Source organism: Phascolarctos cinereus, unplaced genomic scaffold (assembly GCF_003287225.1).
Source record: "Phascolarctos cinereus isolate Bilbo 61053 unplaced genomic scaffold, phaCin_HiC Scaffold_5;HRSCAF=322, whole genome shotgun sequence".
In the NCBI taxonomy this organism is placed as follows: Eukaryota; Metazoa; Chordata; class Mammalia; order Diprotodontia; family Phascolarctidae; genus Phascolarctos; species Phascolarctos cinereus.
In genome coordinates, this window is record NW_027555958.1 from 402,325,031 (window position 1) to 402,393,548 (window position 68,518).

The following is a 68,518-nucleotide window of genomic DNA, read 5'->3' on the forward strand; positions in this document are numbered from 1 at the left end:
CTATATAAGCCCTCACAAATTTAACAATGTGAAGCTAATCTAATGATAGCATATTTGTTACTATTTGAATGTACGAATAAATTGTCAAAGTATTACCTAGTAAGATGCCATGAGATGGAACTACTTTAATAAATTTATAACTGAAAGGCTATGAAAAAATTATAAATTCCAAGTAAATAAGTATATTGAAACCTTTTGCTCCTTTACTCATCACACTCAATTTACACAAGTAATCTTTTTCTTGGTTTGGTAAACCTCACGCACATCACCTTTTGAAATAAAAAAAATTCTCAATTTGAATTAATGAGGTTTTACTATGTTTTACACTGCTGTGATTAAACATCTACCAAAATAAGGCAGATACTATAAAACTTGGGTGGGAATAAGATTATTATTGAGGCAAACGAGACCTGCAAATCACTCATTTCATTGTTGATATGTATGTAAATGGCACAATAAGCTGAAACATTTTGGGTATGCTTTGCAGTGCTACATTTCTCATTTTTATATTAAGCCATTTCTATTTCTCTTAGATGGAAGGATTCAAAGTCGGACCAGGAGCCAATATATATATGCTTTGGAATCATACAAGTTTTGAGTTGGTCATTTTTTAAAAATAAAGACAGTACACTCAATGATTTATCAAATGCTTACATTATATTTTGTAAAGGACAACAGTCAATAAATTCACTAATGGTGTAAAGAGATTACATTCTCCCACGCTGAGATATGAGCACACACATACATTCTCTAAACATAAACATAGCTTAAATTCACAAATACCTCTTTTGCTTCAAGACTAAAGTTCTATTAAAAATCACACAATGGTAATTTAGTTATTTGATGCAACCACTAATCTAGTATTTTTCCGTATTTATATCACAAAACCCAGGTTATAGTCAGTGGACATGCATTAATATACAACTGAACATTTCACCAAAAAGGTACCAAATACAAAATTTCTCTTAATTGTGGTGGCTCTCAATTTCATGGCACATTACCAAAAAAAAAAAATTGTAAAAACAGGTTTTAAATATTAGAAAGAAATGGTAAAAAAAGAAATTATTTAATAAAACTATTGAGTTTTCGTGTAGGGCTGAAGCACTTAAAACCGACCCCAACCGTCAAAACAGACGGCTAAATATTTACAAGTATTAGGCTTTAATTACAAGGGAAGTAGAGGATTCCTTTCTTTGTCTCAAAACCTTACAGGGTTTGGTTTGTCAATGTTAATAATTTTCTGCAAATACCATAACACTAAAAACTCAGAAACATACCTGGATGTCGTAGGAATGAGAAATAGCACAAAAACTTCCTCATTTTTGACCACCAACACAAAGCCTTGTCACTCCCAAACACCTAACACTGTACCTCATATCACAGTAGCACCCAACTAGGAGCAGCAAGGCGCAGCTTCCTCTTAGGTGGTGCTACTACTCCTTTAACAAAATATCCTGCACTCTAGCAGACCAGGGCTCAAGCTCTGGGTGGGTCTAACATATTTTTCTGTGGCTCAACAGGAATTGCAGATTATACTCTAACAACCCAAAACAAACCAAAACAAAACCCAAAAAACAACCATTGGGGTAAAGTTAGAAAACAAAATGATAAATACAAACTTTTCAAACAAAAAAGTACATCCTAGTTTTCCTTCTGTCAGTGTCATGCTGATCTCAAAACCCACAGCCACAAAAAAAGAAGTGAGGGCAGCTTATTGAAACAGTACAGTATTTTTCATCAAGGTTAAAGTGCAAGTAAGTATATCCCAGAATCTCTGGTATTACACGAGGGTTATCAAATACTATAAAAAAATGACTGTCACAAGGGACTAAAAAAGATGTTTCAGTTATGACCAGAAAAGTGATCCCTTAAGTTTTATATGTGAGGACTACCTATTTAGGGCTAATTTAACTCCCACACCTGCCAAGATTTTTCAAATATTATAACCAGTGTCTCTTTATAATGTTGATTTGTGTAATTCACCAACTATAGCAAGAATTCTAAGGCTGGTACAGGAAGAAAAGCGAACAAACAAAATGACAGCTTGACAGTAAAATAAGCAACGTCAATTTTTAAACAAAAATGCCAGCAAAGAAATTTTGTATAATAAAGAGAATACCATGAAACAAAAATTTGAGCATATTCATTAAGCCCTGGTCTTCAGGTGAAACAGATAACCTATTTCACCTACGACTGTATTAAATAAATCAGGTCTTCGGGAAGGAGATTATATCCTAAATTATATATGTTCCTCAAAAAAATGCATAATCCACAATCACACCCTTAAGCTAGCAAAAATATCACCATAAACCAACCTTAACATTCTTTAGCTTTAAAAAACTTTGGAGAAGAAAAAAAAAACACTAATTAAAGATTGCCATTATGTATGAAGACCCATTAACTCTTCCTTTGCCAGATGAGAGCCTCAAATGGATCCAAAGCTTTGTCAGTGAAGAGACACAAGTTAATTTCAAAAGAGCACACTGGATAGCTTCATTCAGTCCCTTTGAAAAAGAAAAGCTTAAATAAAAAAACAAACAAAACACGAATTCTAATAGTGTAAACAAGTCTGGCTCAGCAAGGAAACTGAACACAAATCCAAGATTATGTCCATGAAAACAATGATGGTGCATCTTTAATATTAAAGAAATCAGAGCTATAAAAAAAAGTTATTTTCAAAGCCATCTTTCCAAAGCTTATTTGTGCTCCTTTGTTGGTGCGTAGTAAAGTTCCATGGGTTTGTTCACTTTCCAATATTTCTCACTGACGAGTTCCAAGGAAAAAGAACCATTTAATACCTAAGAACAAAGAGAAAAATATGTATAATTGGGGGTGAAGAATATTATAAGAATTGAGAATATGAAAACAGCCCAAAGACATTTAACAGTAATATTGAAAAACAAAATATAAATTAGTTCTTGTGTCTAAAAGCTACTTTGGCTAAAAACAGCCTTGCTACTGGCATGGCATATTATAAGAAATAAAGGCCATAAAAATCACCTTCTATATAGAGAAATTTTTCTTTCTTTTCCCAATGACCTGGTATGTACAATTTTCTTTCAATAAGGGAAGATATATACTTATGGAAATTCTCTAGGCAAATCACTCTAAAACAATGAAATTATAAACTGTTTCACTAACCCATATTTTCCCCTTTATTCACATTCATTTTTCCAAATGCTTTAAAGCATACATCGGCTATGGATAAACATCATGACACTGAGGCTTCTAATAAAACTAGCTCCAACCCCCCTTTATGAATCAAAATGTATTTTGTATCCATCATTCACTAAACTTCCTTCTGTCCTCTTTGGGTCAGTGTGATTATAGAAGCATAGCCACATGTTTCAGATCCACGAGGCATTTAAATAAGATCACTAAAACGTTGTAAAGGAATCCAACAAAGACTGCCATTCTTTAGAAAATAAATTCCATAAATTTTCTTATGTTAGAGTAGATGAAAAAACCTCAAGTACAGAGTTCCAAAGACTCTCCAAGTTATACTGTTCAAGTCTCTCGGTTAAAAAATGTATAATTTGTTGCTGTAGCTTCTCCTATCCTTCATCTTTATTCCTCATAAAACTGATGTTAAGTATTCAGTATAAAGAAAGTAATCAAGTATTCAAAGGGCATATGAAATATGTGGCAACTTCTATAAGGGCATTAAGACTTGAAGTGAATTCAAGAATCACATAACAAATAATTCCCTCCAAAAATCTTAGGTGTTCATGAAATAAGAAAAGGTTCCCTAGAATAAAGGAAAGTAACAATACCTTCTGTACAAGGGGGATGGGGTGCACTTAAGATTATGTTGCTAAAACTATACCTTAATAGGATTACATATTAATCAAAAAAGTAGCTTCGGATACTCACCGTGAACTGTCCGTTGGCTGTAGCAATGTAAATTGTGTACTGCTTCTCACTGGCTGTATCAAGGTTCATCTGGTTTGTTTCTCCCTTGCTCCGAAGCTCTTCTAAAGCTAATCGCACAGCTAGGTACTTGGATAAGTGATCAACTGTGGCATTGCCTGAAGTCTTTATATACCTGAAAGAGTAGGAATTTTTAAAAGCCTGAGGTTAAGTACTGAAAACAAAAGCAATCCACAAAATCTACTCAAGAGTATATCTATAATTTGAGGTACAAAATAAATGACTACCTGGAATGCTGACTATGAAACAAATTTCTGACATATAATTTCTAAGATATATTTCTGCATTTCCTATAGCTCCTATCTGGCTCTACTCCATCCACCGTATCAACATCCTATACTTCCTTTATAACTCAACTTCAGTGATATCACCTACACAAAGTTTTCCAAGTCCCTATCCCTGGGAACGCTTTTTCCTTCATTTAATTTCAGTCATTTATACTCTTCTTATACAGGCTATTATTGCTCTTATTTGTATTATAGTTATCTACATGTGCCTTTGCTCCTCTCCCAATTATAAGGCTTTTGCAGATAAGGACTATAGGTATCTCTTTTATCCTTGAATACCCTTGAATTAATTGCATAGAGTATATGCTTAACAAATGTTTGGCAAATTTAAAAAAGTAGGGATAATAGCAGGACCCTCCCAAAGTAGTCATCAAGTACTGGATGTTATCTACCTTCATTTTAACTGGTCCCCCCACATGCTCTACTCAATAACAGTGCAAAGTGCAAACACAGATTCCAAATACAAATATATACAAAACGGAAAAAATCAGAACACTAATATATTGTCTTGCATGCTCTCTACCAGCTAGTATTCAAAACGTCAGATTTCTCCCATTGGTAAAAGAACAAGAGTAGAGTGAGCAAAGGATGGAGGGGCTCTGGAATTCCTACATCATCTTTATATCACAGTTTTAAGTCTCATAAACTCAATTACTTTAATTTCCAATTTACTAAATTCAAAATTATTGATAAACTCAATCTAAAAGCATTTATCAAAATTTACTACATAACAGGCTAGCTGCTAGGGTAAATGACACAAATATAAAAAAACCAAACCATTTCCTGCCCTCAAGCTTTCACTGCATATAGAAAATAATATGCACATATCTAAGTATACACAGAGTAAATTCAAAGTAATGTATAAGTAGCTGATGGGGAGATAAAAAGTAGTCTCATGTAGGAGAGGTTACTTGAGCTAAGCTTAGAAGGACACCAGGGATTTTAAAAGTTAGAGGTGATAAGGGACTGTATTCCAGGCTGCGCAACTAGAAAGAGGTAGAAGGTGGGTTATCAGGTGTGAGCAGCATCAAAAAGCTAAACTGTAAAGTGCATGTGGTGGTAGTAGTGGTGGTGGTGAAGTAATTTCTTTCAGTCATGTTCAACCCTTCATGACCTCATTTGGGGTTTTCTTGGCAAGGATGCTGGAGAGGTTTACCGTTTCCTTCTCCAGCTCATTTTACAGATAAGGAAACTGAGGCAAATAGGGTTAAGTAAGTTGCCCAGCATCACATGGCTAGTAAATATGTAGGGCTGGATTTGAACTCAGGAAGAGGACTCTTCCTGACTTCAGACCCTGTACTTTTATCCACTGTGCCACCAAACTGCCCCGAAAGGTGCATAAACAAGATTAATTTATAATAAGGATAGAAAGGTAAGCTGGGGTCCCGTTGTGAAGGTTTTTAAAAGCCAAATATAAAGATTTTGTATATGAGTCTAAAAGTAACATGGAACCACTGGAAATTACTGAACAAAGATATAATCGGACCTATGCTTTAGGAGATATTCCCTTTGCAACTATGTAGAAAATGGATTGGAAATGGGCAAGACTAGAGGCAAGGAGACCAACTAGGAGACTACTGCCCAGGCAATAGTCCAAGAAAGAGGTGAACTAGCTTGATGACTACTGAGTGGAGAGAATGGAGCTGATGCAAGAGATATTATAGAGACCGTATTAATAAAATCTGGGAACTGAATATGTGCAATAAAGGAGTAAAGATTTAAGGATGCAAGGTTGAAAACCTCTATGACTGGAAGAAGAGCACTGCCTTCCATGGAGAATCAGTCCCTGTTAGAAAGTGTCTATGTATCAACATCACTTATAAAAATTAAAAGGAGGATTCAATTCGGTAAGCATTAAATACCTCTTATGTACAAGGCAACGTGTGTTAACAGGATGCTTAGAGTCCATTTCCGTTCTAAAATGAATTCTAAATACTGTTCAGATCTTTTGAAATTAAAGCATACTTACCTTGTCTGTGCACTGTCATCTTTCTCCATAAGAGTGGGATGAGGCCTGAAAACTAATTCAATTTCACTAGCACCATCCATTACTGGATCTATTGCCACAGTGGCATTGTTATTATCAAGTTCTAATCCAGAATCATCTGATGTTTTGGTCCTTTTGTTACTAGGCCCTGCTTCTTGATTACTGTGTGTTGATGCATTGCTACAGTGTGAACTGTCCCCATTATCCTCTGCTCCACTGCCATTTTCAATCTGTTGTTTCTTGCCTCGCTGCAGCCTAATGAACAAAGTTATATATTACTAATTAACCACTAATTATTAAAAGCAAAACAAAAAAGTAGCAAGTTTTATACTTTAACACATATCTTGACCTAAAGGTATAAAAAAACATCTCCCCCACCACAGGCTTGCAAAAAATGCCCTAGAAAAATTAGAAGGATTAAAAAACACAAAATAGCACTTAAAGATTAGCATTATTACATTACAAGTGACAGAATATTAAAATTGCTAAGAGAATTTCCAGGAAAACTAGTTTTCCTTTATATGCATTATGTGTTTTAAAAGACTGAAACAACTCAAGTCCAACATTATTATAAGAAAAAGTACACTTAATTTTTTAAAAATTATAACCAATATGTTTCCTCTAATATCTATTTCTATTTAACAAAGGATATTAAAATGAGTTTAAATTCTGAGTACAAACCAACTGATGAGGATGATAGGGCTTTAAGGTTTGCAAAGCACTTTACATATCTCATCTGATCCTGATAAAAAAGTGGGCGCTATTATTATCCCCATTTAACCAATGGGGAAACTGAAGGTGCCACAGGTTAAGTTACTTGCCCAGGTCACAGAGCTAGGAAAACACATGTATCCAGTTCTTCCTGACTCCAAATGCAGTGCATCACCTAGCTACCTATAAGCAAAGCAGGAAAAGGGAGGCTAGAAACATCCTAACAGCAACCTGAGATTTAAAAAGGTATTGTAGAAAGTTCACATGCAGATATTGTGTTCTAACTGCCTATAATATAATGACATATTCAGAAATCCTAATTCTTTAGTGATACCAGTGAATTTTTCAAATAGCTAATATTTACATGGTGCAGCTAGGTGGCGCCACAGTGCACAGAGTGCCAGGCCTGGAGTCTGGAAGACTCATCTTCCTGAGTTCAAATCTGGCCTCACTAGTTGTGCAACCCTGGGCAAGTTACTTAACCCTGTTTGTCTCGGTTTCCTCATCTGTAAAATCAGTTGGAGAAAGAAGTAGCAAACCATTCCAGTATCTTTGTCCAGAAAACCTCAAATGGGATCAGGAAGAAACGAATGAAAAATGACTGAACAACAACAAATATTTACATATTATTTTAAGGCTTGAAAAATGCTCTACACGTATTATCTCATTTGAGGGTCACAACTACTCAGTGAGATAGGTGATATTATTAAACCCATTTTTACATTAAAAAAATAAAACTCAAAAGGTTAAATGGCTTGCAAGTCACTGTCTGAACCAAGAACTAGATTCAGGTCATCATCATTCCAAATCTGACATTTAACATACTTTGCCCCCTAGCTGCCCCCACTTCCCTTTTAAACAGAGATATTTCATCGTAGCCTGCCTGAGTAATTAAGCAAAGTATACTGAACACAATTTAACCTTATCTTGATGACTAAGATTGATGAGCATCATCTCCTGATACAGTTGATAAGAGTGATATCCTCAGGAACCATTTAGACATACTGGACTTAGCATGTCTTTTCCTTGAATTACCCTAGACTACTGCCATTCTTCCTTATCATTTCTTGTGTCTTCTCCCTCTGTGATCCCATTTTCTGGCTTCATACCTCACTGCCATTAGTGGGTCTTATTTTTCCCCCAGGTTTAACAGTTCTTAAAATATCACCTATGTAATAATCTCTGTTGCCTGCCTCCTCCATCTCTGATTGTAATTTTACCCAGGACTAAAGGTTGCCAGGGGAAAACAGACAACCAAAGCATTCTGTGTGAAATTAAGATAAATAATGCTCTGTGCCTGAGAAGGGAACAGGATGGCTCTATCCCTCCCCTATCCAACAAAATACAGGAGTTTTATAAAAGAAGCTTTTCCGTGGATTCACAGGGCTTTTCCCTTTCAGCTTACCTAATGGCTGAGATTACAAGTCTGTCAGTCTAGTAAGCAGAAGCTCTATTTAACTATCTATTTAGTTCAGATTATAAATAAATCAGTTTGGCATAGTTGTATTCTCCATGAAGCTTTCTGATCCAATCACATAAACTGCAGGCAATTTAGGAAATTCCCAGTTCTAGGAAAGTCTTAGTGACTTTATATCCAAACAACAGGTGTTGTTATATCCAAACCAGAGATAAGGTGATATAACAGAAAGAATACTAGTCACAGTCAAGGGATAAGCTTTAAGGTCTTGCCTCTGCTTCTGAAAAGCTGTGCAACACTGGACATAAGTGATTTATAATCATAATTTATATGTAAAACAGCCCAGCTCACATTTAAGGAATTATACTAAAAGCAGTAACTACCTACTTGCTTTACCAATCTTGGGGATTGACCTCTATGCCTCAGTTCCCCTCATACGTAAAATGAGGGGATATGACTAGATGACCAATAAGGCACTCGCTAGCTCTAAAATCTGTATTCTTATAACCTGTGTAAAATGCTAAGTATTATAAAAATGGAAGGTACCACTATACAATGATCCAGGTTGAAACTATAATCTGTCACAATGACAGTTCTTCATCTAGTTGTTAGACTAACTCACTTGATCTGAATTTAGGACCTTTAATTAGCTGAACAGCTTTGAAAAAGTGAAAGTATTGTGACTTTTCCTTCTAAACTGCAATAGTTAAACAAATCTAAATATAAAACCATAAAAAGAAGGGCAGAGGGAACACTTGTAGGAAGAAAGGGGAGGAATAACTCTTTCTCATGAATGGCAAAAACCTGTAAAGCAAGAATCATTGAGCCCAGGATGAAATACACGGCCCGTCCCCAAATAACTTTATTAAGAACAAGGAAAGGATAGAGGCTCTGCTCTATCTGCTGAGGAAAAGCTGACATACTGTTAACAGATGACAAAGAAAGACTAGAACTACTCAGTCTCCTTTTTTGCATCCATCTTCTCTTTCAAAGATAATGATATTGAAAATTAGAAAGAGTAAAATAAATATCAGTAAGAGGAAAGAGTAAGAGAATACCTAGCCAATATAAACGGGTTCAATTCTCCAGGCCATCTCAATTATCCTAAAACAATCTACAGATGCAATCACATGCCTGTAATACACTCTCGCCTTGTAGAATCCCTTCAGGAAGTAAGTTAGCACTGCCTTCTGCTAAATGATTTGCCAACAACAACTAATGGCCTGTCCCCTAGACGACCTTCTTTTTATTTTGTATTTAGTCTGTATAAACTTATATACATATATGCTGACTCCCTCAGTAGAATGTATACTACTTGAGAGCATGAACTATTTCATTTTTGTCTTCATATCCTTGCTGGCTGGCACATAGTAATAATACTTAATGCTTAATTAATAAGCTGAACAGGAGATATATAAAGAGAATGAATTGAGAAACATGGTTTGAGGATTGTTTAAACACCTATCACCAACCTAAAACAACATCTCCACTGATACACTGCAGGGTCCTAAACAAAGCCTCTCTCTCTTCAACATTTTTACCAACAACTTAGATGAAAACATATATGCTTAACAAGAGGGTAAATGAGAAAGCCAAAGATGGCTTAATACCATGGATGACAAAATAAAGATTTTAAAGGTTGAGCTTGAAATAATAGGCCAAAACTAAGAAGATTAAAATCCAATAGGGATAAACTTAAAATCCTATATATAGTTTGTTGCATAAAATAAGTACAACATAAAGGAAGACTAGGGTTTTTAGTCAACTATGCTCAACATGAGCCAACAGTTATGCTAAAAAAAGTTTTTTATAATATTCGGACATATTAATATGTCCGTCCAGATTGAGAATAGTTTCCATCTATTTGGTAGTAGCCAGATTACATACATCTTAAAATATTTTATTCAATTTTGAGTACCATATCTTAAGAGAGTCATTAGTTAAATCAGAATATTGCCAGAAAAAGGCAAATTCATGAGCAATCTGGAAACCAAATATGATTGCATGGTTAAAAAAATTAGTGAATTTTACCTTACAAAATAAATGATTTGGGAGAACATAATACTTGTATTCAACTAAATGAACAAAACACTGCCTCTCTGAAACTTCTGGAAGCAAATCTAGATCAATGAGTAGAAGTCAGACAGAAATATTATTTCAGTTCAGTAGAAGGGTGAACCTTCTTATAACAAAAGCTGACCAAAAGAGTGCATTGTAAAGGTAGTGAGTATCCTGTCAATAAAGGTGTTCAAGCAGAGGCAGGATAATCATCTGTCAGTAGTTGAGAAGACTCCTGCTTTGAGACGCTGACTAGATAACCTCCAAAGTTCTTCAAACACTAAGATTCCACGATTCTGCTAATAAAACACAATAGCTAGTCTTTATTCTCACTTTGATACAAAGATTACTATGTTAGTTCCTCACAGCAATAATGGAAAACATCTTTCAATGTGCAACAGTTGGCAAATCTGGACTGCAATTTGGATTCCAAAGAGACTGCAACAATCCTCAAAATGGAATCAATCAATAAGCATTTATCAGACACTAAATGCCATGTCTTGTGCCAAGTACTATAATACAAAGAAAGGCAAAAACACAATCCCTGCCCTCAAGTAGCTCACTTTTACTGGTGGAAACAAATGCAAACGACCATGTACATAGATACAAGATGGATACAGCATAATTCAAAGGTAATCTCCATAAATTACACTGGAGGAAAAAAACTCTATTAAATGTATACTCTTACACACACACTCTCAAAAGTTTCAAAATGAAGGTTACACTAATTCTAATTCCATTACTGGGACCACAACTCAAAAAGCATTTTAAAAAAACAAAGACAAATATCTGTTACTGGGGGGAAATGGAAACAACATTCAATAATTGGAAAATGGCTACATAAATTGTGGCACACAAATATAATCAAATATTATGATGCAAGTAAAATTAGAAAGTAAGAGGAGTTCAAAGAAATCTGAATGAAAATATCTACAAGAAATAAGTTCAAGCAAAGAAAGAAGAATCAAACATAAGCACAGTAACTAATGTAGAAGAAATATACATAAATATCAAAAATGAGGAAGTAATGTTATTATCAATATTTTATGATAAAATTCATTTGTTCAAATGTAAATATCCATCCAGCATGTTTAAATGTTTTTACTTATAGTTATCTCCACAATAAACCATTTAAAAAGACAAAAGCCACAAAAATTCATCAGTTTCCAACTATTCACTATCCTCTTCCCCACATACCTGTTCATAGCCTGTATCTTCAGTCCCTCTTCAATACTGTGACTGAGAGCTTGCTGATTATTGTGTTTGCTGATCCTTGCTAACACTCTCTCTTGATGAGCTTCATATTCATCACGGCTTGGATAAATTTTACTGATGAGAGCATCAAAATTTGGATCTGGCCTTAGCGATCTTTTGGAAACCAACTTTTTCCGACAAGTAGGACATTCTTTGTTCCTAAATGAAAAGAAATAAAATTAATTTATAAAATGCTTATATCCTTAGGTTAAAAGAAAAATATCTGGTTGTTAACTTTATAAGGCACGATCTATCAATCAGCAATTGCCAGGAATGAGTTAGAAAAATTTAAAGAGGGGCAGCTAGGTGGTACAGCAGACAGAGCACTGGCCCTGGTGTCAGGAGGACTTGAGTTCAAATCCAGGCCTCAGATACTTATGCTGACTGCCTCAAAAGAAAAAAAAATTTAAACAGATCAAGATAAATACTTTCAAGAAGAATATTTTTTAAAATTCTTGTTTAATCATACTTATTGGTCTTTTGTTTTCAGACATGTTACAAATATTATTTATATTGTATTATACATAAAATGTTATAGATTATATTACAATCTATTATTATAAATTCAAGAATGCAAATTACTTGGAGAGACTTTCTATCTGACAAGAACTTTTGGGAAAAATAATTTGCAGTTTGACGAAAGTTAGGTTTAGACTCACTACTTATACTATAAACTACAATAAGTTCAAATCAGATGTATTAGTTATTTAAGGTAACATCATAAAAATAGAAAATCAATATTAGTTACTTTTCACAACTATGCCTAGAAAACAGGTTTTAAGTGATATATAATTATGTTTTATATTTATATATACATATATGTCATGCTAATTTTTAAATATTCTGTATCCATGAAGTCATTCCTTATGACAAAGATTTTAAAACAATTTTTAAAAACCCAACTGTTTGGCAAAACTAAAATCAATATGTGACCCACATTCTATACCTACAGTCCTCTTCCTCTTCAGAGAAGGGAAGAAAGTAATTTTTCTCAATTTTTCTCCAGGATAAAGCTTGATAAAGCTTTATTCAGCTTCCTATTTCTGTTCTTTCCATTAAGATTTTTATAGTCACTGTGTATATTTTTTTTATTTCGTTCTGAATCCATTCATGTAAGTCTTCCCAATGCTACTCTGAATTTAAATATCCACCACTACTTATACTGCTATAATATTCTTTACATTCACATATTGCAATTTGTTTAGTCATTCCCCAATCGATCTACATCTACTTTGAGTCAGTTCATTACTACCACAAAAAATTAAGCTATTTTTGAATTTATATTTTAGTGTATGTGGAATTTTTCTATTGTTGACCTTCTTGGAGTATGACTCTAGGCTTTGAAATCTTTTGATCAAAAGGCAGGGACATTTTAGTCATATTTTTAGCATAATTCCAAACTACTTAGCTCAAAGCACAGTCCCAGGAACAATGTATTAGTGCACCTATCCTTCTGCAGTCCCTCCAATGCTGACTATCCCGCTCTTATGTCATCTTTCCCAGTTTGCTAGGTGCAAGGTAAAACTTAAAAAGTTGTTTCATTTGCATTCTTATTATTGCAATTTAGTGATTTTATATAACCTCTCATATTAACAGTTTGCAATTCTTTTGAGAATTGTTTTGTTCCTAGGTTTTTTTTTGTCTGCTCATCCAGAGAGAAATAGCCTTTGGTCTTAAACATCTGTATTAGTTCCCTATAAATCTTGATTAGCAGATCCTTATCAGAAATATCTGATGCAAAGATTTTTTTCCTGAAGCAACATCTTCCCTTCTTATCCCAGTTTAACTGATTTTGTTCATAAAAAAGCTTTTCAATTTCACAGAGTCAAAATTATGTGTTTACTGTTTTGTGATCACCTCTGTCCCTTAAGACCTGTCCTCTAGGCACAGCTAAGAAAGGTAATTGATCTGGTTCTCTTCTAATTTTCTTTTTTATGGTGTTACCTTTAATAGTAAGGTAACACATCTATTATTAGCTTATTATAGTTTATGGTATTGGTTGGTTTAAACCTAATCTCTGCCAAACTGCCATTAATTTTTCCCCAAAGTTCTTGTTAAATAGAAAGTTCTTCTTTAAGTAATTTATGCTCTTGGGTTTGTAACAATAGCTAGCATTTACACAGTATTTCAAGGTTTGCAAAGCACTTTAGAAATATAACTTAATTTGATCCCCACAAAACCCCTGGGAAGTAAGTGCTATTATTATCCTCATTTTACAGATAAGGAAATTGAGACAGTTTCACTTGGAAGTATCTGAAGCAGAATTTGAACTCTTCCCAACTCTATGTCTACCAATCTATCCAATGAGCTTTCAAACACTGTAATTCAATTCAGTGGTTTCTGGTTCTTCCTTATCTATAGTTTTCTTTTTATTTATCTTCATAAGATTTATAAAATTCTGAAAAATAAAATCAAACTTTCCCATAATTACTGTGTTATGTGCATTTTTTGCAATTTAGTTACTTTTTTGGCATCTTATCAGTTGAAGAAAACTGAAGGGAAACACAATAGCTGTCTTGTACTTGAAGGACTATTTCGTGCAGGTGGAAACTGGACTCATTCTTTTGCCCTCATAGGGCCAAAATAGGCATAATGGGTAAAACTGCAAAGTGACAAATTTAGGGCTGATATCAGTAAAAAGCTTCATAACAATTTAGCATTATGCAAAAGTGGAATGGGCTGCCTCCATAAGTGGTGAGCTCCCTGTCCTTGGAGGTCTTCAAGCAGAGGCTGGACAGTCCCATTTCAGGTATATCATAATAGGGATTTCTTTTATGTAATGACTACTGAGGTCCTTTTCAACTCCCAATTTCTATGATTCCTTTATCAAGTTAAATATTATGCTATGGAGCATATACATTTGGCACTAATATTGGTTCATTATTTATTTCTTTAAGCATATTGTAATTTCCAAAAATTATCTCTCAATTTTGTGAGTTTTCATTTTTGAAATATCTTTCAGAATGATTCCAACATCTGTTTTTTTGTAATCACTTGCTACACAGTAACTTGTCCTAATTTCTTATTCTGTATGTATATTTAGTTTTTTGAAGTGTTTCTTAGCGAAGATAGGTAGGGTTTGTTCTTATCCATTTTACCAGGCTCTTTGAATTTTAGTGAATGGTTTAATTCATTCACATTTGCTTCTTGTCCTTTGTTCTCAAAGATGACCATGACATCAGGGAGGTGATGCCATGACCTGCAACTGAACTGAATTTCAGTGAGGGAGGGCTGTACAAAATCACCAGCCTCACTTTTTCTTCTGGAGCCATTTGGGTCCAGTGGCCGGATATGGATCTGGACAACTGGAGATGGCCCAGGACACAGTGGTGGACCTTGGCCTTTTCAAACTAAGGTCTTTAACAGGTCTCGGTATGAGTGAGGCAGTGCCCATTCAGTGATTAAGGCTTAATAACAAAATAAATAATAAATACATAAAAATAAATAATTTTTTTAAATAAAAAGATGAGGCAAAGAATGTTTGAAAAAGCCAAGGTCCCTTAGATAAGGTTACCAAGAGATAAGAGCAAAGTTCTTTTGTGGAACCCTTTCCTCTTCCCACCTGGGACAAGACTTCACCTTTCCATTCCCTCATTCTCATCCTAGCACCACCCGTCCATTGTTTTTATCCTATTCTTCCACAGCTCCTCACTCTTGTTAAGAAACTAAAGTAATTCTTATCCCTTTACTGTTAAACTGTGGGCTAGGCAGAGATGCAGTGACCTGATTCCCTGTTACTTATCTCTCCTCCCTCCATTTGCTTAATTAACTATGCTATTGTTCCCTCTTACAAAAGATACTGATTCACTTACAAAGGATAAGGATATTTATTTCATGGGGTATTCATTCAACTCTCCCTTTCCTTCCCTAGGTTCCTTCATTTCCCCTTAAATCTTCAGTCCTTTAATTTTTTTTGTCCTGATAATAGCTCTGTTCTTTGCTTTACCTCACAAACTGATTTTTTAAAAAACAAAAGCTCATAAATATTAATAAGTTTAATTAATTTTACCTTTTTTCTATTTGTTGTTTGGGATGTTTGTAAGAGGAAAACATTTGTTTGTCTCTTTTTCAACAAATGCCTCAAACACTTCTCTTCTGTTGAAAGTCTTTTTCTAAAACGACTGTTCCATTTCAGAGTGGAGTAAGAAATAAGTGGGGGTAACTAGGTGGTGCAGTGGATAAAGTGCCAGGCCTAGAGATAGAAGACTCATCTTCCTGACTGAAATCTGGTCTGAGATACTTACTAGCTGTGTGACCTTGGGCAAGTCATTTAACCCTCTTTGCTTCAGTTCCTCATCTGTAAAATGAACTGGAGAAGCAAATGGCAAACCACTCCAGTATCTTTGCCAGGAAAACCCCAAATGGGGTCAGGAAGAGTAGGACACACCTGCAAAGACTGACCAACAAATGCCTCAAACACTTCTGTTCTGCTGAAAGTCTTTTTTTTTTTTTAATTATGGGGCTCGCATTTAGGTCAGTTTATGGCCCTTCGTTTTTTAGAATACTATTCCTCTATTTTTTTTCTACTTCCTATGACTACAGAATAATCTTGAGTTATTTAAAATGCCTTTCCTTTTATTTAAAGGTCTTTCTCCTAACTGCTTGACCCCTGTTCTATTAGACTTAAGATGCTTAAATTATTCTTTATATCTTGTCTTTTAGATCACTTACACTGCCTTACAGAGAATGAATATTCTTTTAATATTGTTGCCTTTGGTTTCTCCAGCAAAATATTCTTCCACTTCAGCATTTTCCTGTTCCACACATATTATTTTCTCTCAAGAGACTCTACTTAGGAGAAATTCTATCATGACTTCATTCTTTCCCACTCTGTTGCTGGTGGTTTTTAATTCAACACTGAGAGGCCCAATTTTTTAAATAATTGGCTGGATTTCAGACTGCAGCAGTAGTACTCAATGAAGGTGAAGATAGGTTGGGCCCAGCTTGTAAATAGTTTTAAAAGTTAAACAGATTAATTTATATTTCAATCTTAAAAGTAGTAGTGAGCCACTTGAGTTTATGGAATAGAGAAGTGATAATAGTCAAATATTTACTTAAGGAAAATCATTTTGGCAGTAGAGCCCAAAATGGATTGCAGTGGGGAGAGACTTAAGGCAGAGAGACAAATTAGCACATGATTGTGATAATCCAAGATGTGACAGGAAACTAAGGCCATGAACTATAAGGCAGTAGCTATAAGCAGGGCAAGAAGTTGAATGTGAGAATGTTGTGGATGTGGAAACAAGGATTTGGCAAATGTTTGGATGGATAAAGTGCAGAAGAGGGATTCAACAGTTTCACTGAAATTGTTAAAATGGGAGACTGGGAGATGGCAGCACCTTAACAGAGATTGGCAAGTTTGGTGGAAAAATAAGTTCTATTCTGGACACATTGCGCTTGAGATGTTGTGAGATCAGGTCTGAAATAAGCAACTGATGATATAGGAACACAGCTCTAGGGGAGATTGGATCAGGTGGGTCTGGGAGTTATCTACATAGGTAGGTAAGGTTACCAAGAGATAAGACCAAAAAGAGAAGAGAGTCTAAGACAGAGCCTTGGGGAACACCCACAAGAAGCGATCATCATAGTAGGAAAGCAAACTTGAAAATTCATAGAGGAGAGGGTATACAAGAAGAGAGAGTGGTCAACAGTATCAAATGCAGCAGACAGATCCAGAAGTACTAAGATCTCTTCTCATTAAATCTGCCAATGAAAGGCTCACTAGTAACTTCAGCAAGAGCAATTTCAGTTGAGTGATGATGTCAGAAAAGAGACTGCAAAGGGTTGAGGAGTGAGGAGAGAAGCAGAGGCAACAGGTATAGATAGCTTTGTGGTCCTGGCCAGGAAAGGGACCACCTCAACCTTAGTGGTAGAGACCATGGGAAGAGGGGGGTGTGGAGGGTAGAGTGCAGAATGACGTTAAGGGGTCTTTTTGAGATGAAGAAGCTCACATCAAATGGCCTCAATTTTCTCTGTAAAGTGAGAGGAAAGGTCCTCATCTGAGAAGAGGGAGGGAAGGCTTAAAGAGAAAAAAGCAGTTCTGGAATAGCTTTTGAGGGAAATGAAACAGAGAATCAAATGGTGGAATAAATGGATTCCTTTGCTGCAGTGAAGGCTGAGTTAAGTTGGATAGCATGAATTACTAATTTCTTCAGCAATTTCCCAAACAGTCACTTACTCTTTCTTTCCTATGAATGATCAGAAAAGGTGTCTTCTACTTCTCGTTGGATGGGGTTAGAGAAGGTTCAAACTGTGGGGAAAGTGGGCAGGGATTTCTCACAGCCATTCACTGAATCACAAGCCTAAGAATTTTTACTTACTACAGACTGGGCTGGGAGATGGGGGACACTAAGTGGGAGTGCTAAATGTTTGTTTGCAAATGTTATTTGATAAGATTTTACTCTGTTCAGTGTTTGCATTCTCTTATGAAGATTCAGCTTCAGGTTCTCATGTCTCTGGTACATAACTCCTTTCTCTGAGTTTTTTGGGTTGCTAATAGCAACCATTCTGCCCTTTTGCTGGTCTACCCCCAAAACAAAGACTTTAAAAACTGCACCAACTCTTACTAATAAAAATCTACAGAACTCTCCATGATTTTATATGTCATTATGAACAAATTATGCTTACTAGATACAATGTTAGAAATTTTTTAAGAATTTAGCTCATAATTAATTTTCCCATACTGCTACACAAAGCACAAGAAACATACTCATGTCTGGATTTATTTAAAACCTGTTATCAGCTCTTGTCTTAAAATAGTATATACTGGTATACACCATGCTCCATAGGGATATGATTTTAAACCACCTAAAGACTAGAAAAAAAATATGGCTTGCTTTCTTCTCAACCTTCCCAAGAAACATGAATCTTATATATACAGTCTCCTAAGATCAGAATCAACTCTTAATATTTATTTTTAATATTTTTCTCATTTCAAGATCCATAAAGTTACTGATTTATTACAAACATGCCCAGAAAACATGTTTCTTTCTAGTTCTAAAAAGAACAATTCTTCTTGTATACTGTATATATGAAAATTGCAATTTCATTAACTCTTTGGGCACCAGAATACTTTCTTTTCTTTCTTTCTTTCTTTTTTTTTGGCTTTTAGGTGAGGCAATCACTGTTAAGTGACTTGCCTAGGGTCACATAGCTAGTAAGTGTCAAGCGTCTGAGGCCAAATTTGAACTCAGGTCCTCCTGACTCCACGACTGGAGCTCTATCCTCTGCGCCACCTAGCTGCCCCACACCAGAATACTTTCTAATAGTTAAAGGGCTTTCTAATTCCCATGCAACAATGTCCTAACACAACTTAAGAGCCTAAAAAATATTTCAGCATACCCCTCTCTTTTTAAAATTTTGAATAACATTTTTTTCAAAAACATACAAAAACAATTTTTAACATTCCTTTTTTTTAAATTTTTAGTTACAAATTCTCTCCTCCCTCCCTCCCCTACCAACTCCCTGAGACGGCATGCAATTTGATGTAAATTATATACAACATACCCACTTCTGAGGGCTGTGATGATACAGTCTGCACAGAAACGATGTAAACACTCTTTTGTGGTCATAGTATTCTTCAACATATCCAAACAGATTGGGCACATTAATTCACTATGTAGACTTCTAGGTGATACCACAATTTCCAGGCCATCAGTTATTGCTTCCTATAGATTAAAAAAAAAAAAGAAGCCACTTGAGTGAAATGCTCGTATTTCTTTCTTTGTAAATCCCTATAATTACTGATTTCTGTAAATATGTGAAAGACAACTAAATGGGAGGCAGTAAAATATAGCAGAAAGAGCACTGAGCTGGAAGCTATAAGACTACTTATAAGCCTAAGTTCACAGTGATGGCTCTCCTACTAATTAGGCTTCAGTTCTCTCCTATGCAAAATGAGGTAATTGGACTAGATAAGATCCTTTCCAGTTTTAAACATCTATCATCTGAACAAGGGGTTCACAACCATACCACAGGCCACTGAAATATCTAAATCCTCTGTTACAAACTACTTTGCCTTATACAACCTCGACCCAGAAGCTCAAGGAACAGGAGACAGTTAAGACAGGAGAAAAAGGGTACAAAGAAGAGGAGGAGGAGAGTCATCTTAAGTTCAATGGTTTTAGGGCTTTCAGTAATAAAAGTTTTGCATACTGATAAGACATATGCCTGGTACACTGGGAAACAGTGATAAAATGATACATCCCATAAAGGCATGCTCTACCTAACATCATTAACCCTACAAAAAAAAAATTACTAGGTAAAATGGCATTACAAGGGACACTTGGCTCAGAGTACCACTGACCATCTTATTCTGCATTATCAATGATCAAAACGCTTTAGTTATCAGGATACGGCAAAATGCCAGTGGTCAAGTCAACAAAATGTAGGCTTATTTTAGGTTTTTAAATGTTAAAAATAGTAAATATGTAGATATCTCTGTAAACTAAGTCATGTCTTATAAGTGCACAAATTTATCTCTCAATGTTTCAAATTAAAATTTTATCTTGTTTTACATTACCTGAGGTGTTCGCTGTAATTCATATAAACTTAGTTCCCATGTTTTGCTTAAAGGTTGAGTTCCATTTGTCTGTACAGCCTGAGACATTGCTGAAAATAAAATGAGAAGAGCAAAAGTTTAATTTTTTGAGCAGATAAAAATGCCAAAAAGTATTTTTGAATATAGGTAACTGAAGGCAAAAGATAATCCTTTTTAAAAAAATCAACTTTATAAAAGTTCTTTAAAGTTCCAATAACAAGTGGTTTAAAAAGTTCATTAAATGTCAGAATTCAAATTTTACCTAAGAAATATTTAGTATACTCCAAAAATTAGAGAACGGTTTCTTCACACTGAAAAAAGGGAAAGGACTGAGGGTGGGAAAGACATTAAAAAAATCATTCAGAAACTTTTGTTTGTTAATAAGAAATTATAAATGATCTTAAAAGCCAAAGTTGCTCCTTTTCTCTTCAAATGTGATGATCAGCAGATTTTGTATTTCTTAGATAATTCTCTAATAATGGTTAAAAACATTTCTCTAAGTCAATTTAAAAAATGATATATAAATATATGTATACCACTTTAACATAGCCCTTCATTACCATAATAAAAATGTTAAATGTATAGTCATATTCCATACATAAAATGGTTCTTATACTTTTAGTTGGTTGTTTGTTTTTTTAGATATTCCCAGAAGGGGGAAAAACCTCTTGAAGACAGAAAGTAATTTTATTAAGCAAAATGAAAGAAAGCTAAGAGTATGACAAAAGAAGACAAATACCATCATTTAACTTTAGCTATTAAATGCATATATACATATAAATTTTGATATGGTGTCATTTAATCTCAATCCATGGTCATCATTTCTATTGTTCACACACCAGTTTCAAATTTCACGGCCCTAGTTACTCATATAAATCTGCAATCCATTTTTCTTTAGTAAAGAATAAGACAGCAATTTTTAAATCATTTTGTACTTGGATAAAAAGATAAATCCTTTACTCATTCAAAATTTTTTATCAGAAGGAAAAAATTTCAATAAGCTATTCTCCATATATAAATGATAAGTGAATATGTAGCAAATAAAAATCAGGAGATAATGAACAATTTGCAATGAAAAAGCAGTACATATGAATAGAGCTAACTGGTGAGAAGAGTTATGGTGATTGACTGTATTTTGATTTACTGTCACAATCTGCCAAGTAAGCTGCAAAAATATGCTCTGTCAAGAGAAAAATTATGACACTAGAGAAGAATTTTCTTTATGAGACAAGAATTTTACTTGATCATTTTCAATTCATTTAATAAAATGATATTACCAATTAATCAATCCAGAAACATTTAAGTATTTACTATGCATGAGGCACTATTCTAAATGCTGGGGATACAAAGAAAAAAGCAAAAATAGTCCCTGACCTCAAGGAGCTTGAATTCTAATGCAGGAGACAATATGCAGACAAATAAGCACATACGCTATACATGGAGAGTAGATAACAAAGAAACATTGTGGAAAGGCCTCCTGCAAAAAATAAGAGCTGTTAAGATCCCCAATTGAAATGGTAGAGTAGAAAACAGAACTTAAGAAGGTGCACCAGCAGCAAAAGAGACTGAGAAGGAAAAGTAAGACAGGTGAGAGAATCAGGAGAGAAAAATGTCACACACACAACACACACACACACACACACACACACACAGAGATGAGAGAAAAGAACACCAAGGAGAAGAGGATGACTGACAGTGTCAAAGACAGTAGAGAAGTCACGGGGAATGAAAGGTGATATAAAGCCCCTGGATTTGGTATTCAAGAATTATTGGTAACTTTGGAGAGAGCACTTTCAGTCGAATGATGAAGTTAGAAGCCAGACTACAGAGTTAGGAAGAGAGAGAAGAAAGGAAATAGAAGCATCTATTATAGATAACCTTTTCAAGGAGTTTTGTCATGAAAAGGAGGAGAGATCCAGGATGATATTAGGAATGGATGAATCGAGTGAGGATTTTCTGAGGATGAGTGAGACATGGGTATGTTTGTAAACACTAGGGAAGCAAACCCTAGATAGGGAGACACAAAGTTAGTGAAATAGTTGGGATGAGAGATGGGGCAAACTGCAGGAGAAGATGAGACAGGATTACTTCTGCACATAGAGGGGTTTGCCTTGGCAAGGAAAAGGGCCATCTACAACCTACCATTTCAAAACACACCTACCCTTCAAGGCATATATTCCCATTCTTTCTCTCTAGCCAAAAGTTTTACTTACTGTTTTTAAATACATTAACTCGTACATTAACTTGCATATATGGCATAGCTGTTTATAGCCCATATTATTTAGTCTTGAATTCCTAGTAAAACACTTTACCACCTTTCACGAAAAGTCTGGAATTTCCTAAAAGTAGAACTCAGTATTCTTATTTCACTCAAAAATATGAGACACACACTGTGTACAAAGTTTATTTCAATTATATTAAGTTATGGGGCAGGTAAGTGGCACAGTGGGTAAAGCACTGGGCTTAGAGTCAGTAAGACATGAGTTCAAATCCAGCCTCAGACACTTCCTAGCTGTGTGACCCTGGACAAGTCAGTTAACCCTGTTTGCCTCAGTTTCCTCATCTGTAAAATGACATGAAGAAGGAAGTGGCAAACCATTCCCATATCTTTGCCAAGAAAACCCCAAATGGGGTCATGAAGAGTTGGATATGACTGAAATGACTAAACAACAAAATTAAGTTATATAACTTCAATGTTTAGGATCATAAAATCCTACCTACATTTATAGCTGGAAGGGGAAATGATCCAATCCCAGCCCCATTTTACAAATAAGAAACTGTGACTTGACTTGCTCAAGGTAACAAAAAGTAACCTAGTTCCTCTGACCAGCAATATATTTTAAAATAATTAGGTTTTACTTGATTCCTCTGGTCTTGTATATTTAAAACTCTGAGATCACAGCCTCATTAACTTAATGTATTACCACATTTATGCAGCAGAAAGAAGACTGGACTTAGAAGACTTGGGTTTATGTCCAGATTTTAGTTCTGTGCCCCTAGTCAAGTAACAACCTTTTTCAGGCTAAGCTCCTTATTTGTAAAATGAGGTTCATACCTGCCCGAACTCCAGAGGATTGTTATAAGGATCCAAATGAACTAATGGAGATAGGAGTACTTTATTAACTAAATATACCAGACCTCAAAGTGGTTATATTCTACCGGAGACGAATTCAACAGATAGAGATAAGTCAATGCACAGTAATATAATGTGGAAGAGAACACCAACGTACGAAACGGCACATGAGAAAGTATATCCCAAGGCATTATTGAGGACGGGGGTGGAGGGATTCAGGAACTCTAAGGAAAGGCAGGGGGCAAGAACTGGGCAAGTCTGGCTGAAATAAAGAATGTGTGAAGGAAGAATTATGTGAAATAAAGCTAAGAAGTTAAGCCACAGCCAGATATTCATGGGTTTTAAATGCCAAACTTAAGAGTTTGTACTTTATCCTAGAGGCCCCAAGGTCACCCCACTGCATCCAGGGGCATCTTCAGCTGTCCTGATCTGTATCTGGCCCCTGGATCCAGATGGCTCCAGAGGAGACAGTGAGGCTTGGTGACTTTGTAAGCCCTCCCTCACTGAAATCCAATGTCATGGTATTCTTCAAGAATGAAAGACAAACAACAATAGGGAACCATTAAAGGTTCTTGAACAGGGAAAAGACATAGGCTTTAGGAAGATTCTTTTGAAAGCTACATGGAAGATACATCAAAGAAAGGAGAGACAAAGGCAGAAGTCCAATTATATGTAGGGGTCCTATACTTTTATTTAATCTTCCTCTTACCTGCAACTTGACTAGAAAGTTAGTCTTTAGCAATTATCTACTTGCCTCAATTAAACTGAGTGTGACTAAACTAAAGTTTAGCCTTCCTGACACTGTCTTTATAAAGTCTTGCCACTCCTTTAAAGCATTTGTCTTCAGTTACCTAAATTTAATTTCATTTCTTGTATGTGTTCTTTTTAACTGACTTTGCCAACGATGTCACCATTCAATGACACCAGATTCTTTAAATATCAATCCCTTTTCTTCCTGAACAGAGATGATGACACCACAATTTTTTGAGAAACTCTAACACAAACCATCTAGTCAGATGCAACCATTGATTTATTTCATGGACTCAACTATGCCGGGAATTCTTAACTTGGAGTCTGAGGCTAGATTTCAGGAGATCTATGAACTTGGTTGGGGGGAAAACTACTTCATTATTGTTACTAATCTCTAACTGAAATTTAGCATTTTTTTCAATTATTTAAAAATAGTATTCTGAAAAATGGTCCATAGGCTTTGCCAGACTGACAAATGTGTCCATACACAAAAAAAGTTAACACTTGAAAGTTTATTAAGCACTATGTTATCTCTAGAGAAACATACTATGTGTTGGGGGTGATCATATGAGTTTAGCTAAAACATGGACCCATTTCATCACTTCTGCTAATAGACTCTAGAAAGAGCAAGCCTTAGAACTGGGCTCCAAACTCAAATACAAATAACTAGCTTTATAATTAAATAGCTAATAATAATAGCATTTGCATAGCACTTTGATGCTTGCAGAGCACATATGTTTATAGACACACATACATATCTATGTATAGATGTAATATCATTTGAGCCAAACCATTATTATTATCTCTATTTTACAGAAAAAGAAACTGAGGCTGAGTTAAGTTACCCCAGGTCACAGAGCTCCCAAATGACTGAGTTAAGCCTCCAGTCTTTCTGTCCACTGCACCTTAGCTATGTCCTCCTCTTCAAACTTGGGCTGCAAATCTGGAGTCAAGAAGACTCAGGTTCAAATCCTGCTTTTGTCACTTACTAACTATATGACCGCAGACAAGTTAGTTATTTATTTTTTTGTGTCTCAATATATTTGTAAAATGAAGTGGTTAGAAATTCAATGGCTTCTAAGATCCCTTCTAGCTCTAATCTACGAACATGTATTATGTGCCTTCCCCTCAGTCCCCTTTCCCGTCCCCAGCCTGACTCCCTCCTCCATATAAACTTCTTAAGGGCAGGGAATTTTCACTTTTATATTTTTATCTCCAGTGGCTAGTCTGGGACATGTTCTATAGTGGGCAATTAATCAGTGACAAGTTGATTATAATTTGGGCTCTCAAAGGAAACTGAAAAAGAATAATAGGCTATAATAAGAATAAATGAATAGGTGTACATGAAGTATAATATTCCATTCAATAAGCACTTTTGTATAGTTTACGTATTCCTACAATTTCAAATTTATAAATTTCTACATTGCATAACATAAGCCCAAGGATAATAAGGCTCCATGTCTACTGCCCTTGAACAAGCATCACAGGGCCTGAATCCTAGCTCTGCTGCTTAATTTCTGTAAGACTTAGGGCAAGTCATTTCACCTCTCTAGGTCTCAGTTTCTACACAGGTAAAATGGATGAATGGCAATAGATGATTTCTAAAAGGTCCCTTCCAGCTCAAAATCAAATGACCCAATGTAGCTTATCTTGCTTCCACTCTACATCCTTCTGTCTTAGTACAGTACTGCTCTCCTTTCCTTCTGGTCAGCAAAAAGTAAGTACAGTTAGAGAAAGGCTTTGAGCTGAGGCAGAGATTGAGAGAGAAAAGACAAATAGCAGCAATGAGCTGAACTCCAAGTATGCCTACCAACTGCAACAGTCATGTAGCCAAAGCCAAGTTTGATCCTCACAACTAAGCACTCTCAGCACAGTAAAGTGTGAGTCCAAACCACTTCTGGTTTCAGTAATGTCTTAAGTAGGTAGGCAGTAGTAGCCAAGAGAAAAGCAGGAGTCCCAGCCATTCTGAAAAGCAGCTGGGACCTACTAGGTCTATACCCTAAAAAGATCAAAGAAAAAGCAAATGGTCCAATATACAAAAATATCTATAGCACCTCTTTTTGTGCCAAAAAAACGGAAAACTAAAGAGGTGCCCATCATTTGGAGGGTAGCTGAATAAATTAACATTTATAGATGTATGATGAAGGCAACAGTTTCAGAGAAAACTGGTCAGACTTGTATGAACTGTTGTAAAGCAAAGTGAGCACAATCAGGAGAGCATTTTATTCAATAACACTATAAAGACAAAACAACTTTAAAACACTTGAGAACTCTGATCAATGTGATGACTAATAACAATTCTAGCATTTATGATGAAACATGCTACCTACCTCCTGACAGGTAAGTAATATACTCAGTGTGCAGACATTTTTTGGACATGGCCCGCACAGGGATTTTGTTTTGCTTAACTTTGCATACGTTACAAGGATTTGGGGTTTGTTTGGTTTTTTTTTTCAATTACACAAAATTACACTAATTTCTGTTTTATATTAATTCCTGGTATAGGAAGTCACCTGCTAAACCAGCAAAAAAAGTTTGTCTTGCCTAGGAGGCAAAGTAGAAGAGAACTATAGGCCAACAGATCTATCAGGAGCCTTAAGAACATCTAGAGATCATCATCATTTTGTCTCAAAAGGAAACTGACACCCTAAGCAGTTAAGTGATTTTTTTTAGGGTCACACAACTGGGTATTAGTAGATCTAAAAGTAACAGCCCAACACTTCTGGCTCCCAGTCTTGTACTTTTGCCCCCAGCCCACGTAGCCCACTCTTACAACAAAATATCTTCATCCATTATTTCTTAGGCATTATTACAATGAATGTTACACATCTGTGAGCAACATCAAAACATCTCAACTTAGATTATCATTTAAATATCTAATTAGGTAGCAGAAATTTTAACTGACAACTTCCTCATTTTCCACTGTATCTTAGGAGACGTATGATAGCACAAAATAACCCCTGGTGCATGGAAATACTTGATTCAAACTAATCAGGGTCACATAATAGTGGGTGAACCTTGGCAGAATTTGTTAAAAAAACAAAAACAAAACACAAAACTGTTTCAACTTGGTAGGATGCTAATAACTAATTGACATCTCTATTTGGCCATAGATAGCCTATATTCCAACAGAGAGCTCCAAGCATACAATTCAAAATAAACTGAATTGACAAGCTGTCTATAGTTTGCCTAACAGAAATATTAGCTTGTCAAAAATGGTTAAGACTCATGAAGTGAACAATTACTGAAATGAGCTACATAGGTAAGTCACTGCTAACTTAAACTGACAAATGAAATTTGCTTTTGAACTAGTGTTAACATAAATGCAAATAATTTATCACTTAAACAAAATAAATGTTAACATTAAGAATAAGGTCATTTGCCCATAATACCCACAAAAATTCTCATACTTAGCAGCCACCACCAGCAGTACATAAAAGTAACACATACTGCTCTTGTACAGAAGCAGGGAGCAAACTTTCTCAGAGGACCACAAGGTTGTTCACTATTTTCACTGTGGAAAAGACCAATTAAAACTTCAGGTTTCTTCAAAATTTTAGCTAAGTACTTTTAAGATCAGAGATGAATTCCCTAAACTCTGTCAAGTATCAAAAATAATCTTCATCTTGTTGTTAATTCAAATCAACAAGCATTAAGTGCCTGCTACAAGTACTGCACCATGGTAGACAAGGGCATAGAAAGTTTAGATAAGATTGTCTTTGCTTTTGTGGAACTTATAAGTCAAAAGAAGGACGACACATAGACCATTAACTATAATACAAAACACTAACTACTACTTAGGAGATGAGCATGTAAAATGCCATGTGAAATCCAGCAGGGAAAGACCCCAAAGATCATTATATTAAGGGGTGGGATGTGGGGGCCCTAAAAAAACTAGCTTTTGGGTTAGATTTTCACACATAAAGATTCAATATAATGGCCTAGGACCTATGTATATAATTTACTGTAAGTCATGTATCTTTAGTGACTTTTCAGATATAAGCAAAAACAAAAATGAAATAAAACTAAACCAAACCACGATTAAGTTATTTCTGATTAAAATATCAAATAACCTGTTTCCCCACCTTATTTATTTCCCTCCCACTTGCGACAGCTTGTGGCACAGTGGACCAGAAGCAATGGGTCTGCAGTCAAAGAAGACCAGAATTCAAATAGACCCTTAAGACACTTACTATGTGACCCTGGGCAAATCACTTAACCTCACATTTCCTCAACTGAAAAATGAGAATGATCAAAGGATTGTTGTGAGGATCAAATGGGATATTTGTAAACTCACTTAACACAGTGCCTAGCAGATAGTAGGTACATTATAAATGCTTATTCCCCTTGAATTTGCAAACTAAAATTGAGGCTTTCAGTAACAAGCTGTTGCATAGCACCCACATTAAAGGAAATATGGGGCAGGGTCCTAAATTCCAAATGAGATAAGTTTAAGGTGAGAAGAGAAACAGAATAAGACAAGTCAATCTTAAAAAAGTAATTTTATCTAAGGGGAAAGAAGGCTTAATGGGAAGAAAGTACTGTTGATCTTTTATTAACCATGGATGCAAACTCTTCCACCGCCCCCCCCTTCTAATTTAAAAGAGCAGCTTGTTTTATTTAGGACCTACAGACCAGCCATCTGAATTTGGCTTCTTGAAAAGAATGTTCAGGTTTGGCTTAAAAAGCACTCTGTTACAGTAAACAATAGTGGTTTCTCTTGAAAAAAGGAGACTATCACTCAGCAACACACTGAAGGACAATATAGTTGAGTCTTAGATTTGAACATTCTGCATCAAACTTTTACAGGAGACAAACTTTTGTTTTTCCTCTAAGTGAAATGAATAGGTAGCACTACTTTACTCTAATGTTAGCAATTATAATATCACCAGACAAAAGATGTATATACAACAGTTTGAAATATGTCTACTGATTATAAGGAAAATCCTAATTGCTTCTAAAAAACAGGCTCGAGTCATGATTATTCTAATCTTTTCTAGGGAAACTAGGCAGGGCATGGGACTAAAAATTTAAATGCTACAAAACCTTTTTTATTGCATGCCATCTATTTATGGAAATAGTACTCTTCCTCTACTCCACCAGTCCCACCCCCCCAAAAAAAATTTGATCATATTAAGTGGAAGAAAAAAAAACCACCCACACTTTCATAAAAAGGCACTGAACGGGAAACGTAGTTTTAATTATAGGTCTCTGCTAACAACTTAGCAGGTAAAAATTTAGTTCCTGAATCCCACAATTTTAGACAATAATGCTACAATTATTTTAATTTATTTTTATTTGAGGCATACATTTTATATTTTTACATGAATATAAAGATTATTTTTACAATGAACATAAAGTTTTAGAAAAATTAATGGCCTTCCACACTGAAATATCACTTCAAGAGTTTCTGAATAATCACATCCTACATGAGGCTTGAATGGGTTACACAGACAAGTAAAGTCATTTTTAAAAATACATTTGCTCCTTCTACCCACCTACCATATTTTCCTTTCCCTTCAACTTCTATATCAAAGCGCTACCTATTCTGCCTATTTTGTTTGTTCACTTTGTTTAAATACATTTTTTAAACTGTTAAATCTGCCTTCTCAATAATTTCACTGTTGAAAGGTACAGGACAGTCATGAAGAGGTAAGAACTAAACGAAAATGTCCAAATTTATAATCTACTCCCAAAAGAGACCAGCTTTCTGATATTTCTCTCACTATTTGAACTCTGGTTTTAAATGTCCTTATGATAATGAAGACGTAGGAAATCTATACCTTTCAATGGCATAAAGCTCTCTTCTATATTATTGTTGCCATCACTCTACAGATTCAACTATGTAAATAAGTTTCCTTAACAGAATTTGGGGGAGGGAAGAAATAATGAAAACAAAGCTACCATTAACAAAAAGTGATAAAAATCAATTTAACCACAAGTCATAAAAATTTCAGGAACAGAGTACACTACCTACTAATAAAAAATTTTCCATATTTTAAATTAAAAACAAACACAAATGGCAAACTTTAACCCAGACAGAAAAAAGCACTGGAGTTTCCAAAATTCTCTTTGCAAGATTAAGGTCCTTTAGATACTTGACATAGTGAGAAACCTGCATTAGGGGTTCAAAGGAGAAGGGGGAAGAGATGGGGTGGGGGAGGGGAGCTCTGCTCTAGAACAAGATTTGCTGTAACCAAATTCCACCTTACAGCAAACCTTGTTCTAGGGCAAATATGTCAACTAGCAGTTGGGACAGCATGCAGTCTGAAAGGAAAAAAAAGGCACGAGTATACAAGTTCAACCAGATTAAAATGCTATTGGGAAATGTTTAACAAAATAAAAACATGGCATAGAAAATGTTAATTTGTGGTTTTCTAAGTCATTATGCGATCCACAGGAATCTGTTCCTATTTGAGTTTGACAAATGTTCTTGAGCAGTTCCACTGGCATAGAGGTGCTCACCTTTAAAACCTTAAGTATTAATGTCTCATATTAAATCAATATTCGGAAAACCAGTAACCTGTAATTGAGAAACAAGTTTACTGCAAATAATGGCAATACCCCTAAAGTTCATGCTTTTCTATTTAGAGAAGGCAATGAATTGCTTTGTATTTTGCCTTCCACAAAGTTGTGGATCAGAAAAGAAAGAGCAAAGATGCAGATAAATGACTAACATTTGGTATTTAAAAAAAGTGATTAATCTGAAAAGTAAAGAAAAATGCAGTATGAATTGCACAAGTTTTACAGAACTGGAAGCTATTTCAAGGTTGTATAATAATTTTTAAGTGTTGGTAGAGAGGCAAGGATTTTCTTTAAATATCAAAAGGAATCACTGGTCTGGTAGAATGAGTAATGGACCAAAAAACCCCAGGGCATTATTCCTAGCTCTTACATAATAAATGAATAACTAATAATAATTGAATAAACTTATTCATGATGAGAAGCTTCAATCACCTAATCATCTGTAAAATCAATTCTCACCCAATTCCTCCAGGGTGTGAGGGATAGAGCACTGGACTTGGGAGTAGGGAAGATCTGGGATTGAAAACTTGCTTTGCAACTGCTTGAAACTAGTTGTGTAACCACTCACTATATGACCACTGTGTGGGCAAGTTACTTAACTTCTCTGGGCCTTAGTTGCCTCATCTGTAAAATGGAGCTAATAAATACTATTTAATGGTCAAAGGATTGTTTTGAGGCTCAAGTGAGATAATACATGGAACTAGATGGTGCAGTGGGATAAAGCACTGGAGTTGGAGTCAGGTCCATGTGGGTCAAAATGTGGCTTCAGACACTTACCAGCTGTGTGACCATAGGCAAGTCATTTAACCTGTCTGCCTCAGTTTCCTCATCTGTAAAATGAGGAAAACAACAGCACCTACTTCCCAGTGTTGCAAGGATCACATGAGATATTCGTAAAGTAGTTTGCAAATTTATTAATGCATCCTAAATACTTTGGAAAAAATTAAAGCACTATAAAAACGTCAGCTATTATTTATTCTGGCAATCCTGGCAACAAGAAATATCTCTAAGTACAATAAACTCATTCAACAAAGAGGCCGAAATCATTTTACTATCTCAAATCCAATTATCAAACAAATCAACAAGTACTTATAAAATGACTGGTGATATAAAGAACAAGATATTCTGGAAACTCAAGAAATGTTTAAGGCACAATGCCAAAAAGGTATATGATTGAGTGCCATAATTAATGTTATAGGAATTCAGAATAAATCAATATGGGTAGCTGCTTAGCAACTTGGCTTGCCTTCCAAACCAAAATTATCTTGAAACTTTACCAAAAATAAATTGGATTATGAAAACACTACATGATGTCTGACCCATCTATCTTTGCCCTAGAATTTTCAGTTCACAGCTTAGAAAACCAAGCTTTAATTTTGCCTTGCTACCATAGCCAGAAAGCTGGAAGGGACATTTGAGGTTATCTACCTCTCATTTTATGGTGGAGGAAACTGAGGACACTGACCCAGAAAGATTAAATAGTTTGCCAAAAAACTGGAATTCCCAATCAGGTCTTGTAACTTCCAAACTGAGCTCCACATTATAAAAAGGCAGTTAGTCAAGGGGTGGGAGGGAGAAGAGTGTAACTTAATGCAAGAGTATACGGGGCCTTGACTGTGAATTCAAGTCTATTCCTTCCATGACAAATAAATATGATCAAAATTTTTAAAAATGGAACTGAACAATCAAAATCTGAAAACGGTAGACATCTAAATCTAGTCACCTCTAAATTTATACAATTTTCTCACAAAGGGCCTTACAGAGAAAAGGTACAGTCTGGCTTCAGTGGGTTGAGACAAGTTTTGTAGATTCATTCAGTTCTAACAGTACCTGAAAAAATACTTTCAGCATGAAAAGAGAAATTTGACAACCTCAAAGCCGTTACACCAGCGCCACCAACCTAAAGCCCAAGGCTAGTCTCCGGGGGACGGAGGGGGGTCCCAGAAATCAAGACCTTCCCCCCTTTCCACACACGATCCTTCCCTCTATGGGAAGGGCAGGAAAGACACCCGAGATGAGGAAAAGAACGTCTCCCCAGCTTACAAAATCACCCCGATGTTTGAGGCACAAGCACCCCACAGCCTTCCACCCTCCCCACCCCCCCCAGCACCCCGACTCGGCCGCACAGTCCAGGGGCTGCTACTAGCACAAAGAACATCACCTCCAACTCCGCCGTGCACAGAAACACAAGCTCCCCTCGGCAGCGCGGGGGGCGGGAAGGAGCCACACGCCCCCTCCAGCTGTGTCTCCCGGGCAAGAACCTCGGGGGGCTGCCTGGTGGAGTGTGCAAGGGGCGTGGGAGCAGAACCGGCCCCCCCGCCCCCCCGTCATTGCCTTGTGGAGATGGGCGCTGAAGGGGGAGGAAAAGGAAAAGAGGAAGGAAGGAGGAGGAGGGAAGAAAGGGGGAGAGGAAGAGTACAAGGAGGGGGAGGGGGAAAAGAGGGGAAAGAGGGAAAAAGCGGGGAGGGGAAAGGGGGGGGGGAAAGGGGGGAGGAGAAAGAAGGGGGGAGGTAAAACGAGAGAGGAAGGGAGAAGACGGGGAGAGCAGAGAAAAGAAAAGAGGGGAAGGGAGGGGGCGGGAAGAGGAAAGTGGGGAGAAGGAAAAGGAGAGAAAAGGGGGAAAGAGGGAGGAAAGGAAGAAAGACGAGGGAAAGTGGCGGGGAGGGGGTGCACCCCGTCTCTCCAAGGACCTGGGCCCCCCCAAAATGTTCCTCGCCCCCAGCTCTCTCCACACACGCCACCCCCACCCCCAAGTCGAAAGAGACGCCGGAACAATGAGCAATCCCCGCCGCCGGCGCCGGCGCTCCCCAGCCCAGCCGGAGCAGGAGCTGGAGCCGGCCCGGGCGCAGGGGACCGCGGGGGCGACGGCGCCAGCTCCCCGCCCCCCCGCGGCCCTGGGCCTGCCCCCGCCCTCACTCACCGGCGCCCGCCCCGAGCCTCCGCGGGCTCCGCTCGTCGCAGCAGCCGGAGGGAGACACAGGGCGACCGAGGGCCCCAGCCGCCGCCGGCAGCGCCGCCGCACAATATGGCGAGGCGAGGCTTCCGCAATGGAGCTCGGGAAATCCAACAGGGGCCGCTCAATATTCATGAGAGACCGAGCCCGAGCCGGCTCCGGCAGGGGCTGGACGCGGGGCGGGAGGGAGGCTAAGGCTGGGGGAGGGGGGCGGCGCCGGCGCCGGCGGGGGGAGAGACACCTGGAGGCTCCGAGCCGCCCCCCTCGCTGCCGCCCCGCCCCCCGCCCCGCCCCCTCCTGCCCGCGGAGCCCCCTCCCCCAGGCCCCTCCCCACCACAGATGATGAAATCAGGACGTCACCGCCCTGACATCATCATTCTCCACCACCCCAAGGTGCTAGAGGTGTCACTTTATCAGGACCGAAATCACCGCCCCCACCTTACCCCCGAGCCCCGCTTTGGAACAGGTGTGTCAAGCTGCATCTGTCCGGAGGGCTCAGAGTCCTGGAACCAAGATAGATGGCAGCTGTTTGATTCTTCCCACCTCTCCTCATGGATTCATAGCATAGATGTCCTAACTTTTAGGGCAGCAAAGACTTTCTCCTCTCCAGACGTGTAAGGAGTTGACTTCTTGCTTGGTATGGCCTTTTGCCCACTCCCACCCCACCCCTTTCCCTTTGACCCAATAGATGCTCAGCTGCACTCCCAAGAAAAACCCAGGAATGTGTGCCAAAAGGCACCCATCCCCCAGAGGGTCATGACCTTCAGTCTAAGAAATGTCTAAAATTGCCAACTATTAACCTAATTAATATTATGGGATTTGGTACCAGACCACGTGGTTTTGAATCTTGATTCTGTAGTAACGTGTATGACCTTGGATGAATCAATTAGCCTCTCTGGCTGTCAGTTTCTTCATTTATAAAATAAGATGAATTGGAAAAAAATTAAAGTGTTCTCTTAAACCCTTAATACTTACTTTGATGCCACCTATCCTAACACTTTCCAGAGACCATTATCTGATCCTGAAGATAAATTCTCCTTAGTGCCTACCTAGCTCTGTACTTCGTACAAACATACTCCAGTGGCTCTCCATGTCATCTTTGGATGTATTCCCTTCAAGTGATGCACATGGAAATCTGTCCATGCTTATTCACTCTATGTGACATCCACACTGTTTACATGTTTACAGGACTTATGATTTCATCTGTGTAGTTCCACCTATAAGACACTTGATAAATGTTGCGTTTAATTAAAATATTCAACTTCTCAGTTTACAACTAAGATAAATGTATTTAAAAGCTTCTAATATAGCTGCCTAAACCTAAAGTCTTTGTTATGTATACAAAGCCCTCAGTCAATAAATATTTGAGCACATACTGTGGGCAAAGTACCTGCTATGTGTACCAAAGGGAATGCAAAGGAATAAAATTCAAACCCTTATCTCATGAAAGTTAAAATTAAGTTGGGGATATAAGATTTATGCACATTGATAAAAATAATTAGCAGTGCCAGATAGCAAATAAGCTCAGAGTTATTGATGTGGCTATAAATGAAATATAAACGATGTGCTTTATTACAGCTTTAGACTGAGCAGTTTGGTATAGTGGAGAGTGTACTGGAGTTAATAAGCCTAGGTTCTAAACTGTGCTCAGGCACTAATTATCTAATACGAGGTAGCTCACTTTTATTCTCTGGGACAAAAGAGGGATCTTCTATAAAATAAAAGAGTTGGACTAGATGATCTCAGATCCCAATGGGCAGCCAACAGGAAGAAGCTTCAAGAATCCCTTTCCTCCTCTGTCCTAGTCCCCACTGCCTGATTCCAACAAACACTGCATGCTCCCTCTTAGCAAGATAGTAACTTTCCTTTACCTCCCTTCCTCCACCAGGCAACTCAGAATCTTTGCTTCAGCTGGGACCACTAAGCCTTCTCTTATGGATTGAGGACATAGCCGCTCATACCACTGGATGAGTAAGAAGTCACCAACTATGAAGATGGTGGACCACTGGGCCTTATTCTAAACACCCTGCTGCAACAGCCTTCAGACCTCAGACATCGCTACGTGACCTACATATTAACCTGTGTGGTCTCATATTGACCTTCCACTATGTGTTGTCTCCCCTAATTAGTATCTGAGCTCCTTGAGAACAGGGACTGTCTTGTTTTCCTATTTGTATCCCAGCACTTAGCACAGTGTACAGTACCTAGTAAATGCTTAGTAGATGCTTTTTTGTTAATTCATTCATTCATTCCTAAGATTCTTTCCTACTTTATGAGTCTATGATCTCTATTAATGGTACTAACAAAAAGTTCTTATGGGAGTTCTGAAGGAGGCGGGGTAATTTCTAGCTAGGATAGTCAGGGAAGGCGTCCAGGAAGAAGTGGAATTTGAGTTGGATTTTTCAAGCTTGATTAAGCTTTGGATGAAGTGCAGCATGACCTAGGAGACAGGAAGAGTGGGGTTGAAGTCTTGCCTCTGAAACATACTAGCTGTGATCAAGTCCATCAAACTCAAGGGACTTGCTAAGGGTTACAGGATACAGACAAGATTCTCATCAGTGGAAAGACCCATGAAATCACAGATAAGAACCAAAAGAAAAAAAAAACAATCCAGCAACTTTGGGGAGAAGTTAAGTATTATAGATACAAAAGCAATCCAATATATGCTTGAAAGCCTTAATAAAAGATGTCTGAGTCAAAATACTCAGTTCATTTCAGTGACTTGCAAATTTCCATCTGGTAAATTTATAAGGGGTTTAAATTCTCTCACCTTACAAATTCCTCAAGATCAATGAACTCTTTAACCAAGAAAGATCAGAGCTAATGGGAATTTTTTGACTCCTCCACTCTGACCACAGTGTACCTTCCTGACAAAAACTGTGAGTGCAAGATACATTTCCTGTGCAACGACTAAACTGAAGCCATCTCCTTTTACAATCCTACAGGTAGGTGTATGCACTTACCAGTCAAATCAAAGGGAAACAGCACACTCTTAATTAAGACTCTTTTTCACTATAGTTAAAATGTTTGTGAAACTCATGATCTGTGGTGAGATGCTTAAGCAGTTCAATTGATGCTAAGGAAAGCAATGATTTGTGGAAACCACAGGAACTCCAAGTTAAATATAGTGTTTATAGGAACTTCATAGGACAATCATGGAGAAAATGGAAAAGTCATGGTACAGGTTTTTGTGTGTTTTGTATTAAATTTGCTAACAAGGAAGAAAAGATCATATGACCTTTGGTTAGGTATGTTGTAGAGAGCATTTTTGTTCAAATATGGGTCATATTAGGCTGAAGTCCCCCTCCACTCTGTGACTGTAAATGATAACCAGTTAACCTTAATTTAAACCCTTATCCAAAAAGGTCACCTTTGAAGCAGTTCTCACCTAGCCCTGCCATACATCCCAAATTCCATTCTTTTAATATTGGCTCAATATTAGAGTGGAAATAGGAAAGTCATCTTTTCAAAAATATATTATTTCTTTGAATGCTAGAATTCTTACTAGCTATTATCAATCAACTACAAACAAAATTGGCTTCTAAGTCTCTTACCATTTTGTTTTAATTACATACTAAAAATTTACAGCATCTATAATCAGTGTGCCAAGGTGACATGATCTAATATTTCACCATTGTTAGTTTCTTAATATAGCTATTATCAGTTATTAACCTGTGACAACTAGTTTTTTTTTCCCCCTACTAGGGGCATGCAAGCATGTTAAAAATCTATTTGAAAGTGGGAAAGCAAATAGTAAGTTGATAGCATTTAGTATCTACTTAATATTCTATAGTTCTGTATAGGTAAGCTCTATCTTCAAGGTACTAAGCAATAATGTGATTTAAGTTGGTATTTCCAGTCAATCAGTCAATAAACTTTTATTAAGCACCTACTAAAAAGAGGCAAAAGATAGTCCCTGCAGTCATTACAATGCAGGGGACAACAAGCAAACAAATTTGTAGAAACAAGCTTTATCCAAGATTAATGGAAAGTAATTAAGAGAATTGGAAGACACCAGAATTCAGAGAGGTTGGGAAAGGTTTCCTGTAGAAGATCTTAAAGAAGTGTACCTCTTTTAGGTCACTGCTCTTTTCTGGCTTCACAAATTAGAAACACTAGGGACTCAGCTTTTCAGGGTTAAACAGTAGACAAAGTACAAACTGCATTTTCTTCCCACTCTCTGAACTAAGGATCTGGGGTTATAATCAAGATATTATAGAGAAATGCCACTTTGAAAAACTAGAACTAGGACTAAAGAAATGACAAACCAGTTAGTCAATAAACAAAGCACCTACCATGTGCCAGGTACTGTGCTAAATGCTAGAAATCCAAAAAAAAGCAAAAGACAATCCTCGCCCTCAAGGAAACAACCTACAAACAAATATGTGCAAATAAGCTATATCCAAGATAAATAGGAAATAATTAACAAAGGGAAGGCACTAGAATTAGGAGTTGGGAAAGGCTTCCTGTAGAAGACAGAATTTTAGAATTTTAGTTGGGACTTGAAGGAAGCCAAGAAAACCAGTAGGTGATGAAGAGGAAGAGCATTCCTGGCACAGGGGACGACCTTTGAGAAATGGAAGGTCTTGTTCATGGTGCATTCAGGAGGCCAGAATCACTGGATTGAAGAATGTGTGGTGGCGAGTAAAGTATAAGAAGACTGGAAAGGTAGGAGGGGACTAGGTTTATGAGAGGCTCTGAATGCCAGACAGAGGATTTTGTATTGTATCTTGAAGGTAATAGGAAGCCAATGAAATGTACTGAATAGAGGGTGACATGGTTGGACTCATGATTTAGGAAAATCACTTTGGTGGCTGAATGGAGGATGGACTGGACATAAGAGAGAGGCAGGCAGACCCACCAGCAGGCTATTACAATAGTCCAGGCTTGAGGGAATGGGAGCCTGAACGAGAGTGGTAGCAGTGTCAGAGGAGAGAAGAGGTGTATGTGAAAGATGTTGCAAAGGTGAAATTGACAGGACTTGGCAATATCTTGGATATGGAGGATGAGGGACAGTAAGGCTGTAGCTAGGATTACTCCTAGATTGTGAGCCTGAGTTTCTGGGAGAATGGTATTGTCCTCTATAGTAATAATGAAGGTCAGAGAGATAGAGGGTTTGGAGAAAAGATAACAAGTTCAGTTTTGGACATGTTGAGTTTAAGATATCAACTAGACATCCAGTTTGGGACATCTGAAAGACAATTGGAGATAGAGACTTGGGGTCAGCAAAGTGCAGATTTGAGAATTTTCAGCACAGAGATGGTATTAAATCCGTGGGAGCTGATCAGATCACCAAGTAAAGTAGTATAAAGATGGAAGAGGGCCCAAGGACAGAACTCTTCTGGGGTAACTATGTTAGAGGGTGTGATCCAGAAAAGGAGATTGAGAAGGAGCAGATAGATAGAACTGGGAAAGAATAGTGTACCAAAAATCTAGAGAGAAGAGAGTACCAAGGAGGAGAAGGTGATAATTGTTTTCCAAGGATGCAGAAAGGTCAAGGAGAATGAGGATTGAAAAGAGCCAATGGATTTGGGAATTAAGAGATAATTGGTAACTTTAGAGAGAACAGTTTCAGTGGAATGATGAGTTTAGGAAGCTGGATTTTAAAGTGCTAAGAAGAAAGTGAGAAGAGAGAAAATGAAGGAACCCATGATAAACAGTCTGTTTTAAGGAGTTTAACCACAAAGGACAAGAAAGATATAAATATCTAGGGTGGCTAGGTGGGGAAGTGGACAGAGTGCCAGGCCTGGAGTTAAGAAGGCTCTTCTGGGGCAGCTAGGTGGGGAAGTGGATAGAGCTCTGGCCATGGAGACAGGAGTACCTGAGTTCAAATCCAGTCTCAGACACTTGACACTTACTAGCTGTGTGACCCTGGGCAAGTCACTTAATCCCAACTGCCTCAGAAAAAAAAAAGCCTCTTCTTCCTGAGTTCAAATTTGGCCTCAGATACTTATTAACTTTGTGACCCTGGACAAGTCACTTAACCCCATTTGCCTCAGTTTCCTCATCTGTAAAATGATCTGGAGAAGGAAGTGGCAAACCACTCAAATATCTCTCCCAAGAAAACCCCAAATGGGGTCATGAAGAATCAGACAAGAACAATAATTTCATACATTATTTTATGAAGTCACCTAGGTGGCATGTTGGCCTAAACTCAGGAATGGCAAACCAATCCAGTAACTTGGCCAAGAAAACCTCAAATTTGCTCAGAGACATGACTGAAAAATAACTTAACATGACTTAAATGACTTAACTAACTCCAGTTAATGGAGATCGAAGTGAGGGTTTTTTAAGGATGAGGGAGACACAGGTTTGTAAGCAGTAAGAAAGCAGCTAGCAAACAAGCCAAACCATTAATCCAAAAGAATAAAGGTGAAATATGCCACTCACCTCTTGCCAAAGAGGTGATAAACTTTAAATGCAGGAAGAGATATATTTCCTGACATGGTCAATGTGAGAATTTGTTTTGCTAGGCTATGCATGTTCATAATGAGGATTTTATATTTCATTTTTTTTAATTTGTTCAATTGGAAGGGACAGATTATTATATTTAAAGACAAAGAAAAATAAATGTTCAGGCCACCAAAAACCTTATAGCGGAGTCAACAATACTCTTCCAGTTTCCAGTGTCTAAGGAAAACTTGAATCAGACACCTTCTCCAACATCCTCAACGTGGTCAATCTCTAAGAGTCATCCCTAGTCATCCTGATCTATATCTTGCTACTGGACACAGATGCCTCTGTAGGAGACAGTGAGGCTGGTGACTTTGCATAGCCCTTTCTCACTTTAATCCAATTCACTTGCACATCATGGCATCACTTTCCAGATGTCATGGCCCTCAAGGACAAACGACGATAACAACAATAACAACAACAATCTCTAAGACATGGGAAGATGCTAAAGATAAGTTATGCTGTAGACCTGAATCATGGAGAAATAGTCAATCAATCAGTCAGCACTTATTAAGTGCTTACTCTGTACCAGGTACTGTGCTGAGTGCTAGGGATAGACAGACAAATCAGAAACTAGACCCTGCCCTCATAGAGCTTGCAATCAAGAGACTTTTTCCTGGAAAGCAGGCTGGAGAGTGGGGGGTGGGGTGGGGTGGAAAGGCAAGTTAAAACTGGTTTGGGGTTTAAGGCACTACCATCTATAGCATTTTGCCATAGTTTCTCCTATACCAAAACATTTGTTCACCTTGTAGACCTATACCAAAATATTTGTTCACTTTGTAGACCCTACGTCATGTGTTTCCTTTGGGAGAACCAAGTAGGCCTAGAGAGAATGGAACAGGCCTGAAATGATGGACTATGTGAAAGAGGCTCAGGAAGCAGGCAGCTCACAGTTTATGACAACCCCTCCTTGAGCCAGCTGAAAAAACAATCGCTGTAGCTCACGAGCAGCAGGGTAGTCTTATTTGTAGTAATGTGGCTGAATTATTTGCTTGCTTCTCAGCATCCTGCCCTGCCTTGGAGCCTTTGACAATTCTTTTAGTATATCAGTTCACTTTCTCTTGGTAGATTCTAGAGGCAACAAAAATAATTGGCACTTGCTCCCGATAGCTTACTGGTTTCCACTGATAAATGGCAACATTTTAGAAAAGGTGGAGTAGGGAATGGTAGCCTCGCAGGGGGACTTTGGGGTAGGAGCGGACACCCTCGGCCCTCTGTAGTATGGAAAGAGAATAGCATTTTATATGTCCCAGATGTGGTCATGGTCTGTACAACATCTGTGAGTGCATTTCATTAAATAATGAACCAGACTATGAATGAGTAACTGAGAGAATTTTTTAAAGTATTCATTTAAATTCAGCTCAATTACCTAATTATAATTAGTGTGGCAGACCATCTTCAAATATAAAATAAAGCATAACATGATGTTTATTGTTATTAGACTCTAATATGAAGACAATTCATTTCCATTCAATATTGGGAGGAGGGGGGCGGTATATGTACATTTTTGCTTTCAAACTTTTACTTGCTGAAAACATCATCACAAAAAAAAGAGCTGGGCTTCTGCACTTAGTCCTAATGTATTTGGAATAGCAATAATAATAATAACTCACATTTGTATAATCCTTTAATTAAGTTTTACAAAGACAATTCTGAATCCTACCAGGAAGCTGACTTCAGATACAAAAGACAATTTAAAGTCTTCATAGAGAAGACTGGAAGTCTAGTGGGGACATACTGATCAGGCTGTCCAATATTTTAATTCAGCCAAGTTGCCTGTCTATGTATTTCCTTCTTCACCATGTAGTAATAGTACTGGGAAAGAAGAGAGCCTCATCTGTAAAATAAGGGGGTTGGAACAGATAATTGCTCAAGATACTGCCCAGCAATAATTGCTAAGTCTATAAGGAATCAATCACTCAAAAGGTATTTATTGAGTACCTGCTATATGCCAGATGCATTCCTAGACTCTAGAGATGCAATGGGGAGAAAATCAAAGAGTTCTTGCCCTTAAGGATCTTATATTCTATTGTGAGAAATATGTACAGATAAAAATATATGTGTGTGCATACCTGCATACCTATATATTCACAATATATACATATGTGTGTATAAATATATATGTGTATATATATATATACACACACACACACACACATATACATGTAAAGTAGATAAAAAGTGGCATAGTAGATAGAGCATTGGGCTTGAAATCAGGAAGATGTCTAAATGAATTCAAATTTGGCCTCAGATACTAGCTGTGTGATCCTGAGCAAGCTGATACTAGCTGTGTCACTTTACTCTGTTTACCACAATTTCCTCCTCTATAAAATGAGGTGAAGGAAATGACAAATTACTCCTGTATCTTTGCCAAGAAAATGCCAAATGAAGTCATGAAGAGTCAGAAATGACTGAAACAACTCAACATCAAAAATAAAAAGTATGAACTGTGACCCAAGATGCCCCCTTCCCTCCCCCTCCAGCCCTCACCCCTAGGCCTCTGGATTTGGTCAGACTAGATCTTATTCTGGGGGTTGATCCTCCTATGTTCCATATGCCAGAATACCAAAGGAAAACTCCGGGGAAATCTCAATACAGCTTAAATATGCTCCTATCTGAGATGTCCCCAAAAGTGAGTCCCAGCTTTCGCATAAGCATGTAATGTACAATATGGGGGTACTGGATATGGGCCAATGTGGTTAATGGCAGTCCCTTTACTGGCTATGTAGCAGAAATTTCGGGTGCCTTCAGAAAGCACCAGAGCCATGGTGATTCATTCAGCTCCTCTCTCCTGGTTTGACTTTTCTGACATTATCCAGTGAGAAACAATGCTGTAAGAGAAAGGTCTCGAGGCCTTCTGACCTCTGAAGCTGACGTGTAGCCAGCCCCATAAAAAGGGACCTCGGTCCTTTGACTTCAGCATTTGTTATTTTCCATTTGAGGTGAAAGAGATGAATCTGGAAGCTTCCACCTCACAAAGTTTCAACAGGTCAGAAGAGTACGCCTCCAGGAGTCTGAGAGTCTTAATCTATGCTATGTGTTACAGCCAGTCCATCTAATAATAATAATAATAATAGCTAACTTTTACATAGCACTTATTATGTGTCAGGCACAGTGCTAAGTACTTTACAATTATTACCTCATCTAATCCTCATAACAGTCCTGGGAGGGAGATGCTAATATTGTCCCCATTTTGCATTGAAGAAACCAAGGCAAACAAAGGTTAAGTGACTTGCTCAGAGTCACACAGCTAGCAAGTGTCTTAGCTAGAATTTGAACTCAGGTCTTCTTGATCCCAGACCCAGCACTCTACCAATGAGGCATCTAGCTGCCCTGTGTTAATACCCCAAGGAAAAAAAAAAGTGAACTTTGAGGAGTGACGTTTGGGACTCTCACCAGCAGTAGTTGAAATAAGGACTTATCCAGCAGTCATGCCATATCTGGATTTGAACCTGGTAGGGCCAACATTGTATAGAAATTATGTTAAATCTGAGACTACTCTCCCCAGAGACCAAGATAGTATAGGGGAGAGCAGGAGGAAGGGAAATGATAATGTTTGTTTTTGTTATATCTTTGAAGTAAATATCAATTTGCCAAAGCTAGTGATTAAATGGAATTGGGATAATAGTCACTGGCTAAAGATGGAGGGAACATAATCAGTGATGGTTCTAGCCAGTAAATAGCATTAGAGAAGGGACACCCCAAGCCCTTCCTCTTGAACCTGAGAGGAAGAGGTAACTAGCCTCACTCTGAGTTCCCAGAGGAAACCTCCCCAAAGGGTTGGTAAGGATAAAATAAGCATAAAAATTACACCCAGGAAGAGTCTGGTAAAGCTCTCCTGAAAAGGTCCTTGTGTCTTCAACTTTTCAGGATGGTCACTAGTAGGAGCTTCAGTAGACAGTCATCTCACCCACAGAGGTGGGGAATTGTTTCAGTGATGGCATTCACAGCAGGCCCACGCCAAACCTTAGTTATACCAACTATTCCATGGTGGGTGCAGCTTCCAGGAACTCAGGAGCTATCACCTCGTAAGATAAGGGCTCAGTGTCCTTCACTCTTGTGGTTGTCCTCCTCCAGATGTTCTGCAGCTGTTCTTACACTGTCATGGTCAAAACTGAACCCAATATTTCAGACGAAGTCATGTCCTTATTCTTGGAAGCTATGTCTCTCTTAAATGTAACCCAAGATGGCACTGGCTTTATTTGGCAGCCATATTTCACTGATGACTTATGTTGAGTTTGCAGTCTATGAAAACCCCTAGATCTTTTCCAAATAAATTTCCTCCTCTGTCTTGAATATATTTTTCCAGTTTTTCCATTGGTGCTCTTTCCCCCCTGTTCCTCTCTTCCCAAAGAAGAGAGCCCTGTGAGAGTTAGTGTAGGATTATGAGAAATGAAGTGGATTTAAATCAGAAGACCTGAGTGAAGTCCTGCCTATGCTACTTATAAGTTGTATGACCTTTACTGAGCCTCAGTCTTTGCTTTGTAAAATGAAGTGTTTGGACCAGATCACCTTAGCGGTACCTTCCAGCTATAAAGTTCTATGATGCTATATATGGCTCTCCAATGTCTTAGTCAACAAAAAAGTTGAAACATTTTATGGGAGCAACATAAGAATTTTACAATTCTATTAGAATTTAAGATTTTTCTGAGTTATTTTAAGCAGCCTAAAGCAAAGGATTCTTGGACAACAAAATTCTACATAAATGAAAACATTTATATATTCCCCTTAACTCCATTATCATCTGCAAATTATACATTACATTTTAACAAATAAAATCAGCCAGAATCAACCAACACATCTTTCTTTGCCATCTGCTTTTCTTAATTAATGCTTTTAACGCCTCTGTTCTTTCGAATCACATTAAAATATTGAGTAATTTCATTTCAATGACTTTGGAGTGTATGAAAAAAATTTAAGTGTTTTTTCATATAAATTCAACAGAAGTTATGATTGTGTAATTATATAGTCTTTTATTTTTAGAAAGGGTTATAATTATTCACTTAAGGGGAAAAAAACCAACCCTAATAGCCTATAACTTTACACTTTACGTGTGGAAACTCACTCCCCCCCCCATAAATACATACATAAATAAAAGAGTACAAAATGTTTTGGGGTTTTTTTTTAATAGGAGTCCCACTGCTTTTGTAAAATAGAATCTTCAGAAGCATTGTTAATTGAGAAAAATGCCTATCTTGAGTATGCTTTTGATTTAATGCTCAATTGCTTTTGATATGATACAATAGATCTTGTTTGAATAATCAGTCAATTTGGCCAAGCCTCAGACATGGAGAAGCAATACAAGACTCAATTTACTCTACTGAACAGCTATGCATACACATCTGTAATTCTGCTGTCGGTGCAAGGGAGCTTATTTGAACAGAGTCAGGGCCACTGTTGACAAATTATCTAGTAAAAGAGCAGAAGGAGGATTATTTATTCATTGAAGAATGCCTGTGCAGAACAGGCCCTATTCCTCCAAACCCCAAATAAGTGGTTATTTTAGTGAAGTCAATCAAACAACAGGTTAATTCTTTTTTTTTAAAGTCAATTAATCTATTTGTAAGCTGAACAGTCAATTCAGTAAAAAGAAAAAAAAAGAAAAAAGAAAACACAATTGATCTGTTCACTCCACATTGATATAACCTCAAAAGAAACAATGTGTTCTCTATGAATTATTAGACAAAGAATTTTTCACATAAAAAAGCCTGTTCATTCATCATATTCTGTCCCTTAGCTGAGGAAGCTGCATGCTAATGTGAAAGGTGCAGAAATATTACTCTAATGCAATCTGACATTACTGCTTGATGAAATTCATTTATGTGTTGAATCAATTGGGCAATGCCATACATACCTAGAAAAATTCTCCTTGAACTTTGAAGGCAATTAACTGTTACTATAACAGAAATTCACATTTACACAGCACTCTGAGGTCTGAAAAGTACTTTTCTCATAGTTACCTTGTGAGTATTTTATGTATTATAAAAGTGTATATGTTTCATTTTATGCATTTAAAAAATATTATTCTGAGAAGGAGTCTATAGGTTTTACCAGATTGTCGGAGTCCATGACACACACACAAAAAAGATTAAGAACTCTTGTCTTTGAAGCAAAGGGTCTGATTTTAAGAAAAATTTTGAAAGAAATGAAATATGTTTATAGTATTCTCCCTTTCTGCACCTCTCCCACACAGTCTTCCTAAAGAGGATTAAGAGGGATCCTTTCTAGAAAGGTATTTAGCACAGAGCAGCTATTTATTTCCACTACTACAAAAGAAATGCTTACAACAAAGACTCATAAATGTACATTGAAAAATACTTAAAGCAAGAAACAATTAATCATAATTTCTATTATACTTTCCTGGGAGGCTGATTTTTAAAATAACAAAATATCCTAAAGTCAAAATAAATTAAGCTATCAAACATATTCTTAAAATATCAAAATAGGAAACACTTTATGGGAATGCTAAACAGGTATTTTACTTTCACCTCAGATCTGTACTTCTGATGAACTCACTGAAGGTCCATATCCTCTGGCAAGCCATGATATGGTTTGGATACATCTTCCTGGCAGTGATCATCTTCTCCTTTGAGAAATCATTTCAGGATTACTTACTACTGGGCAAGTAGCAGCACCACAAGTTCCTCATCTTTCAGATGTTTGAGATAATTTATATAGAGCTTTAAGATTTGCCAACCATTTTACAAATTCCATCTCATTTTATTGATGCCACCAAAGCTAAAAACATCCATCTCATGGACTCCATTCCTGTGATCCATGAAAGAAGTGGAAAGCAGAGAGGTAGCCAGAATTTGGAGCCCAGTCTCAGGACAACACCTGTGTTCACTACCATGTGGGCAACCATCATTATTGAAGAAGTGGTATTGGTAGCTATTTGTTAGATTTGTATTTTAACTCATTATATTTGCCAATTAGGTGCTAAGCTGAGTTCTTTTTTACTTGCTCAGTATTAAATTTCAGGTCCCTGGGAAAAGCCTGTATGGTTCCATCCTAGTTAAGGCTCTGGTCAGAAAAGTATATTCCAAGTGCTTGTTCCTTCAAAATGGATGATACCAAGCTAGAAAATGGACAAATTTCCTAACTTCCAAAAAGTTATTATCTGGAAATGTCTATTTTAAGATAGACTACTGATAAAGGATAGAATCTGAAATATAACCCAGGGTATGGAACAGGTTTATCAGTGTGAATGTTAGTAACTGTAGGAAAAATGCTATCTTTATTACCTTTTCATTGCTGAGGGAGCAGTAACGGAAGATATTTAACCACAGATTAGTGACAGAAACCACACAAATCTGAAACTGACAAAAGCCAATTCAGAACCCAGAATACTTTGTACTGAACATTATACCTTAACATTCATGCTTAAGACTCATTAAGACTTAAGCAACTTAAATTAAATAAAACCTTTAACACCTACATATTAGCCCCTTCATAACAGTAATATAATAACAATGTGACTCAATCTACAAACATTTATTAAGGGCATAGCATGTGCCAAGAACTGTTAAATGGATAACAACAACAACAACAACAACAACAACAAACAGCCCCTGCCCTCAAAGAAGCTTACAATCTAATGAGGAAAGACGATACATAAAAGAATATAGAAGTTGGTGGGGGGAGTGACACATGAGGAGGGGAGAAGGTACTGGGCAGCAGCATGATGGAGAAGTTCAAAAGAGGGCAGAGCTGGGTGGCAAATAAGGAATGGGAAGTGAAGAGCTGACTGTGTCAGAGTTCTTAGATTAATGAGGCTGTGAAGGGCTTGGAAGGACATGAAGGACTACAACTGGTAGCATAAAAATCCATTGATAACCATGGCCCACGTCAGTTTTTTAAAACTTAAAAGCTCCATGTTGGGTTGATGATCAAAGACGATTATATCAAGAAGTCTTGGAAATCTTAAAAATTAAAAGTGAGATTAATAAAATTGAGTGTAAGAAAACCATTGAATCAATAAATAAAACTAGAAGTTGGTTTTATGAAAAAACCTATAAGACAGATAAACTATTGGCTAATATGATTAAAAAAAAGAAGACAATTCACTAGTATTAAAAATGAAAAGTGACCCTGAGCAAATCACTTAACCCTGATTGCCTCAAAAAAAAAAATGAAAAGGGTGAATATACCACTTACAAAGATGAAATCAAAGCAATTATAAGGAGTTATTTTGTCGAATTACATGCCAATAAATTTAACAATTTAAGTGAAATAGAAGAATATTTACAAAAATATAAACTGTCTAGATTAACAGAAGAAGAAATAGAACATCTAAATAGATCTATTTTAGGAAAAGAAATTGAATAGGCCATAAATGAGCTTCTTAAGAAAAAAGCACCAGGACCAGATGGATTTACAAGTGAATTCTGTCAAACATTTAAAGATCAACTAATTCCAATATTAAATAAATTATCTGGAGTAATAGGCAAAGAAGGGATCCTACCAAATTCTATTTATGAAACAAGTATGACACTGGTATCTAAACCAGGAGGAGTAAAAATAGAGAAAGAAAATTTTAGACAAATTTCATTAATGAATATGGATGCAAAAATCCTAAATAAAATACTAGCTAAAAGATTTCAACAATATATTACAAAGACTGTACATTATGACCAAGCAGGATTTATACCAGGAATGGTTTTAACATAAGGAAAACTATTACCATAATTGATTATATCAATAATAACAGTAACAAAAATCATGATTATATCAATAGATGCAGAAAAAGTTTTTGATACACTACAACACTCATTTCTATTAAAAACACTTGAAAGTATAGGTATAAATGTATCAGCATCATTAAGCATTATTTGTAATGGGGATAAGCAAGAAGCCTTCACAGGAAGATCAGGTGTGAAACAAGGATGCTTACAGTCACCAACATTATTCAATATTGTATTAGAAATCCTAGCAATAGCAATAAGAGAAGAAGAGAAATAGAAGAAATCCGAATGGGCAATGAGATAATGAAACTCTCTTTTTGCAGGCAATATGACGATATACTTGGAAAATCCTAAAGATTCAACTGAAAGTTAGTTAAAACAATTGTTGTTATTGTTGTTTGTCCTTTGTTCTTGAAGAGGACCTTGACAATCAGGGAGGTGATGTTATGACATGCAAGTGAATTGGATTTAGGTAAGGGAGGGCTATGAAAAGTCACCATCCTCACTTTCTCCTCCAGAGCCATCTGAGTCCAGGGAGGAGATATAAGCTTAGGAAAAGTGGAGACAGTCCCAAATGCAGTGGGAGACCTTGGCTTTTTTAAGCTAAGGTCTTTAACAAGTTTCAATTTGACTGAGGCAATGCCCATTCAGTGATTAAGGATAGGTAAGAAAAGAGGCAAAGAATGGCCTCTTGAAGAAGAAGAAGAAGAAGAAGAAGAAGAAGAAGAAGAAGAAGAAGAAGAAGAAGAAGAAGAAGAAGAAGAAGAAGCCACAATCTGGGAGGGGAAGACCCTCAGGGTTTCTGGCCAAAACAGAAACAATTGCTATTTACACTCACTCTGAGCTATTCAAGCCCAAACAATAGCCAAGTCAGGGTTGGCCTGGGACTCAGAGCCCAACTGATTTGGGTTTAAGGCATGGTCCTTAAGGGAAAAAAAAGTTTCAGAGATCAAAATTTACATTCCTTTGGTCACAGAACCAGCAGGTAAGGGTATGAGACCTTATGTCAGGGGTGGGAAACCTGGGGCCTCCAGGCAACATGTGGCCCTCTAGATCCTCAAGTGTGGCCACGGGTTCCCCACCCCTGCCCTATGTAGACAAGGAAAAGAAAAGAAAAGAAAACAAAATAAAGAAAAGAAGAGAAAAGAAAAGAAAACAAGGGAAATGAGAGGAGAGGAGAGGAGAATAAGTCACTCATAGAAGGTAGCATGCAAAAAAAATATCTAGGTGGTGCATTGGATAGATTGCTAGGCCTGGAGTCAGGAAGATTCATCTTCTTGAGTTCAAATCTGGCCTCACTTAGCCTTGTTTGCCTCAGTTTCCTTATCTGTAAAATAAGCTGGAGAAGGAAATGGCAAACCACTCCAGTATTTTGTCCCAAATGAGGTCACAAAAAGTCAGATACAACTGAAATGACTGAAAAACAACAAAAAAATGCAGGAATTTGTCATTTATTTTGTTTTGCATGTTCTTAGACCAGATATCAATTCCTCAGGAGCAGGTAGGCCCCTAAACCCCAAAGTTCATTTCTTCCCTCCCAGTTCATAGGAGAATAGCAAGGATATCTGTCCATGATTTTTTTTTTTATCACAGCAAAACCCTTCCAGTAGACCAGTGTTCACACTGGTTGCTAGACTTCCTATAGAGGAGAATTCAGGAAACTCGTATATAGGGAGTCTCCTCCCATATTCCCAGAGAACTGCCTGATTAGCTTAGTCCAGAGCAGACTGTTAGAGAAGGAAGGATGTTAGCCTCTCCTAGGCATGAATCATTGCATCAGAGATTTAAAGCTAGAAGAGACCTCAGAAACCATCTAATCCAATCTCCTCATTTTACACATGAGGAAACTGAGTTATAGAAAGACTAAGTGACTTATTCTACTTTACACAGGTATTAAGTATCAAGGATGGGATTTGAAACAATGTCCTTTTTTTCCCCTCAGGGTCAAAACTAATCCTTTTTAAATTCCCCAGTCCCAGATTTCTCCATCCTCCCACAGCCAGACGTGCTTTTAGCTCTTTTATTGTCCAAAGCTCTGAGGGAAGGGCATTGGTGTATTATTTAAATAACAAAATGAGAGAGCAATAACATTTCAATACAATATAAAAATGTCCACATTTAGGCAGTACTCAGATGATAAATGGATTGTATTCTAAAAGTTCATTTGTCAAAGGATGTTTGGAACTGGGAGAACATTTTCCTATAAAAAGTGTTATAAATAGTGGTAAATTCCTGGGTAGCCAGTAATAGCCTATTTAATCCATAATATAGATTAACTTGAGTACTAATGTAACAAACCTTGGATGAAGAAAAGGAAAGAAAATTTTTCTCCTCTTAGGGAACCTTAACCTGGGGCTCCACTAAACTTAAAAAAAAAATTTGGATAACTACACACACACACACACACACACACACACACACATATGTACACACATACATAACTATATATTTACATATACATATATGTGTGCATGGATATATATATACACATACACATGTATATATACATATATATAATTGGTTTCTTTGTAATTCTATTAATTTGATTTTGTGCATTTAAAAAAAAAACATAATTCTGAAAAAGGGTCTATAGGCTTCACCAGACCATGGAAGGGGTCCATAATGCAGAAAAAAGTTAGGAACCTTTGTCTTAGAGGTAGAGGTACAATGCCTGATTTAAGTAAAATTTTGAAACAGATGAAATGTGTATTTAGCATGCTTCCTTTCTACACTTCTCCCACTTTCCATTCTCTCTTTCTTTAAGTCCTTTAGTGGCTTCAAGCTGTCCTAATCCCTCCACTGCTTCTGTCTTCCTGGGCCTGCCTTATTCTTCAGTTCCATGATGCAAAATTATTAATCTTCCCTCTCCTTTCATACAGTCAAAATTTTCATTCAACTTTCAACTCTGGTGAGAGACAAGATCTTTAAGTGAGAGGGGCTATATGTAGGAGGGGGTGGAGAGGAGGAAGAGGAAGAAGAGCTAGTAAAGGTGATGGAGATGGATCAGTTAGAGAGGTTAGGAGACTGACGATGCGATGAAACTGCATCGTAGAATCTAAAACAAGAGAGAACTTGAAAAAAGAAAGGCAGTGTCCACAGAGTCATTATTGCAGCGAGATAAGGTAAATTAATACTCCAAAAGGGTCATTGAGATTACAGGTGGGAAGTGATTGTTAACCCTTTAAAGAAGTGTTTCACTTTGGTGGTGGGATGAAAACCCAGTTGCAAAGGGTTGATGGAGTAGCCAGGGGTGGTGGACCTGCAGCCTCAAGGCCACATGTGGTCCCCTAGGTCCTTAGGTGCAGCCCTTTGACTGTATCCAAACTTCACAGAACAAATCCCCTTAATAAAAGGATTTGTTCTGTAAAAGCTGGACTCAGTCAAAAGGCCACACCCAAGAAGGCCACATGTGCCTCAAAGCAGTAAGTTCCCCACCCCTGGAGAAGGCAGTAAGAAAATGAAGAAAGTGTATATACTCATTTTAACAATTTGGCATTGGCAATGATAAGAAGAATTAAAAAAAGACAGTAGTTTAGACAGGAGCATTTAGATCAAATGAAGATTTTTTCCAAGGTACAGAAAACCTGTACACATTTGAGGGTGAAAGTGAAGGAGAAGGGGCAGCTAAGTGGCACAGTGGATAGAGCACCAGCCCTGAAGTCAGGAGGACCTGAGTTCAAATCTGGCCTCAGACCAAACACTTAACACTTACTAGTTGTGTGACCCTGGGCAAGTCACTTAACCCCAATTGCCTAAAACCAAAAAAAAAAAGTGAAGGAGAGAGATTCAAAATGCTAAAGAGAGAATAAATGAGGGCACAGGTCCTGAAGAAAGGATGGGAATTCAGAGCAGAGATCTGTGGAGGAATCAGTCTTGGAACTTAAAGTGACTTAAAAAAGACTTAGTGATTTAAAGAAGTGACTTAAAGAAGACTGAGGAAGGTTCGAGATACCAAGATCCAATACAAGGAAACATGATATACACAGCAAAACAGTAAAGCAAGTGAGCTTTGTTGAAGGCACATACTTCCAATATGAAGGGCAGTCAGGGAGAATGGTAGAAACAGATCAGATCAGCTGAGACCTGAGTGGAATTGGGCACAAGTCGCTGAGGTCCTGAAGGGAACAGGACATGTCAACCAGTAAAGTCTGATGGGTGTTTATAGGGTTCTTACCTGTGTCTAGCATGGCAAAGTATTGAGGGAAAGGAGGAGGAGCCTAGACCTGGATTCTGGTGCTGATTCATGCTAATGAGTGGAGAGTAGACCCCTGAGGAATCGGAGGCTGGTTGATATTCAGACTCCTCACTGGTCAGAAGAGGCTTTCTGCCATCATTGCTGCTCTTTCTCTGACAGACTGAAATCTGGAATTTTAAGCTTCCCTGGGCATGCTTCCTGTAGCAGGGCTGGGAGACTAGTACTGGTCATTACAGAAATGAAGAGAGACAGGTATTTCTCTGATCTAGGAAAAGAGGGCAGATATTTAGAAGTGGAGCCTTGATTTCTTTATGATAGCTAATATTTATATAGCAATTTCTGAATGCCAGGCACTGTGCTAAGTACTTTACAATTATTATCTCATTTGATCCTGACAACAACCCTGGGAAATAGGTGCTATTATCCTCATTGTGCAGATGAGGAAACTCAGGCAAACAGAGGTTAAGTGACTTGCTGAGGCTGACACAGCTAGTGAGTGTCTGAGGCCAAATTTGAACTCAGGTTTTCTTGACTCCGGGCCCACGGTTCTATCTACTGCGCTACCCCGCTGCCCCTTTATTTAAATAGGGGAACAAATCATTTCCCAGGGCTTGGCTATTGGACAGAACTGGGCTAGTAAGGATATTTGAAAAGGTTGGGAATAACTATTAGAGGGAATCAAATAAAATGAGTATTTCCATACACATAGTAGAACAGAAAAAGAAAATTATACATGAAGCTGCAAGACTCTTTAATGTACAACTTGCTTTTCTTTTTAAGTTCAACCTGTAGCTTTCAAAACTCTCTTGCTTGACTATACTTCTTTTGGTCTTCCTTCTATTCTCTCTTCTCTATTTTTTAAAGAAGATGTCTCCATGACCTTTTTGACTCTTTTTTCTTTTGCTAAAAAAGAAAAGCTTTATTCTCTCATCTGCCATAGGAAAAAGTCCTTGTGACAAATATTCGTAGTCAAGTACCCTGGCTGTATCTTGAAAATATATGTCTTATTCTACATCTTAAGTCTATCTACTCTCCGTTAAGAAGTAGTAACGTGCTTCATAATTAGACTTCTGTCTGGAATCATCTGATCCTTGATCAGAGTTCTCAAGTTTAAGGTTTTACAAAGTACCTAACCTATGTTATCTCATTAGATCCTCAAAATCACATGTAAAGTAGATTCTATTATTATCCTCATTTTATAGATGAAGAAAATGAGATGAAAAAAAATGAAGTGATGTACACAATTGTGCACATCTAAATATCTGAAAGAGAATTTGAACTCAGGTCTTTCTCATACCAAGTCCTAAAAATTCTCCATTAGACAATTAACTCACCGCTTAGTATGAAATAAAAATGTATTACTGATTATACCTGTAAGAGATATAAAAGAAATAGAAGGTCATGGTCTCTGCCTTCAGAGTGTTTATAATCATTATGGGTAGGCAAGACTTAATGACCAACACAGTATGTAAAGAGCACTGGATTTGGGAATCAGAAGGCCTATTCTACTAGCTGAGTGACTAGAAAAGTCATTCAGCCCCAGTATCCTCATCTGTAAAATAGGGGTAATAATACTCATGTTACCTGCTTCTCTGGGTTGTTGTGAGGTTGTTATTAAGAGAATCAATGTAAAGTACTTTGTGAACATTAAGTGCTATAAAGGTATGAATTTGCCTAATCATAATTTCATCCCTTAAAAGTTGGAGGAGCCATCAAAAGATGATAATATTATGGATCTGATTTTGACCAATGGGGAAAAATTGGTTTCTGTGGTAAAAATGATGGGAACATGAGGGAAAAGTGACCATTCCCATCTTGAGTTTGTGATAGAGAAAAGGAAAGTCACTCAGTCTGATATGTACCCTTGATATTGAGTTAGTATTTTGCAAATGAATCAGAGCAAGGATAGAAAAGATTAATATGACAAAATTCTACTGGAAAAAATCTTTAGAAATTCTGAAAATCCAAAAGGAAACAATTCCAACAAGGAGGAAGAATAGGAATTGTCTGAAGAGAGTCAATGTGGATGCACAGATAACTCACCAATCAAATAAAATTTTTAAAAGATGCACACAGAACATGGGAGCAAGGACAGATAACAAGAGGATGAACACAAAAGCAATAGCCTGGTGCCTTAAGGATTCTGTCAAGAGTGATAAAATTCAGAATGAGCTGAGGTTATCAAGAAAAGCTAAGAATAAAAAAAAAAAAGAGAGACAGAGAGAGAGAGAGAGAGGTTTTTAACTACACTTGAGGTAATGAGGAAGATCCAAGAAGGAATATGACCATTGCTCAGTGTGGATATGATGAAAATAACTGATAATGGAGAGAAGTCAAAAGTAGTCTATTATTTTTACTTTTGTTTTCTTGCCAAGAAGAATGATGTTTCAGATGTGAACAGACAGCATAAATGGCCACTAAGGAGTTGATATTGACTATAAATAAAGAGATAGTAAGAAATCACTCTGCTACCCTTGTCAAACTACTTGGCCCAAATGACCTATAGCTTCCAGAAATAAGAATGTGATATGATAGTCCCATTGTATTCTGCCCTGGTCAGAATACGTCTCCAGAATATTGTGTTCTATTCAGGGCATCATCGTTTAGGAAGGATACTTATGAGCTGGAGGATGTCCAGAAAAGGGCAAGAGGGATGAAGTGTCTTGAGCACATGCCATATGAGGTTTGTTTGAAAGCACTAGGGATGTTTAGCCTGGAGAAGAGAAGACTAGGAAAGCATGCTATCTGTTTTGATGTACTTGGAAGAGAGCCTAGATTAGTTTGGTTTGGCCTCGGAGAGTAGAACTACAACAATAGGCTTTAGCCTCAAGGAGGCAAATTGAGTTTTGATGTCAGGAAAAACTTCCTAATAATTAAAGCTATCCAAAAATGGAATGGATGGACTTCCTCAAGAGGCAGAAGGTCTTCAAGCAAAGACTGGAGGAGCTCATGCTGGGAGTATCTTGGAGATTTTTTTTTCTGAGAATTGGGAGAGGGGAATCCTTAGCCTAGTTGGCCTCTGAGGTCTTTTCCAAGTCTGAAATTCTTTGATTTTATATTAGCTATTACCATTGCATGAAACAATGAGAGGACAACGGGAGAGTATATGATCAAATATGAAATTGTGTGGTTTGTATACCATTAAATCAACATAAAGTCAGAAAGTTAATACTTTGGTAAGAGGTCTTCTGTTAATACAACCACCACCACCACCACAAGAAGAAGATGATTTGGAAGTATGTCTAGAAGAGGCACTAGTAGTTAGGCACTCAATGTAAGATGTTTATTTTTGATTCCCAGAGACATCAGGGTGGCATCGTGGGTTGAGTGCTGGCCTTGGAGTAAGGAAAACCTAAGCTTGAATCCTGCCTCAATTACTTCCTAACTATGTGATCCCAGGCAAGTCACTTAACCTCTCTCCACCTCTATAAAATAGGGATAATAATAATGTCTACTTCCCAGAGATGCTGTGAGGATCAAATGAAGTATTTTGCAAATCATAAAGCACTATATAATAGTTGGCTATTATTCCTGAATCCCAATATCTCTTGTGAATTCAGGATATTTCTGAGGGTGTTGTCTTTTGAATTTGTGTCAAAGTGGCCCAACTCCTTTAACTCTGAATATATTTCACTATTCTTACAGTCAACAAATCCAACCTCGCCTCCAGTTTTTCTCATAAGAGTAGCATTGGCAATCATTCTATCTTGGTTTAAAGCCAATTTTCATAGCTTTGCTAGAATTTACAGCTTTTTGTTTGTTTGTTTGTTTGTTTGTTTTTGTCACATTCTGCCTCATATCCTACACCCAAACACATTGCATTTCTTGGTGCTTTTAAGTATTGCTTCTTTTTCAGCCCAAACAGACATGGTTGCCTTGCAATAACAAGTGATGTTATCTCTCCTTAAGAATATGTTCTTATGAAAACAATTTGGGGACGTAAAGCATTCTGTTCTTTTGAGATAGTACTTAGAGACAGCTCTGCTTAGCTTAGTTTTTTTGGGGGGTGGGGAATATTTTTCTCCCTAGGCTTATTATAATTAGGGTTTATTTGTATGAAAATAGAATCTTTGTTGCTTAAGCATTCCACAGCTCCTGCTGATCATTCTTCACTCATAGGCATCTTCCTTTGTGATATAATAGTTAGTTGCTGTGGAGATGATTATCATGTCATGGAAAAAAGAGTCTTATGAATTTAAGTGAAGAACAAACAGCAGGAGCAAAGCAACTGTGCCAAAAGCCAAAAATTCAATCCAATTTAATTTTCTATAGCCTTTTTAATATACACTGTATCATAGAGTTGGATTTACCAGATTAAGTAATACAGTTTCAGGGTTAAATGATGAATAATGACAGAAAGAAAGGAATATTAGGATGCAGAGACAAGATGTATTTTTGACATCCCATTCAAAGATAGGGATCCTTCTCTTATAAAGCAAGACAAGATGAAACGAGGAAATGAAAGTACTATTTGGCTTCGTGCTCAAAGCAAAAGAAAAGAAGTGACCAATTATTTGGACTGGAGCACCAGATTTAGAGTCCAAATTCAAATTTGAACAGAGTTCAAATTCTAGCTATTAGTAATGATATGACCTCATGTAAGATATCTCTGAGCCCTAATTTTATCATCTGTAAATTGAAAGGGTTGAAGTAGATGATATCTAAGGTCCCTTCCAACTCTAAATCTAATGATCTAATTATTTAAACTTCTGGACCAAATATAACTTTTGTTCAGTTTTCCAGGTAATTCTGGACAAAATTGAGACTTTGAACATCAATCAATAACTATTTATTAAGCAACTACGTACCTATGTGCAACATGCTAAGAGGGATGACGTAGAAATATAAGACACAGTCTCTGCCCACAAGGAATTCATAATCTAGTTTGTGAAGTAAAACATATATGCAAAATTATTGATGAACAAGATCAACAAATAATAAAATCGTAAATTATATAGAGATAGAGCAGAGATAAAGAAGTATACAGTCATAAAACAGAAGAATATATAATAAGATACTAGTGACAAAGTACAAATATAGACAGATGGAGAAGAACATCACATGAGTGACTAGGAAGCAAACGTCACTCATTCTCTTTTGGAGATACAATAACTTAGATAAGCCAAGGATCACATAGGGCCTTAGATTTTTCAAAATTGTTCATTTTTATAATATTGATGTTATAATACAATTTTTTTTCTGGTTCTGTTCACTTTATTCTGTATCAGTTCATAAAAGTCTTCCCTTGTTGATAAACTTTTTATTTCCTTTTTGGTGAGTCAGTGGGGGTTAAGTGACTTGCCTAGGGTCACACAGCTAGTAAGTGTCAAGTGTCTGAGGCCAGATTTGAACTTAGGTCCTCCTGACTCTGAGCTCTATCTTCTGTGCCACTTATTTGCCCCAAGTCTTCCCTTGTTTCACTAAAACCAAATCATCATTTTTTACAGTACAATTGTATTTTGTTATATTGTTGTTGTTCAGTCATGCCTGATTCTTTGTGACCACATTTTATTTAGGGTTTTCTTGGCAAAGATACTGAGTGGTTTGCCATTTCCTTCTCCAGCTCATTTTACAGAAGCAAATAATCAAGTGACTTGCCCAGCATCACGTACCTACTGAGTGTTTAAGGCCAGATTTGAACTCAAGAAGAGGAGTCTTCCTGACTCCAGGCACTCTATTCACTGTGCCACCTAGCTGTCCATTTCATTATGTTAATATTCCATAATTTGTTCAGCTATCCTTCTTACTTTTCAGTTCTTTGCCACCAATAAGAGTTGCTATGAACATCTTTTTTTATCTGTACCTTGTAAACCTATAAAACCTTTTGTACCTATAGGACCTTTTCAAGTTATAAGCTTGGTAATGGTATCCCTAAGTCAAAAGGTATACATGTAAGCAACTTTCTGGGCATAGCTCTAAATTACTTCCCAGAATGTCTGGGCCTTTTCTCAGCTCCACTAATAGTTTACTAATGTGCCTATTTTCCCATAATCTCTGCAACATTTTTCATTTTCCTTTTTTTGTTAGCTTTGCCAATCTAATAGGTATAAATTGAAACCTCAGAGTTGCTTTAATTTTAATTTTTCTCATGATTAGTGATTTGGAGACTATAGATAGCCTGTACTTCTTCCCTTGCCTTTTTCCATCTTTTGACTGTTTGTCAATAGGGGAATGGCCCTTATTCTTATAAATTTGAATCAGTTCCTTTTGTATCTTGGAAATGAGGCCTCCATCAGATAAATTTGCCAAAAAGTTTTTCCCCTAATTAACTGTTTCCTTTTTCATCTTAGGTATAGTATTTCTTTATACAAAAAGCTTTTTAATTTTACATAATCAAAATTGTCCATTTTATCTTCTGTGATCCTTTCTATTCCTTATCTGATCATGAACTCTGTTCATGTTCATGTTCTCCTGTCCAGAGATCTGAAAGGTAATTTCTTCTTTGCTTCTCTAAATTGTTTATTATCTGACCTTTTATCTCCAAATCATGTTTTTAAAGCTTATCTTGCCATATAGTATTAGATGTTGGTCAATACCTAATTTCTGCCAGACTGCTATTCAGTTTTCCAAATGGTTTTGTAGAATACTGAGTTCTTACTTTAGTAACTGGGGTCTTTGGTTTTATTATTTGCTTCTGTATGTTATATACCTAATCTATTCTACCAATCAACTTCTGTTTCTTCACCAGTGCCAAATCATTCTGATGATTACTGTTTTAAAGTACAGTTTGTGATCTGGTACTGCTAGATCCCCTCCTTTCCCACTTTTTGCATTATTCCCTTGAGATTTCTTGACCTTTTGTTCCTCCAGATGAATTTCATTATTATTTTTTCTATTTCTATAAAGTAATCAACAATTTGATTGGGATGCCATTGAATAAGTAAATTAATTTGGGTATCATTGCCACTTTTATTATATTGGCTCGGCCTACCCATTGTCAACCTGAAATAAAGACTACCAAAGTAGTAAAAACTAGGATCTTTAATGAGTCAAGGGAATTGTGATTCAGAGCACAATGCAGCACAGAAGTTCTGGACTACCCAAGAGGGGCAGAGGTGGGCAGGGTTAAATATATTTCAACATGGAGGGAGTCTCATGAGAGGCACAGCTTAGAGAAGCTGTTCCATAAGTTGTTTGGCATAACAACTGAAAATCCATAGAGAAGACTGAGGGAGTCTGGGGGGAGGTGTGACATCTGGTCAGAACAGCAGGCCAGGGCTCCAGGTTCAGCAACAGGAAAACTGATTTGGACTTGCTCCAATCATGGGGGCACTTGCAATCAAAGTCAAGTAACCCCTTCCGGTGTTTGCATTCAACACTATAAACAACTAATATTTCTTTAATTATTTATTTGTTTTATTTCCATGAATTGTATTTTATAGTTGTATTCATATAGTTCCAATGTTTATCTTGGTAGCTAGACTCCTAAGTATTTATAATTATTTTAAATGAAATTAATCTTTCCATCTCTTCCTTCTAGATTTTATTATTGATATGCAGAAATTAATTATTTATAAATATATTTAAATATATTTATAAATTAAGCATTTACGTAGATTTACTTAGTATTCTGCAAGTTCGCTGAAGTTATTTCAATTAATTCTGACTCATCTGCAAAAAGTAGTAATTCTGTTTCTTCTTTTTTGTTGTTGTCATTTTAGTTATGTCCAACTTTTAGTGATTCCATGTGGGGTTTTCTTGGCAAAGACACTGGAATTTGTTATGCGGAAACTGAGTCAAGCAGGGTTAAATGACTTGCCCAGGGTCACACAGCTAGTAAGTGTCTGAGGCAGAATTTGAACTCAGGAAGAGGAGTCTTCTTGACTCCAGGCCTGGCATTCTATCTACTGCACCACCTAGCCATGCCTTAAAAAAAGGAATATTTCAGAAGTTACATCGCCTCTTTTTTGTTGTTCAGTTGTATCTACCTCTTTATGACCCCATTTTGGGGTTTATTTCTTCTTTACTCATTCTTATTTCCTCAATTTATTTTTCTAGTCATACACACACATATATACATACATATAGTATACATACACATACATACACACATACATATGTATACACACATGCTTATAGTATATATACATTCACATATACACATGTATATATCCCTTAATTCTCTGCCCTTTTGGTGTAGCCCAGCCTAAGGTAATGCTGTTTGAAGTACAGGTCTTTGGGAAGGTGGAGTCATCAGAGAGGAGGGCAGAGTAGTTTTAACTGTTGTAGGAGCATGGGTCTAAGTCCTTTTGCATTTTTTGTTGGATTCACTAAAGCCTGTCCTATATGTAATGGTTCCTTAGCTTGAATCCTTAGGAAACTCAATATCTTTAATTTCATTAGCTTTGGTACTCAGCACCTCCTCATCAGTATGCTCAATAACCTGAGCTTTTTCCCTCCCTTTTCAGCTCCTTTTCAGCTTCCTTAGATGTCAGGTCTTCCTTCGTTAGATTGTAAACTCCTTGAGGGCAGGGTCTGCCTTCTTTTTCTTATTTGTATCCCCTGTATGTGGCAGCTAAGTGGTGCAGTAGATAGAGCACTGGGCCTGGAGTCAGGAAGACCTGAGTTTAAATCTCACTTTTACTAGATGTGTGACCCTGGGGCAAGTCACTTAATCTTGTTTGCCTCAGTTCCTCAATCTGTAAAATGAGCTGGAGAAGAAAATGGCAAACCACTCAAATTCCAAATGAGGTCACAAGGAGTTGGACCGTACAGAACCAAAATGACTGAACAAACTTTGAACCTTTGAGAGGGTGAGAAGTTCCTTAATCCTTTCTGAACAACAAAATTCCCAGCACTTAGCATTGTGGGGGGGTTGGGGTTGGGATGGTGGCATAATAGGTGCTTAATAAATGTTTTATTGAATTGAATTGATAACATCAATCAAGCTTCTTAATATATGCCTGGGGCTAAACTTTATGAGAGAAGAAAAAGAGAGTCTTGCCCTCAAGGAGATTACATTCTAATGAAGGAAGACCACACAGAAAAAAAGGGACTGGAAAGCTGAGGCAGTTAGAGAGCTGCAGTCCAGAGAGTGAAAAGTTGATCTGGAAGACAGGTAAACAAGGTTGGGGCTGTTCCTGATTGGGGACTTAGCCAATAGGAGAAGTCCAAAGGGCAGAGGTGCATGGAAACTGAGAACTTCTCCTTTCATTGTGAATATATACATAAACCAAATTTTTATATTCCCAGGGGAAATGCTGGGTGAAGGCATAAGGCAGAGAGTGTAAGAGTGTGGTTTGTATAAGGACCCTCCAGGATTGAATCCAGTCCATATGAACCCTAAGCTTCATCTCAGAGCTGTGGTTTATAAGAATAATAGCTGACATTTATCCTCCCTAGTGTTTTCTACAAGCAAATATGAATGTCAACTGCTTGTTAAAATGGATACCAAAGATAGAGCTGAAGAGGCAAAAAGTTGCAAAGAGGACTCATACAACCAGCTCTTGGGGTGGGAAAGAGGGTGGAAGGTGTTGCTGCCCACCAACCATTCACTCATTACTACCCTCTCCTTTTTTGTGGATTGTGTTGTGTGTGTGTTTTGTGGACTGTTATATGAGCCCCAGGGCTTTTCCTTTTTTAGTACCAGATGGAGGATCTACCCCTCCTCTCATCACTTTGGCAGGGCCCCTGAAAGGAGGAGCAGGGCAACTGTCCTAATGTGCAGTTCTCTGGGGATGAGTCTCTGAAGGTTCTTATTGAGGGTCTTGCCCTGATACTAGTTTTGAATATAATTACATAAGGTCATCCAATTCATTAAAATTCATTCTGTAATACTTCATGTTAGACCCTTTTGAACTCAAAATGCAAATTTATGTGGAAATTAATAGGTCCAGGTACTTATTTAAAAAACAGATCTAGAGACCAGCTTTAGTCAAAGACTAGTGTTCTGTTGCCATTAGCAAATTGTTTGTTCTGACTAAATATCCCTACTGAACAAAAGAAAATTTGCATTGTACAGATGTATTTTTTTTTAAGTATAAAGGCAGAAAGGGGATTGTAGTGATAGACTCAGCAAAAGGAAGAATGAAAAATGAAACGAGATGAGTTTTAATTAGACAGGATAGGATAAATGGAATGGGAGTAATGAATTATTTTTTATATACTGTAGGAGTAATCACTATGCTTCTTTATTAGACAAATGCTAAAGGTTAGTACTATAATTGAAGAGTGAATTCTACATAAATCAAGAAAATGGAGTTTGCCTATGATATGGATAGAAATTATATAATAAATTATCATTTTTTCCCTTTTCATTATGTTTTAAATTTGAAGATGGAAAAAAAAATTCAGAATCCAGTAGATAATGAATATAAAACATTTATAGGCCCTCAGCAGCAATGTGTAAAATATGTATTACAATACCTGGCAACATCGTTTTTAAAAATTGGTCTCTAATGCAATTTTGGTCATATTCATTTAGTAGATTAAATTAAAATGCCAACAAAATTGCTCCTTTCATTCCTAACTCTAAGTAAAATTACCTTAGATCTGAATATGGAAAATGAGATGAAAAGCAGTTGTGTTTATTAATTAGTGATCTTAGTCAAGAGGTCACTGACCCAAGACAAAGTTACCTAGATATGACTGCCTAGTCATGATTTAGCTTTTTGTCATTCATTTGCTGAGTTGCATTATGAGGAAACTGAGGCTCAAAAAAAGAAAATATCTTGGTGAAAGTCACATAGCTAGTGAGTGGCAGAATTGGGATCTCAGTCTTTTGCTTTTCTTTATTGTACCTGACTTCGCCCACCCACCCCACACACCCTGTCATCCAGGGCAAATTGGCATTCTCTCTGTTCCTCACACAGGACATTACACCTTCCTTCTGTGTACCTTTTACGCTGGCTAATCTCCTTGCCTGTGAAGCAGGTCTCTCTGCCCATAGGCCTGATCTCATGATTGCTGGACTACCAGTGCATGAGGGCACTTCTAGCTCCACTCACTCAGTGGACTGCCTCACTTCCTCACTAGCAGTCTTACCCCAGCATGGGATTGTTTTATTCCTCATATTTGTATTCCCAGTGCTTGGCATACAGTAGGTGCTTAATAAACATTTGATCGATTGATTCAAGATTCAGCTCATGTACTATATCCCTTTGTAGTTCCTAATATTTCCCCCTACCCCAAGATTCCCTTCCAACAACAAAATGTGTTGTGAACCCCCAGAGTAATTTTTTCCTGTTAATTCTTTTTAAAATTTTTAAAATTTATTTTTATTTATGTTATTGTACACAATAACAGCCACGTTATGCGATGACTAATATTGTTAAACTGAACCCTTCTCAGCATTACAAGGATCTAAGACATCTCCAGAGGCCTTGGGATGGAAAATGCTGTCCACATCCAAAGAAAGAACTATGGAAGTCGAAGCACTATCACTTATTTTTACCTTCTGTTGAGTTTTGTTTCCTCTTTCTGATGGTTCCTCCTATTGGTTTTAATTTTTACTTACAACTTCACTAATGTGAAAATATGTTTAATAGGAATGTAAATGTAAAACCTATATCAGATTGTGCGCCGTCTTGGGGAGGTTGGGGGGGAGGAAAGGGGAGAAAATTTTTCAACTCAAAAGCATATGTAAGTGATTGTTGATAAATCAATAAATTAATAAAATTGGGGAAATTTTTATTTATTTATTTTATTATGAACTTAAGAAATAAAACAAGCATTTCCTTAACATAGTAGAATTTTAAAAAATGCTTGTACATGAAACTGCAAATCTATTATGTACAACTGGCTATTCCTTTCAAATATATAACGTCTTATAACTTTTTTTCCTTCTTTTCTTTCCCTCCCCCCATCCTACAGATAGCTACCATTAGACACAAATACATATATGTGTGTGTAAAGTCATTCTATACATACTTCTATTTATCAGTTCTTTCTGTGGATACAGATATCATCTTCCTTCACAGGTCCTTTGTAGTTAATTTGAATATTTATAATAGTACAAATGACTTAGTTACTCAAAGTTGTTCTTAAAAATGATATTATTGTTATTGTATACATTGTTCTCTTGGTTCTGCTCATTTTGCTCTTCATTATTTTGTGCAAGTCTATCCAGGTTTTTCTAAGATCACCAAGCTCATCACTTCTTATAGCACAGTAGCATTCTATCACAATCATATACCACAACCTGTTCAGCCATTCCCCAATTGACAGGCACCTCCACAATTTCCAGTTCTTTGCCATCCAAAGAGAGCCGCTATAAATATTTTAGAAGATATAGGTAATTTTCCTTTCTCCCTAATCATCTTGGGAAATAGACCTTGTAGTGGTATTGCTAAGTCAAAGTGTATAGAAGCAGTTTAATAACTCTTTGTGTATAATTCTAGATTGCTCTCCAAAATGGTTGGATCATTTTGGATCCAACAATGTTCCACCAACAATGAATTAGTGTCCCAATTTTTCCACATCCCCTCCAAAATTTGTCACTTTCCCCTTCAATCATTTTAGCCAATCTGTTAGATTAATTTAATACACTATTCCTAATATTCTGCTTAAAGAGAAATTAAAGAATTTCTAGCAAAAATCTCTTTAACCATTGTCATGAACTTTGGGGGTTCACAAACCACTAAATGGAAACTTCTGCCTTTTTGGAAACTTTTCTAAGCCCTCCTTCTTGTAATGCTCTCTCCTTGTTTTTATTTATGCTTCTTGTTTGTGTCTCTCAATAGAATTTAAGCTCCTTGAGGGTAGGTTCTTTTTCATTTCTGTTTTTGTGTTCTATTGACTATCACAGTACCTTGAATATGTGATAAGATTGTTTCTGACTCAGCTTTATTATCACCATTTACTTAAGACCAGCACATCATTTACCAACTAGCTAGGATGTGCAAAATCAAGCTGACACGTTAACTTTAGCTCCGGTGTTAATCTTTAGTTTTTTAATTCCAGCCATACCCCATGTTTACTGACAAGTTTTCTGTTTTACCTGATATAGACCTTCTCCTTCTGCTATATGTTCTTTAATGATTACTTTCCCCTTCTGCATTCTGTAAAATTCTATTGGTACCCATCCTACCTATGTAACCAAAACCTATACAATGTAGCTTAAGAGTGCTTATTCTTGGGGCAGCTAGGTAGCGCAGTGGATAGAGCACCCGCCCTGAAGTCAGGAGGATCAAATCCGGCCTCAGACGAAACACTTGACACTAGCTGTGTGACTCTGGGCAAGTCACTTAACCCCAATTGCCTAAAAAAAAAAAATAAAAGAGTGCTTGTTCTAGGCTGTCCATCTTATATAGTGAGTCTATGCTCTGAGCATAAAATAAACCATTCCCCCCTTGCACCCCATATCTCTGGGTAATTGAGGGTATAATTGGCAGTATTACCTATCGACAGATGCCCGACAATTTCTGTCACACATATCAGAGAAATTTAATAAATGTTTGTTGCATGGAACTGAATTATAACAGGTTATCACCACCCCATATTATTATGAGGTATGAAATTAAAAGTAGAGTAGTGTAGCACCTGGGGAACCCTCTCTTTCACAAGAAGGCCCAGGAAAATAAACCTGGGTTTGAGATACTTTGTGGCTCAGCACCCACTCAAAATCCTAACTCATAAACTTCTACCAACCACTGTGCTTATTTACCAGCTAGTCAGGAAACATATTTGGCCTTCATTTGTTTACTTTCTTTCTTTCTTTCTTTCTTTCTTTCTTTCTTTCTTTCTTTCTTTCTTTCTTTCTCTCTTTTTATATTGGAAAACTTTTTTATTGTAGGTAGAGTGGGATGGCTGGACACAGTTTAGATGATTCCAATTTTCTTGGCAACATCTAAAGTATCAGAGTCTGGGGCAAGTTGGACATAGGCCCTCTTCTCTCCATCAGGCCGGATCAGTGTGTTGACCTTGGTCACGTCAATGTTATAGTTTCTTTTCCACCTGCTTGATCTGAAGCTTTTTGGCCTTGATGTCCACAATGAAGACAAGGGTATTTTTGCTTTCAGTCTTCTCCATGGCAGACTCAGTGGTCAAGGGAAATTTAATGATGGCATGGTGATCAAGCTTGTTTCTCCAAGGGGCACTTTTCTGAGGGTATTTGGGCTGCCACTGAAGTCTTATGTCTTGGGTTGCCAGAAGGTAGGGGACATTTGGATTTTCTTCTTCTGGTGGCTATGAACATCCTTCAACACTGACTTCCTGGCCTTCAGGGCCTTGGACATTTTTAAAGTAGGTAACATATTTTAGTTAACCCAGTGAACCACTTCAATCAATCAGTCAATAAATTATGTACCAGGCGCCACCGTGAGCTCTGGGGATACAAAAAGAGGCAATAACAGTCTTTGTACTCAAGGAGCTGACAGCTTAATAGAGCATTATTTCTAGTGGGTTGTCAGTAAGTAAAATACATTTTATGTTTTAGAAAAATCCACATACCAAACATTTTGGGAGGGTGGCCCGAAAGGGAATGTAGAGACAGATGGTGGGCACAGAGTCTTCAGCATATATCACACATATAAGAATTGAAGTAAGGGATATTATCAAGGAAATGTATGATCAGAAAAGGAAATGAGCTGATTGACTTAGCAAAGATGGGATATAACAGATGGACAGCTCATATACTACTCTTGTGTACGTGAAATATGCGAAAGGATTTTGAGGAAGTCCTCCAGATGGACAGCTCATATACTACTCTTGTGTACGTGAAATATGCGAAAGGATTTTGAGGAAGTCCTCCAGCACATTGAGTAAAGGAGAATATAGGCAGGAATCTGAAAGGATGAAAAGACAGAAACAGTTTCCTATATATTGTAATGGAGCAAATATTCATATCCATCATGGATTCATTGAAGTTTTGGCACATTTTACTTAATGAAATAAGTAACTTTTCAAACATCTTTTGATGCATGGGATAAATTACTTTTTAACTGTATTAAACAGTGGCTTTTACCAATAAAACCTTTCTTTTGGACTTACTTGTTTTGATTATGTGACCTGCAGCCTCCTTCTCCCACTGGTGAGTTCTTAGAACCTCCCTAGGAAGGGCCCAGATTAGCTGTCCTCTATTCTTTGGACTTTGGCACCATGCTCTAGGTATGGGCATGTTCCCTTTCCCTTCTTCCTTGGCTTTTAGCTTTCTTTTATTTGTTGTCTTCCTGAATTAGACTATAAGCTCCTTGAAGGCAGAGATTCCATTTCTTTTTACTTATATTTGTATCCCCCAGAACTCAGAACAGGGCCAGTCACATACTAAGTGCTTAATAAATACTTGTTAACAGACTGGTTGACTAGGTTGACTGTCTTTGTCTGTGAATATAATAATAATTTTGTAAAAATAATTACAATGGAGTTTTCCAATTAGATAAATATTAAAATTCCTCAGATAAAAAAAAATCCCTGTAAGTATGAAATACTTTCCCTGTTTCTATTAAGTAGCCAAAACCAACACTGTTTAGGCACATTTACAGAATTATTAGTACAGATGGTCTTTCCAGTAAGTATATTTACAAAGATAAATTTAGTTTCTATCTCTAGGGCTTGGCATCCCTGTCTAATGAATGAGTACATGGGCTCAGAAGCCCAGTGAGCAAGATCTTTGTTAAGTTATTCACTACAATTCTTTTCTAGCTGAACAGAAAAATGCTACTTAGTCATGTTAAGGTTACATTTTGTTCTTTCTGTGGTTCCCTGATATTTTGAAAAAAGGCAACATTGCACAATGAAATAAAGAAGTCATCTCATGCAGCGAAG

The 68,518-nt window shown here is 37.1% G+C and overlaps 1 protein-coding gene across 1 annotated transcript; it reads right to left on the bottom strand.

Moving 5' to 3' along the window:
• Window positions 1-635: 635 nt before the first annotated feature.
• Window positions 636-33,699, bottom strand: RNF2 (ring finger protein 2). The gene is made up of 7 exons (XM_020984401.2): window positions 33,452-33,699; window positions 20,166-20,254; window positions 19,151-19,311; window positions 11,588-11,803; window positions 6,187-6,459; window positions 3,874-4,045; window positions 636-2,798 (listed from the first exon to the last, which is right to left on the bottom strand). The coding sequence occupies exons 2-7, from the start codon at window positions 20,250-20,252 to the stop codon at window positions 2,697-2,699; spliced, it is 1,011 nt and encodes a 336-aa protein (XP_020840060.1). The 5' UTR covers window positions 20,253-20,254; window positions 33,452-33,699; the 3' UTR covers window positions 636-2,696.
• Window positions 33,700-68,518: the final 34,819 nt, after the last annotated feature.

Excerpts from the sequence above, each read along its gene's own strand:
- RNF2 (XM_020984401.2), bottom strand. The coding sequence starts at position 20,252 with ATGTCTCAGGCTGTACAGACAAATGGAACTCAACCTTTAAGCAAAACA. Across the intron at positions 6,460-11,587 it reads AAGATACAGGCTATGAACAG|GCTGCAGCGAGGCAAGAAAC; the intron begins GTATGTGGGGAA and ends TTTGTTCATTAG. Across the intron at positions 2,799-3,873 it reads CAGCCAACGGACAGTTCACG|GTATTAAATGGTTCTTTTTC; the intron begins GTGAGTATCCGA and ends CTTTGTTCTTAG.